Genomic DNA, 72,089 nt, shown 5'->3' with positions numbered 1-72,089 from the left:
ACGGGAGTCTGTCGGTGCTGACTGGCGAGAGGGCCAGCAGCCCCAGAAGGAGCTGGACCCACATCGCGGAGGCGGGGACGGTCCACAGCTCCCAAGCTGAGCTCCAGCAGCCGGGACCGCGCCCCTGCGGCTGCTTCATTATCAACCCTCGCGCCTGGGGCTCTAACCAATGAGAGTCAAGGCCCAGAATTCTTCAGCCAATCACCTTCGGAGCCCCGGAATTCTCCCGCCAATCACAGTGAGGGCCCCGGGCTAAGGCGGTGGAGCAGGGCAGGGCACCGTGAACTTGCACATTCACGCTGACTCAGCCGTCTATACCAGTTTAGAGGGGAATCCCCAGCTCAGTGTTCCCAGGCGGTCAGGTTCCCAGCACGCATTTCAGACCACTCCCCTTATTTATTTATTTATTTATTTATTTATTTATTTATTTATTTATTTATTTATTTATTTATTTGCTTTTTGGGTCACACCTGGCTATGCTCAGGGGTTACTCCTGTCTCTGCACTCAGGAATTACTCCTGGTGGTGCTTGGGGGACTCTATGGGATGCTGGGAATCTAACCTGGGTCGGCCACGTGCAAGGCAAACGCCCTCCCCGCTGTGCTATCACTCCAGCCCCTGCTCTTTTTTAAAAAATATCTTTTTTCTTTTCTTCTTTTTTTCTGGTTTCATTCCAGATCTAGTCTGGAATTAGTCTGAGAATTAGTCTGCCTCTGCTGATCTGGGAATGAAAAAAAATTTTTTTTTAAATTACTCAGTGTGATCAGGTGACTCAAAGTTCCAAGAGAAGTGGGTAGGCTAACTGCAGGGAAGCAGGTCAAGGCACTTCCAGGATCATGTTCAGAGGCCTGACTAGGTCTCTGTCACACAACGCTCTTTTCAGCTGCCAAATAGAAAATCCCTAAACCGTTCGAGGTTCACTGCCAGCACCTGGCTTCTATACTGGAATGGTGCTGGCTTGCTTTAGCTGATGGGAAAGTGGACTGACGTCACCAAGCAGAATGTTTGAAACTTGGCCTGGAGTTGGGTTCAACTGTCGAGACCCTTGTCCTCAGGCTGGGTGATCCCTGCAGGTTTAAAAAGACTCTTTAGGGGCTGCAGCAATAGCACAGTGCATAGGGTGTTTGCCTTACACGGGCCGACCCGGATTCGATTCCCAGCATCCCATAGGGTCCCCCAAACACCGCCAGGAGAAATTCCTGAGTGCAGAGCCAGGAGTAGCCCCAGAGCATCTCTGGGTGTGACCCAAAAAGGAAAAAAAAAAAAAGACTCTTCAATTTGGCAAACAAGCGTGTTCCAGACTTCCTGACTAATCTTTCACCCCGTGACACTCAATATTGTCGGGAGTGTACGAAAGATCGAGGAAAAAGCACAAGGGACATATAATTTGCTTGTGGGAGCTGGGAGCTCGCTCTGGGCACTGCGTGGTCACCCCCAGCATAGGGGTGGGTGTACTCACACCTAAAAACAAAATGGGGGAAAAAAAAAACTGCATGGAAAAAAGGAACAGAGACACACCTTGAGATGATCTGAATGATTTAAATGGTCAGGGAGATTTCACAATATGTTTCAAAAGCCTGCGTGGTTTGCAAATCCTTTCACCCAGCCATTCATTTTCTAGAACCATCTTCATGGGTAGAGTGCATCATGCATGCAGGCCAAAAAAACGTAGCTTTGTTGAGTGTCTTCCCAGGGCTCTATAATTTTTATGATGATTTTTATGACCCAGGGGCCACACCCAGCCATGCAGGCTGGGACAATGCAGGGAAGTGCCGTGCAGGTGCTGTGCATAGGCAGGTGGCGCTCAGAGGTAACCTGGGCAACGGTTGTGGTGTTCAGGCGGCCACGTGGTGCCAGGGGTCAAACTCGGGGTCTCCTGAGCCTGACCTGTGCTCTACCACTGACTTCCTCCCACAGCGCTCTGTGTAATGATAAGACATGAAAGGCATCCAGGGACACACAAAAGAATCTCTGAACTGAGTAGCTCGCTACAGAGATACCTCCAGACTAAGCCCAGCCGACTTCACAGGGTGCCTCAGATGGGGGGCAGCGTCATCCCTCCACCTGCCCCCTAAGAACCCCAGTGGCCGCCAACTTCCAGAACCCAGTGAGAAGTGCAGGTACACGGGCTCAGTGACGGCAAACTCCAGGCCTCAAGGGATAGGGGATGGGCGGGCCCTTCTCATCTCCTCGTCCCTAAGGGACCCTGGAGGTCACACCCATGAACCGCCTCCAGCTGCTACTTAAGCTCCTTAATAGCCAGGATCCAGAGACACACAAAAGAATCTCGGAACCAAGCAGCTCACTGCAGAGATTTCTCCAGACCCTAATTATCTAAAATTTTAGAATTCCAGGAGCACACAGCTCCTAGACTTCTTATGCTGTTCATAACAAGCATACAAAAGAGAGTATGGGCGGGGGGCGGGGGGTGGGGGCTGGAGTGATAGCACAGCGGGTGGGGCATTTGCCTTGCATGTGGCCGACCCGGGTTCAATTCCTAGCATCCCATAGGGTCCCCCAAGCACTGCCAGTAGTACTTCCTGAGTGCAGAGCCAGGAGGAACCCCTGAGCATCGCCGGGTGTGACCCAAAAAGAAAAAAAAAAGAATAGATTTTAAAAAAAAGTAGGGGGAAGATTGTCATAGAGGCAGGGGGAGGGGTGGGACAAGTGGTGATACTGGGTGAGTGGTGATACTGGGGACATTGGTGGTGGAGAATGTGCACTGGGGAGTGTTGGGTGTTCAATCATTGTATGACTGAAACTCAAACATGAAAGCTTTGTAACTGTATCTCATAGTAATTCAATAAAAAAAGAAAGAAAGGGAAAGAAAGAAGGAAGGAAGGAAAGAAAGAAAGAAAGAAAGAAAGAAAGAAAGAAAGAAAGAAAGAAAGAAAGAAAGAAAGAAAGAAAGAAAGAAAGGCAACCAGATGGTAGGGCACTTGCTTAGCATGTGACTGACTCAGGTTTGCTCCCCCACATCCCATTTAGTCCCTTAAATCCCTCCAGGAATTATCCTGAGCAGAGAACCAGGAACAAGCTCTGAGCACTGTGTGATATGGCCCCCAAACAAAAAACAAAAACAAAACAAAAAAGAAAAAAGAAAAGAAAAGAAAAGAAAAGAAAAGAAAAGAAAAGAAAAGAAAAGAAAAGAAAAGAAAAGAAAAGAAAAGAAAAGAAAAGAAAAGAAGAAGAAAAACACCCAGAGTACAGGTGGGTGAGACTATTTATTTGCTGACCAAGAAAACTCAGCTCAACCAGACTGAAACAAAAGCTTTTGGTAACTGGGCTGGGTCAGATGAGCAGAAGGAAGGAGCCAGAGACACTCAGAGACTTTTATTCCCTCCCCCCAGGGACTGTGCCTGGTGGTGCTCAGGGCCTGTTCCTGTCCCTGTTGTCAGGGCTTGGGGGACCCCTGGGAGTTTGCTAGTGGGTGTGGTGGGGTGACACTGTACCTCTAAAATATAAAATCATCTGCATTCTTGGAAACCAACCTTGCTGGTTATCAGAGGCAGGAATCCTAAGAAATGTTATCAGAGGCAGGAATCCTAAGGGAATATTCTCCAGGGCTTGGGCATTTAAAACCCACCCGAGGCCGAAACTGAGGAAAAGAATAGAGAACCCCTCTACCCCTTCTGTGTTCCCTAGCAAACACCAAAGAACGAGTGTCAGCAGTGTGTCACGGCCAGGGCCAAGAACAGGGAGCTACATACAGGTATCGGGGGAGGCTAAGGGCAGAGGCTGGAGGCAAACCTTGAGGAAACCCTCCCGCCGCCCAGACCCCAACCAAGCTTAAGCCATTCCCGGCGCTACTTGCAGTCTGTGGTTACTCAGGTATTGGCAACACCTGCATCCAGCTCACCTTTTAGGTTTTTATGGCCTGGGCGGAGAGTGGGTTAAACCTGGTTATACTTGGGGCTTACTCCTGACTCTGTGCTCAGTGGTCACTCCTGGCAGTCCTTGAGGTACCATATGCAGTGCCAGAGATGGGCCACAGGTGAGGCAAGTGTCTTACCTCTGCACCGTCTCTCTGGCCACTCCAGTTCACCTTTAAACTAGGTCCACTGGAGTTGGGGTGATGGTACAGCAGGTAGAGCACTGGCCTTGCATTCAGTGGACCCAGCATCCCAGTCTCCATCCCATATGGTCCCCAAATCACGTCCAGGAGTAGTTTCTCCTGCAGAGGCAGGAGTCACTGTCACTGTCATCCTGTTGCTCATCGATTTGCTCGAGCGGGCACCAGTAACGTCTCTCGTTGAAAGACTTATTGTTACTGTTTTTGGCATATCCAATACCCACAGGGAGCTTGCCAGGCTCTGCCGTGCGGGCTCGATACTCTCGGTAGCTTGCCGGGCTCTCCGAGAGGGGAATCGAACTCGGGTCAGAGGAATCGAACACCCAACCGCTGTGCTATCACTCCAGCCCCCGGAGGCAGGAGTAAGCCCTGAATATTAGTGGGTGTGGCCCCCCAGATAAACAAACAAACAAACAAAAAAACCTTTTCTTTTCACCTGCATAACTTAACAAAAGAGGGGAAGGAGGCAGAGGGGACAGAAACAAACTCCTGTTGTTAATTTACAAAGCGAGGGAGATGGCTCAAAAGACTGGGACACTCTGTTTTGAATTGGGAGTCCAAGACTTGATCCCCAACACCACAGTCGCTCTAGCACGGCGGGGGGTGGTCCCCAGAAAACAAAAATGAAGTAAAATGGTTTTGGGTCAATACATTAAAGGGTCTCATGAGAAAGGCCTGCAATATCTGTGAACAGAAGGGAAACTTCAGAAGAGGAATAAACTTAACTAGAAGTGCTGAAAGTAAGAAAAAGGAGAGGGGAAGCCTCTTCCTCAGGTTCATAGGTCAAAGGACACAACCCTATCTTCCCTGAAGACAGACCAGCGGAAATAACCCAAGGTGAAACATAGAAAATATAAATTAAAATAAAATTAATAAATATAATTTATTGTGAATAATAAAGTATTATTATTTATAAACATATAATTATATATTATAATATATAATATATGTGATCCTGTCAATGGCCAGCATCCAGAGACTTAAAAGCAAGCTCCCAGAAGAGAGCAACACAGAGAGTCTCTTGCTCGCGCGCCTGGCTGTCTTCCCCGGGGCCCCTCGGAGGGGATGGGCTCCAGCTTCCCTCCCTGCCCCGAGCAGAGCTCTCGGCAGCCGAAGACCTCTGGAGCCTAGCCACAGCCATGCCCAAGGTCCCTCTCCACACGTTCAGACGAGCTTCACACATGAAGGAACCAGCAGAGGAACCCAGGTGTGTAGGACCTGGGGCTGAGATCTCCAAGGATGCTCCGATCGGGACTGGGCCTGCTCCACCCAGATTTCCCATTTCCCAGTAGCTAGGCGGTCACACCCAGGGACTGCCCCGGATGCCATGTAATCCTGTGAATGGCCAGCATCCAGAGACTTAAATGCAAGCTCCCAGATAGCTTATAGCCTACTTCTCCCTCTGGGAGAACCTGGCAAACTACTGGGAGTTTCCTGCCCACATGGGAGAGCCTCACAAGGTCCCCGTGGTGTATTAATATGCCAAAACCAGTAACAAACTGGGTCTCATTCCCCTGACCCTGTAAGAGCCTCCAGTACGGCATTGTGGGAAGGATGAGTAGAGAGAGACTTCTAAAATCTCAGGGCTTGGATGAATGGTGACATTACTGAGACTGCTCAAGAAATTCAACCATCAATGGGGTGATGATGATGATGATGGATTATATATTATATAAATTGTATATTTTACTGTATATCATATAATATATAAATTATAATAAAATAAATAATAACATAAACAATAAAATTAAGACTTCTTTTTGTTTGTTTGATTTTGGTTTTTGGGTCACACCCTGTGATGCTCAGGGATTACTCCTGGCTCTGCACTCAGGAATCACTCCTGATGGTGCTCAGGGGACATATGGGATGCCAGGGTTCGAACCCAGGTCAACCACATGCAAGGCAGACACCCCACCCTCTATACTATCACTCCAACCCCAAGAATTCTTTTTAAAGAAAAGAAAGAGAAAAAAATGGGGGGAGGGGACTGGGTGTGGCCAAAAAGCAACTGCAACCCCCCAAAAAAAGTATAAATCCAGCAATCTGTACCCAACACAGATATTTTTCTATAACAAAGGGGGAGAAACTTTTTCAGCCAAACAAGCAGAATTTACTGCCAACAGATTTGTGCCATAAGCAATATCACAGGGAGTCCTTAAAGCAGAAAAGATGTGGGGCTGGAGTGATAGCACAGCAGGTAGGGCATTTGCCTTGCACGAGGCTGACCCGGGTTCAGTTCCCAGCATCCCATATGGTCCCCTGAGCACCGCCAGGAGGAGAAATTCCTGAGTGCAAAGCCAGGAGTAACCCCAGTGCATTGCCAGGTATGACCAAAAAAAAAAAAAAAGACAGAGAGCAGAAAAGATGAGATTGTGTTTGGCAAACTCTGGTCTTCAAGTCCAGCCTATCTGCCACATGGTTTTTAGCTAGTTTTGTTAGATCCCAGTAATGATCTTTTTTTTTTTTTTTCTGTATGTGCTACAGTCTTGAAAAAACAACATTATTTGCGGTGTGATCATTTGCAATGAAGTCTGTTTACCCCTGGAATCATATAGCAGGAAGGACCTGCACAAGTAAAGCGACAAAGATAGCTTAAAATTGTGTCATACAAAATCTCCATGCTTCCCGGAGCTGGGGAAGGGCAACCTCCCCTCTTCTCCTTGTTCTTCTGGAAGCCTGGCAGTCATGCCCACAAACTGACTCTGGTGACATAAAAGCTCATTAATGGTCATTCCCCAGAGACTCACAAATAAATCTCAGAAGAGAGCCCCAAGCTGCAGAGATGCCTCCAGACTCCAACGTCACCATCCAGTGAAAAATTTCACTTCAGTGCTATCACCCTATTGAAAATTTTAGAATTCCTGAAGCATATGCCCACATTTGTGACTGCACAACATCTCATTCTCTAGGCCACTGATGTACCAGGAGTAGCATGTCACACTTAACTGGTGTGAAAAGTAGAAGGCAACTTGTCTTGATCAAAATATCACTTGTATCACTTGTCATCCCGTTGCTCATCGATTTGCTCCAGCAGGCGCTAGTAACATCTCCATTCGTCCCTGTCAAGAGCTAGTGTAGCCCAATGGCGCCTGCTTGCTCCAGGAACACAAAGAGCCTCAAACAATTTGTTCAGGGTCTTGATGGATAAGTCTGACTATCTCATAGGTGGGTGGCCAGGCGTTCTTTTGATGTCCTGTGGAATCCAGCTGGTAACAGCTCTAGTCCAGTGGTCATCTACAAATCGCATTACATGTCCAGCCCATCTGATTTTCGACACCTTGGCAAATGAGACAGCATCCCTGATTCTGACCTCCTTCAACAATGGACAATAAAAAATAAATAAATAAATTACACACACACACACACACATTAGCACACAAGGCTCAACCTGTTACAACATGTTGGTAATTTTGTATACAAGAGACTAATGTCTCCCAGGTGAAATACAATATTCTTCACACACTTTCCTCTAAGGAAAGCTTTTTGGATCATTTTTTGTGGATTTTTCATAACAAGCAACACAAAATAAATTATTTAGGCTCTGCCTTTGGGGCAGGCTTGGGTGGTGGTGGGAAAATTTGAAATAACGGTGGTGGGAAGCTGTAATGCTAGTGGGATTGGTGCTGGAATATTGAATGTAATAAATTATTGTGAATAACTATAAAAATTAAAATTAAAAAAAGAAAAAATTGTATCATAAAATAAGTACAAAAAGCCATTTAAATCTTTTTTGGGGGGTTGGTTGGGGGCCACAACTGGTATTTCTCATGGCTTCCTCCTAACTCTGCACTCGAGGATCACTCCTGGCAGTTCAGAGGGCACCGTGAGGGGTGTTGAGGATTGGACCCGGTCAGCGACCAGCCAGGCAAACTCCCTACCAGCTGCACTATTGCTCCAGCCCCTTAAATCCATTTTTAATGACTCTGCCTAAAGCAAAAATCCACTCATTCCGAGCTAGAGGGATGAGGTGTTGCTTTACGAGTTCCGGAGAGAGGGAATGAGAAACGCAGACTCATTGCAGAACCTGCTTTCCATGACTCCCTTGGCACGTTTCTCTGCTCTCCTATTTGGAACTTTCTGTATGTTTTTTTTTTTTTTCATTTTGCTGCTTTTTTCCCCCATTAACTTTCCATCTTTTTTTTTTTTAATTTTATTGAATCACCGTGAGATAGTTACAAGCTTTCATGTTTGGGTTACAGTCACACAGTGATCAAACACCCATCCCTCCACCAGGGCACATTCCCCACCACCAATATCCCCCGGTATATCCCCCCTTTCCCACCCTCCCCCTGTCTCCATGACAGACAATATTCCCCATACTCTCTCTCTCTACTTTGGGGCGTTATGGTCTGCAATGCAGATAGTGAGAGTTATTATGTTTGGTCCTTTATCAACTTTCGGCACACCCAGATCAGTCAGGAGAGACCCCCGGGCATGAAAAAGCAAAATAATCGCTCACAAGTGGTGCTGGGAAAACTGGATAGCTATCATTTTGCTTTTTTTTTTTTTTTTTTGGCTTTTTGGGTCACACCTGGCGATGCACAGGGGTTACTCCTGGCTCTGCACTCAGGAATAACCCCTGGCGGTACTCAGGGGACCATATGGGATAATGGGAATTGAACCGGGGTCGGCTACATGCAAGGCAAACACCCTGCCCTCTGTGCTATTGCTCCAGTCCCCATTTTGCTTTTTCATGTTTATGACTCTGGGACCCGTCCCCGGGGGTCTCTCCTGACTGATCTGGGAGACCATACAAGGTGCTGGGATGATAGCTGGGGTCGGCTGCGTACAAGGCAAAAACCTTACCTCTTCACGGCATCTCCAGCCCCATCTTCTTTTCTTCATAACTTGTCCAGGACCCACCATCATTCCCCCTGGCTGCTTCTCCCCACGTTCCTAAAATCCCGGCAGAGACCCCTGTAGCTCTCCTCCTCCGCCGGGCCTCATTCACCTTGGTGCTGATGCTAGCAGAACCCTTTGAGATTCTGTGAAAATTTCCCAAATCCTGTGAATCTCAGAGGGAAGCGGGAGTCGGGGGTGCGGCCCAGGGGTAGCATGTCTGCCTTGCATGTGTGAGATTTTCGACAGGACCAGTGCACTATAAAAAGGGGAGAAGCAGGGGCTGGATCGATAGAGCAGCGGGGAGGGCGTTTGCCTTGCACACGACCGACCAGGGTCTGATTCCCAGCATCTCATAGGGTCCCCTGAGCACCACCAGGAGTAATTCCTGAGTACATGAGCCTGGAGTACCCCTGAGCATTGCTGGGTGTGACCCAAAAACGAAAAAAGAAAGGGGGGTGAAGAGAGGGGACAGAGCAATAGGACAGCGGGTAGAATGTTTGCTTTGCACGCAGGTGATCCGGGTTCGATCCCCACTGAGCACTACTAGGATGGATTCCCTAGCACAGAGGCTAAGGGAGGATACTTTGCGGGGAGGGCAAGTGTTTGGGCCACACCCAGTGGAGCTCAGGGTTTACTCCTGGCTCTGTGCTCAGGCATCACTTCTGGGGTCATTAAGGTTATCATGAATCGGGTCAGGGTCCAATGCATGCAAGGCAAGTGCCTTAATGTCGATGCTCTCTCTTTGGCCTAAGCGGGTAAATTATCTTATTTATTTACTTATTTATTTGCTTTTTGGGTCACACCCAACAACGCACAGGGTGTTACTCTTGGCTCTGCACTCAGGGATTCTCCTGGCAGTGCTTGGAGGACCCTATGGGATGCTGAGAATCGAACCCGGGTCAGCCACATGCAAGGCAAACGCCTACCCGCTGTACCATCTCTCCAGTCCCAAATGTTTTAATTTTTTTAAATAGGAAATAAAATGAAATGGATCATAATTTTTTTTTAAATGGCCAAAGGTGGGAAAAATAGGAGAAAGTAAAAACATTATAGGTTTCTTAAGTGTGTGAGGGTGAAAAATCCCACATGTGGCCCAGGAGGTATCTCAGTGGTAAAGCATCTGCCAGGCTCTGGGTTCCACCCCCTGCGCCACCACAAAACCGAACAAACCTGCAACCTCCCTTCCAAAGCAAAAGGGTTGTGTGCAGGTGTTTCCTTGTTCTTGGGGCCCCTGGGAGTTCCCTGGGATCAGCAGAGCTGTCGGGAGAAAATCAGAGCGGCGGCCTCTTCCTCCCCGCGCCCTGGACCTGGTCATCCTCTGCGTCTTCTCCATAATGGGGGGGAGGGGGTGTTCTCATCCTCCAGACTCCGCTGTGCCCGCCAGACAAAATAAACTCTACCTTCGGAGTCCTAAGGCAACTAACTGGCCGTCCTTCCCTCTCGCCTCTCTTATTTACCCCTCCTGCAACCTGAGAGGGAGTGGAGCTAAGTCAGTGCTCCCCAGGCCTTGCACCCCCTCACACACACTCCCCACCCCCTCTACTCAGCACCCCATCTCTCTCTCTCTCTCTCTCTCTTTCTCTCTCTCTCTCTCTCTTTCTTTTTGGGTCACACCCGGCGATGCTCAGGGGTTACTCCTGGCTCTGCACTCAGGAATTACTCCTGGCGGTGCTCGGGGGGCCATATGGGATGCTGGGAATAGAACCCGGGTCGGCCGTGTGCAAGGCAAATGCCCTCCCTGCTGTGCTATTGCTCCAGCCCCAGCACTCCATCTCTTCTTGGGAAGGACATTTTTGGGAATGACTTCTCACTGATGTCCTTCATTCAGGAGTCTTTCCCTTCTTCCAGCTAACTCCACACACTCATCACAATGCCCCACGTGAAAAATCCATGTTCTGTTTTTATTGACTCAGTAAAAGCAGACTTGACGAAACGCTAATTGAAAAAAAATTTTTTTAATTGTGGGGTGGAGCTGAGTCCTGGCTCTGTGCTCAGGGATCACTCCTGGTAGGCTCAGGGAATCAGATAGGGTGGAATCAAACATGGCTTGCTGAGTGCAAGCACCCTACCCAGGGTTCTATCCCTTGGGGCCCTCAAGAAGGAGTTTTTCAGGACTTCTGTTCCAGAGTTGCTCGTTCACAGGTGTATGGTAGAACCCAAGAATTTGCGTCTTGTTTTGGTTTTCATTTGTTGTGGTTGTGATGGTGGTGGTTGCTTTTTTGGGGGGGTTGGGGTGGGGGAGGGCACACCCAGGATTGCTCAGGTGTTATTTCCAAGTCTGTGCTTGGGGTTACTTCCAGGGATGATGCTTACGATCAACTAGACCTATGCAAAGCTTCTGTTCACTCACTCAGCCTCTCTCTCTCTCTCTCTCTCTCTCTCTCTCTCTCTCTCTCTCTCTCTCTCTCTCTCTCTTCTCTCTCTCTCTCTCTTTCTCTCTCTCTCTCTCTCTCATATGTGTGATGTGTGTGTGTCTTGTGTGTATCTCTCTCTCCAAATTTGCATTTAGAACAAGTTCTTAGGTGACCCCGTCCTGGTGGGGCTGCTGCAGGCACCCCCCGTCTGAGAAAGGCTGTTGCAATCCCTGAGGTAATAGAGGCTTAGAAAGTCCTTCCTGGCATTCCCAGAACATTCTGCTAACCGAAGGCCCCCTCATCCCCCCGCCCTGGGCTTCCTGCCTTTCCCGGCTCGCCCCATGCAGGGAGGCCTGTCTCCTGCACTCTCCGCCCCCTCCCATTCTCGCAATCTATTCCTCCCAGGCCCTCTCTGAGCTTATCATTAGCCATTGCAGCTCCTTGGAGTAAAAAAGAAAATAGCAACCACATGGGGTAGAAGAAATAACATGCCAGCACTAACGAGCTCTGCTCGGATGGACTCCAGATGAAGTCTGCTGATGAAAAAAGGTGCGTGCGCAGGAAATCAGGGGCCTTTCTCTAGGGCTGGGTGCCTGGAACAGGCTTCTGGCGGTGGGTGGGATTCGGGGGTGACAGAGCTCAAGTCCAGGGCCTCCTTGCTGCCCCTCTCCCTCTTCCCTCCACTGTTGACACCACTGTGACAATGACTGGCCATGGCACACAGGTGTGCTCGCACGGGGCCAGCTGTGGAGTCACGGTGTCACGGCGTGTCACGCTGGGGTGCTCGAAGACTTGCTTATGATCTCTGTTGTTTGTTTTGCTTTTTGGGTCATACCTGGCAATGCTCAGGGGTTTCTCCTGGCTCTGCACTCAGGAATCACTCCTGGCGGTGCTCAGGGGACCCTATGGGATGTTGGGAATCGAACCCAGGTCGGCTGCTGTGCAAGGCAAATGCCCTCCCCGCTGTGCTATCGCTCCAGCCCCTTGCCTACGATCTTACAGTCCCTTTGTCACGGTGTTTGCCAGGGATCAGGCACTCGGTTGGGTGTTTCAACTCCATCAGTTGTGTTGATCATTGGGGTTTCTGCTCACAAGAGGGTGTACTGAGTGTGGGGCTCACACAACTTTTCAGTTGCTGGAGAGGGCATGGTCAAGTCCCGTTGCGGGCAGGTTTATGCACAACAGGGGGCCAAGTTGACACACCGATAAGAGCATTGGTGATGGCAGACACCGGATCCCCTGTCAGTGCAGATAGGGGGAGGGAGGCGCAAGGGGGGGTGTGTGGATTTGAACTTATAACTCCAGGCTTGCAAGGCAGGAACTCAAAGCCCCTGCTCCACCCCCCTGGATCACCTGCAGCTTTTCTAAAATTCAATGTGAGAGGCCAGAGCAAAAGTACAGCGGGTAAGGCACTAGCCTTGCACAAGGCTGACCTGGGTTCGATCCCCGGCACCTCATATGCTACCCTGAGCACCAGCAGGGATCCCTGAGCAGAGCCAGGAGTAAGCCTTGAGTCCTGCCAGGGGTGACCCCCCAAACAAAACAAAACAAATAAATAAATAAAATTCATTCTTGAGGCCTAAGTTAAACAGTGAGTGAAGGTTGAATTTCATCTGTAGGAGCTGGAGTGATAGTCCAGCAGGGAGGGTGTTTGCCTTGCGTGCAGCCAACCCAGGTTCAATCCCCGGCATCCCATAGGCCCCCCTGAGCACTGCCAGAAGAAATTCCTGAGTGCAGAGCCAGGAGCAACCCCTGAGCATCTCCAGATATGACCAAAAAAAAGCTAAAAAAAATGGGGCTGGAGCCGTAGCACAGCGGGTAGGGCGTTTGTTTGCCTTGCACGCGGCCAACCCGGGTTCAATTCCCAGCATCCCATATGGTCCCCCAAGCACTGCCAGGGGTGACTGCTGAGTGCATGAGCCAGGAGTAACCCCTGTGCATCGCTGAGTGTGACCCAAAAAGCAAAAATGAATGAATGAATGAATAAATAGATAAATAAATAAAAATTATAAAAAAGCTAAAAAAATTTTTTTTTCATCTGTACCCTGGAGTGATAGCACAGCGGGTAGGGCATTTACCTTGTATGCAGCTGACCCAGGTTCGATTCCTCCATCCCTCTCAGACAGTCGAGCAAGCGACCGAGGGTATCCTGCCCACACGGCAGAACCTGGCAAGCTCCCCGTGGCATATTGGATATGCCAAAAACAGTAACAACAAGTCTCACAATGGAGACGTTACTGGTGCCTGCCCGAGCAAATCAATGAACAACGGGACGACAGTGCTACCCTGAGTAGTTATGAACTCCCAGAGCAGGAGCAATGGTACAGCAGCTAGCGCACTTGCCTTGCATGCTGCCAAGGGTTCGATCCCCGGCAACCCACGTGGTTCCCTAGAACCCTGCCATAGTGATTCCTCAACACTGAGACAGGAGTAAGCCCTGGGCACCAGCCGGTGTGGGCCCAAGACAAAACTAAAAAAGAAGATCCAGAGGAGAGGATTCATATCTAGAGTCATTTGCAAACCTCTCCAGGATACACAACTGCTAATTACTCTTTCTCCACATTTCTGGCCGTGCCTGGAACCTAGGAAGCACATTGGTCAGCCAGGACCAGGGAGGCCATCACTGGATTGGCCATAAATATCCCTGCAAAGCTTTCTTAGAAATAGGAGCTACCTGGCGCGATAGCACAGCGGGGAGGGCATTTGCTTTGCATGCGGCCGACCCGGGTTCGATTCCCAGCATCCCATAGGGTCCCCTGAGCACGGCCAGGGGTAATTCCTGAGTGCAGAGCCAGGAGTAACCCCTGAGCATTGCTGTGTGTGACCCAAAAAGCAAAAAAAAAAAAAAATTAAATAAAATAAATAGGAACCTTTAGTATCTGAATGTGACTCATTGGTAAAGTTTGAGTCTTGCATGCATGAGACCTGGGTTTGACCCCCAGTATTAAAAGAAAAATATTTTGCTTATCTTTAAAATCAGATTGGACTTTTTTTCTTATTGACCTTAGTGTTATTATTGAACTTTGTGTTCAATTTTGAGTTGTTTGCATTTTTGCATTACAATCCTGTAACAGGAATGTCTTTTGCAAATATTTTCACCTAACCTGTGACTTATCTTCTCATTCTCTTTCTTGCTGTTCTTATTGTGGGGACCAAAGTGAGTGGTACTGGGAAGACCCTCAGTGGTGCTTGGGTGGTATATATCTGGGATTGAGCCCAGAGCTTCACATATGCCAAGTATTTGCTCTACTACTTGAGCCACATCCTTGGCACCATCATTCCCTTGATTATGTATCTTCCAGAAGTTTTAAATCTTAATAAAGTCCAGTTTGTTAAAAGAAAGAAAGAAAGAAAGAAAGAAAGAAAGAAAGAAAGAAAGAAAGAAAGAAAGAAAGAAAGAAAGAAAGAAAGAAAGAAAGAAAGAAAGAAGTAGGAACCTTCAGGGGCTGGAGCAAGAGCACAGAGGGGAGGGCGTCTGGTTTGCACAGGGCCGACCCAGGTTCGATTCCCAGCATCCCATATGGTCCCCTGAGCACCGCCAGGGGTAATTCCTGAGTGCAGAGCCAGGAGTAACCCCTGAGCATCGCTGGGTGTGACCCAAAAAGCAAAGAAAAAAAGGGACTGGAGAGATAGCACAGCTGGTAAGGCGTTTGCCTTGCACGCAGCCAACCCGGGTTCAATTCCCAGCATCCCATATGGTCCCCTGAGCACCGCCAGGAGTGATTCCTGAGTGCAGAGCCAGGAGTAACCCCTGTTTCTCTTTTGTGTGACACCCCCGCCCCCCCAAAAAAACCAGAGTTAAACAAAAAGCAAAGAAAAAAAGAAAAACTTGAAGAAGACACAAATAAACGAAGATAGCTCATGTTCCTAGATGAGAGGAAGTCATATGAGTTAGAATGTCCATATCCGATGCAAACTGTGGATTATAGCCAATCCCTACCAAAGAGCCAGGAAAAGTCATGCAAAAATCTGCATGAAACCACAAGAAAAACCTGAAGGGCCAAAGCAATATTGAGAAAGAATAAAAAGGGTGTCACCACATGTGTCCATTTTCCAATATTGCATCATTATGTCTATAGGCCAGAGAAACTTTTCTACATATGATATAGTCCTTATAGAATAAGCTATATTATAAATTCATAATAATCGGATGGAGAGGTGGTCAAAACAAAGGTTTCGGAGTAAGCTTTGGGGTGTCATAGAGAGAGTGAGTCCACCTCACTGTGTCCTAGACTTGGAATTTTCTGGAACCACAGAGCACATCCTCTCAGTGTGGCAGTGTTCCCCCCAGGAAGAGATGGGGGTGGGAAGAGACAACTGGCGGTCACTGCACCTGATACCTGGTAGGCATCAGATCATCGTGGGGTCCACCTTCAGAGCGCACGCTGCTATTTGTCAAGTCTCTCGCCATAAAGCTAGAGAACCCTTAACCTGCCTCACTACTTATTATGCTCGGGGATGGGGCAGGTGGCCAGCACCGGGGTCAGTGCTTGCGGGAGCCTAGTTCCAAGCTGCTTTGGAAAACACAGAATCCTCTGAGCTCCCATATCTGGGACTGGCCCGTGGGCCAAGTTGCGAGCGTGATAGAAACACAAGAGTCCAGCGGCCCTTTCTCACGCCTGGCTGGAAGCAAACTAGATTTCCATCTGGAGTTGCCCTTACCTCCCAAACCCTGCCACCAAACTGGCCCACCGATTGTTTTGAATCCTTCCTAGTCACTTCCCACTATGATTATTTCGGTTCGGGCACCACCCCTGACTGGTGTAGGGCCTACTCCTGGCTCTGTACTCAGAGATCACTCCTGGAGGGGAGAGGTGTCTAGGGAACCATACGGAGTGCTAGGATAGAACCCGGGTTGCCGTCATGCCAGGCAAGTGCCCTACAAGCTGTACTATCTCTCCGACCTTCAAGTTCCCTTGGTGCATTTGGGACAGGCGATTGCAGGCTGCTATCTTCTTGGCTGCCATGCCTGTGGCACAGAGATTAAAAAAAAAAATCCAAGTTAGGGCCTGCGGAGATGTCTCAAAGGACAAGAGCTTGAGCCAGAACGATAGCACAGCGGGTAGGGCATTTGCCTTGCACACGGTCAACCCGGGTTTTATTCCCAGCATCCCATAGGGTCCCCAGAGCACCACCAGGAGTGATTCCTGAGTGCAGAGCCAGGAGTAACCCCTGTGCATCCCTGGGTGTGACCCGAAAACTGAAAACAAAAAAAGAACAAGAGCTTGTCTGTCATGTCGGAGTCGGGTTCCGGGGGTCCCCGAGCATCACTGGGAGTGATCCCCCCAGCATTGTTGGTGACCTCACTCCCCAACCCAAAAGACATTCGTGTTAGTGATTATTCAGCAAAGAGTTAGCACGCTTCATTTTGTTTGGGTATCGGAATCCTAACCGAAGGGTTTCTGATTTGTTTGGGGGCTCAAATCTAGGGCTCCTGCATGCCAACCTACCCACTACTAAAGTGTTTTATCCTAAATAAACATCAGAGCCTATCCCCTGGAACCATTCTTGCATGTGCACCTTTGTTTTTTATTATTTATTTATTTATTTTGCTTTTTGGGTCACACCTGGCGATGCACAGGGGTCACTCCTGGCTCTGCACTCAGGAATTGCCCCTGGCGGTGCTCGGGGGACCATATGGGATGCTGGGAATCGAACCCGGGTCGGCCGCGTCCAAGGCAAACGCCCTCCCCGCTGTGCTATTGCTCCAGCCCCGCACCTTTGTTTTTTAATGGTAAATGTTTTTTTTTTTTTACTAAATTATATGAATTACATATTATAAAATTCTGTAATAAAACATTATCTTATAAATGTCCATGATCTTCTCATGGTTTTTCTTCAGCTAATGTTATCTTAGACCTAAGTACACAGTTTTTTCAATGGTATCTCACGTGTGCACCAGAGGGATAGCTCAACTGACTGGAGCACATGCTTTGCATGCATGCAGGCCAATTTTGATCCCTCGCACTCTCTGGTCCCTCAACTACTACCTGATCACTGTCATATACAGTTCCAAGACAAAAGAAAAACGTAGCATATTAAGCTGAACTATAAAACTCTAGGGACTGGAGAGATAGTACGGGGAGTAGGGCACTTGCCTTGGATGAGGCTGACCTGGGTTCAATCCCTGGCATCCCATGTGGTCCCCAGAGCAGCCAGGAGTAATTCCTGACTGCAGAGCAAGGAGTAACCCCTGAGCATCATTGGGTTACTATTTTTTTTTAAAAAAAGTATTAGTTACTCTGGAGTATCGTGTACATTTTCAATTAACTCACACCAAAAATTCAGTGGTGAAAAGCATTGGTGGCTAAAGGAGAATGTTCTGATAGATTTGAAAACCTTTCTTCTATTCCAGTTTCTGTCACCCAGCCCCTCGCCTGGGACATTCTGCTGTCCAGACAAAGCTGCCAGTTCTCTGCCCTTCACAATCTGACTTCCATTCCCGAGGCGGCCGTCCCAGAAGCTGGGTCTGCTTCTCTAGCAGACGGGCCAGAGGACAGCAGCTGTTTCTGCCGCCAGAAGGGCGGCTGGGGTTGATCATCCCTAGTACTGGGAAAGGGAGGAACTCAGCTAAGCCCGGGCCGGGCCGCGCCTGGCTTGCTCCTGTCTTCCCCACCCTGCTCTATTACAGGATTTACCCTTCCTTTTCCAAATTCACTGGCATGAACCATGCGGTGTGTCGAAGTTCAAACATGAACACATCAGGGCAAATGAGGCTGCCACACCCAAACCAGGCAGTCCCCACACCCGTCTTTCTCAGGGGAGCAAGGCGGGGGAAGACACAAAGAATTACGAAGATCCCTTGCTCTGAGTCTACGTCAGAAGTTTTTTTTCAACAACTATTGATTGATCCCTGTGACAGACTTAATTGTGTCTGTTGGAAATTCCTATGTTGGGCGAAGGAAAGAACTCAGAAGAGCTAATGTGATTGTTTTGTATGCAACAGAGTCCTGGGTTTGATCCGTGGCACCACAACCTACTGGAAGCAAACCCCTCCACCCCCCCCACCCCAAGCATCAGTGGTGTGACACACAACCCCATAATAAATCAATGTATTGAAGTTTCACTGTATCACTGTCATCCCGTCGCTCATCGATTTGCTTGAGCGGGCACCAGGAACGTCTCCATTGTGAGACTTGTTATTACTGTTTTTGGCATATTGAATACGCCACAGGGAGCTTGCTAGGCTCTGCCGTGCAGGAGGGATACTCTCGGTAGCTTGCTGGGATCTCCGAGAGGGATGGAGGAATCGAACCTGGATCAGCTGCGTGCAAGGCAAACACCCTACCTGCTGTACTATCGCTCCAACTTAAAAAAAAAAAAAAGATGAAATTCATTTGCTTAAGTTCCAGACTGAAGAAAGTGACATACTTGGAGACATGCTCCAGCTTGCCCGCCTATGCAGATTTGAGATTTGTCAGCCTTTAAGATTCATGACCACACCCAGCTTTTCTCAGTACTACTCCTAGCTCTGTGCTCCCGGATCAATCCCAGTGAAGCTCAGAGAACTATAGGGCACTGGGGACCATACCTGGTCCTCCTGCATATACAGCAGGTGCTCATAGGAACAGGAGCTATGCTCAGCGGGGAGGGCGCTTGCCTTGCACAGGACCCACCTGGGTTTGACCCCTGGCACCCCAGGGGGTCCCCCAAGCCCACCAGGAATGGTTTCTGAGTGCAGAGCCTGGAGTAACCCGAGCATAGCCAGGTGCGGCCCCCAAACAAAACAAAATCCGAAAAGCTGCTTCATTATCTGTCTCTTCAAACCCTCTTCGCCTTCCCTTCTGGACGATGAGCCCGCCCCACTCCTGCCATTGCCTAAGACACTGGCTCATCCAGAATGTGGTGGGAGAGAGGGTGGGACACATGGAAGGACTTCCTTTCAGGGCTTTCTTCTGGAATAGAAAATGCTGATTTTGGGGCCGGAGCGATAGCACAGCGGGTAGGGCGTTTGCCTTGCACGCGGCCGACCTGGGTTCAATCCCCGGCATTCCATATGGTCCCCCAAGCACCGCCAGGAGTCATTCCTGAGTGCAGAGCCAGGAGTAACCCCTGAGCATCGCTGGGTGTGACCCAAAAAGCAAAAAAAAAAAAAGAAAGAAAAGAAAATGCTGATTTATGGGAGGATGAGATAAAGCTGGTCATAGAGGCTGGCATCCAGCCTGCAAAGCATGAGCGAGGGAGGGAGAGGGGAAAGGTCAGAGGGAGAGGGTTGGGAGGAAGAGAGGGAGGGAGTTCTGAGTCCCACCAGTAGAGATCCATGATCCCAGAGCCAGGAGTAAGCCCTAAATATAGCCAGGTGTTGCCCCCAAACAAAAAACAAAAGCAAAAGCAGAGAGGAAAAAAGGAGGGAAAGAGAGAAAGCAATCCAAGGAATGTCACCCTAACTGCATCAATAACCAATTCTTATTCCCAGAGTAAAAGGATACGGACTGATTTGATGGAGAAATTCATTGCTATTTCAGGCACCACCCAGTAGGTGGACGTAGAGGACAAGGGACCCATTCAGGGCAGAAGGCTCCAACTAAGACAAATATTTGCAAAGCAAGAAAGGGGCACTGGCACGCAGACATTAGGAAACACGCTCTCAGATGATTAACTCTGGGCTAGCATGCAAACAGTTAATAATGGAATCTTTGTGCAAGGTCTTTATCTGGCACGGGGTTTGGAAGGTTGGGCCACATCTGATGGTGCTCCTGGCTTACTCTTGGCTCTGTGCTCAGGGGACAGGGCCCTAGTCCAGTAAGTCCAGCAAGGCTTTAAATGCTGTACGCACTCTTCAGCCCTGTGTGCTTATTTATTTTTTTTTTTCTTCTTGGGTGACACCTGGAGATGCATAGGAGTTATTCCTGGCTCTGCACTCAGGAATTACCCCTGGCGGTACACAGGGGACCCTATGGGATGCTGGGAATCAAACCCGGGTCGGCTTCGTGCAAGGCAAACGCCCTCCCCGCTGTGCTATCGCTCCAGCCCCCTGGTGTGCATATTATATGGATTTTGGGTCCCACCCAGCTCTGTGCTCTGGTGGTGGCTGAGGGGACATCTGGGGTGTCAGGGTTCACACTTGGGTCAACCACATGCAAGGCAAGCATCCTGCCCGTTGTACTACTCTTCAGCCTTTCTAGGAGCTTTTATCCAACCTTTTGTCTTCTTTTTAAATTATTTTACCACTTAACACTATTATTATTAGGTTTGGGGGCCATAGAATAATATGTGCTCAGAGATCACTTCTGTCAGTGCTGGAGGGATCCTCTGTGATACAGGACTGAACACAGATTGGTCACGTGCAAGGCAAGAGCCCTCCCCCTGGACTATCTGTCCAGCCACCTCTTGACTTTTTCAATACGGGTGTCTACGTTATCCATTTGCCGGGGGACAGAGATTGTACAGTAGGCAGAGTGCTTGTCTTGCGTGAGGCCAACCTCGGTTTAATCCCCAGCACCTCAAATGTTTCCCTAAATACTGCCAGGTGATCACTAAGCACACAGAAGGTCTGTCCCTCCCTCCAAATTAAAAAAAAAAAAAGTAAGTGTAAAAGGATTAAAGGAGTTTCATCTGCAAAAAGGAAAACAGAATACATGTATGGTGCTAGACTTCAGGTATATAGACATTTTGACTAAAGGATTTCACGCAGGGTAGAATGGGTAGAAAGAAACTGCTGCCAAAGGAACAAAACACAACCCATGTTGCCTCATTTTCAATTATGTATTTTTATTTCAGAAAACAAATCAAATCACCCCAATCACAATAACTGGCTGGAGTTATTGCTTCGTTGTTCTATGTATTTCTATTCTTCATTTGAAAAAATTCACATCAGTTTTGTCCACTCTGAATGAGGGACTCAGCAAAAAAAGTAGCACTGGTTGCTTCGAAAGACCCTGTACGGAGACAACAAAACAAGTCACTTAAATTAACAAATTGAAATCAGTCTTTATTGTCTAAAATTATAAGTTTCTTTATATACATTTATCACCCTTTATCTTGGTGCTCTCAGCTGAAAAAGATAAACTGATATGGACTGGGAAGGCATTTAACATTTTCATTAAAAATTAAAAGCCTTGGGGCTGGAGCGATAGCACAGCGGTAGGGCATTTGCCTTGCACGCGGCTGACCCAGGTTCAATTCCTCCATCCCTCTCGGAGAGCCCGGCAAACTACCGAGAGTATCCCGCCCACACAGCAGAGCCTGGCAAGCTCCCCGTGGCGTATTCGATATGCCAAACACAGTCACAACAAGTCCCTCAGTGGAGTGCTACAGTGCTATAGGTGGCTGATCTGGGTTCAATCTCCTACCCCCATAGATTCCCTGAGCCCAAGAAGTGATGCCTAAGCTATAAACACTGCTGGGTAAGGCCTCTAAAGCATAAACAAAAACAACAAAAAAATCAGTGAATATGAAGCTAAAGGCTACATAACATTAAGAATCGCATGTTTTGTCTTATTATTCAACTGCCTTAAGTCAGTGCAGTAAGTTGGGAGCAATAAAAATGCCTTGCCAGGGGCTGGAGAGATAGCACAGCGGGTAGGGCGTTTGCCTTGCACGAGGCCGACCCGGGTTCAAATCCCAGCATCCCATATGGTCCCCTGAGCATGGCCAGGGGTAATTCCTGAGTGCAGAGCCAGGAGTAACCCCTGTGCATCGCCAGGTGTGACCCAAAAAGCAAAAAAAAAAAAAAAAAAGCCATGCCATCAGGGCCGGTGCTATAGGTCAGCATATAGCACACAACTCGCAAATATGAGATCTTGCAGCAATCCCTGCATGGCCCAAAACTTTAACTACAAAATAATCAGCTGAGCGAACAGAGCTGCATTTCATTAAGACTTAAGTGGAACATTAATTCATTTTAAGGACTTAAATGTAGCATTTAATCTCCTTCAGTCTACCTCATCAACTACTATAATGTTGGTGCTAATCCACACACATCAAGCCAAAGGAGCAGACTAAGCTATTTATTTATCCCAGGAAATATAGAGTGCACATCAAAAGGGATGAAAGCAAAGGTAGAGACACACAGCACACATTGCACACAGTCACTCATACGCTGAGTTGAAAGACATGCACAGAGAAGCAATGGGAGACAACAGAAAAGCAAAGAGGTAGAAGAGACTGAAGTGAGAGCAAGTTACAGAAGACTGTTTTCACTCCATCATTAATAACCTGATGCTGATGGGAATCCATCTAAAATGCATTCAACACTTCAGTTCAAGAGAACCTACCGGTTTCGAGTTAATAAAGTACAGGAACTGGAGTCCTGTGTCCATTTCCCCCACTTGCTTCACGTGACATGTCACACTCTCTCTTCGCTCATGCAGACTGTCAGCAGCCATCAATCAGAAGAATTCCTCCTTCTGCTGCCACCTACCAGTTAATTTCTCTGCTGCAGCAGAAGAGTATATAGAAAAAGTCCTTGCTTACTATTTGGATTAAGCAGAAAAAAGTGTAAACTTTTCACATGTTCACATGTATAGCTACTTCTTTGTTTTCCTAAGACCTCCCAACCCAAAGTTAAAACAAAAATCCCAATCACAGAAAAATCAAACAATGTATGATCAATGGTCATGCCAAGCTGAGGGGGGAGAAAAAAAAAGTGGATTCAGACACTTAGCGGTTGCCACATCAAGGAGCCATTTCTTTCCTATCATACTTTCTTCACCTATTCCTACAATCTTACAAAGAAACACATAACTTAAAAGTTTTAACTAGGTAGTCTACAAGTCCTACAAATGTTATGCTCAGAGACTACCAAAAGAATTGCAAAGGATGCAGCAATCAAAGAGTGATCCAAAGAAAGTCTAGAAACTAAGGGTGTGAGGTGCTTTACCTGCTTGAGTTTTCAATGTTCTGGACTGCTTATTGCCCAATGGCTCTGAATACATTAAAGCACGAACACACACGCCACCTACATTTAAAATAGGGTAGCATTTGTATGCCCATAAGCACTGGGTATATGTTTTGAAAAGAGTAAATAGATTAAGTCCTTTTTAAAAGGACACACCACAAATGCACAATTCCTCAAACTGTACACATATAGAGAATTGGGAAGGGGTAAGGGGAAGGAGACACAGAGTGACAAATGTAATAGTAATTGTAGAAATGGAAATTAACACCACTAAAAGGTTTTCAGTTAAAATCCAGAGCATCATTTCTATTCCCATTCTGCTTGTCCTCAGGGCAAACTCAAATTCAGTCTGTATCAGGTGATATAGAACAGTAACCAATAATCCTTTAGTAATAACAGCAATAGCTTTTTTGAGTTCCACCCTCCCACTTCCTTTACCCTGAAATAAAAGCTGTACAGTCCGCCAACTTAAAAAAAAAAAAAAGACAAACACTGACATAGCACCAAAGGCTCGACAACAATGGCATTGCAGTGAGATTGTTCCTCCTTTCTCATTCCTTCCCCCATCTCGAGACCCCCCCTTTGACCTCTGTATATGGGATGAGCCTGAGCAGGAGAGTTGGTGATGCGAGGGCTGCGCCGTTCCCACGGATGCTCCTAGAGGCCTGCTGTGCTTCTGGGAACTGGGGCACAGGGATGTCTGTCTGACTGAAACCTAAAACAACAACAATGCACCCCACCCCTCACGTTCCCGAACACCACAATAGCAGTCAGGAGTATATGCTATTTAAGGCCAACCTAATAAATTTGAACATGATAAAAACAAATTAGTGCTCTTTATGGGGCAGCAGAATTGAATGTATGTCCATTGCGATCAGCATCAACACATTTTACTGCTGGACATCTTTGTCAGGAAGAGGACAAGGCTCTCCTCAACAGGCCGTTTTATAGTATATATCAGATGGGATTCTTAGTAAATTTTTGTTTATCAGGTAAGTATTTTTGCTTAAGCTTAGGATGGAACTGACCCTATTTCATGTGTGAACTGATGCAAGAAGCAGGTCAATTATTTATTTTATGACTTCAGCTGTAGAAAAAGTTATTTCAATCAAGAATTGCCTAATAACCACCTAGTGAGTACTGGACTTAAAGCCTCTAACTTAAAGCCACAGGATAAAATTAAGCAGAAGCACATGACAAGTTTCACTAGAATCCTATCTATTGGATTGAGGATTATTTTTCCAAATGATAGTTTATTGCTAACAGTTTAGGAGGGACAAGAGCAAAGGGAAGGTGGATCGGGTAGGCAGGAGGGGTCATCTACCAAGAGGAAGGCTATGATTAAAAGGATAAGTTGCATTCCTATTCCTACCCCTAATGTCATTGCATGGTCTTCATTACTCAACCACCTCGTGCTTCAGAAATGTCCTCCACTCTATTCAAACCTGTGAGTTTTAATATTTAAACTATTATTTTACAATAACCACACAGCATAGACTCTTTGTTCAAACTATTTTCTGAGAAATGCGAATAAGTAGTTTTATAATCACACTGCTCTTAAAATGTTTCCTATTATCCTTGGCTCATCATTTCCTTTCACTTTGATAATTATATTCCAAAAAGAGAAGTACTAAGGTCAACTGAATGCTATAGTGAAGCTTTTTATCTTTTCCACTTCTTTTTTTTTAACCATATATATATATATATATATAACCTAGAACCTAATTTTACCTTTTCAAAATTCTAGTTTTCCATACCTGTCAACTCTTAATTGATGTCTTTATACTGTGAGCTCACTGTGTATTCGGAACACCAACCCCTGAAAAAGCTTAAGCCAGAGTAGCACAATGGAAGAAACAAACAAACCCAAAACAAAAAGCCAAAAGTCACACTCTGAAATACTTATAGACATATATGCAAGGAATGGAGTTACCTAAATGGCTAAAGCAAATTCCCAAAGAAAGTCCTGCATTTATCCCAACCAAATTAAACTTTACCCCAAAAGTTCTTCTTTAATCAAATTATCTGCTAGATAGTTACACATCAACTTTTCAAAGCAAGTTATTACAAATCCATGGTTCCCTTAAGGCAACATACAGAAAGGAATTTTTTTTTTTTTAAGTAAAGTTAACCTTGTGGTGTAAAGAAGGACAAAGAGTCAAATTACCTGCAAACAGACTGGGGCTGTGTCTGAATCCAAACCGCTGCATTTACCATTCATTATACAGCTGCATTATTGGGGGAAGGGGAGTTTAGAAGGGCACTGACCCCGAAAGTTCTCAATACGTCTCACTCATCATCAGGAAGGGGGAAGAAGGAAAGAAGTTTTTTCTCTGGGTATTTGTTTGTTTGTTTGTTTTGTTTTTTTGGCTCCTGAAAAGGCTGGCAAAGAACAGTAACAGTACAAGCAGTTAGAATATTTCTTTAAAAACCAATTTTAAAATGCAAACCATTAAGAAATTTAAAACACCAAGATTCGTTAATTTAGAAGGAATATTTCACTTAATAGTTAGACAGCCACCCCAAAACAGCAATGGCAAAAGGGCATTGGTATAAAGGAAATAAAATACCACACAAAAATCCAAAACGAAACTGAAAACATTTCAAATTAAACCTGGAAGACTAGAAGATTCCAACAGCAGAGTTCTGTCCACTACTGAAACTTTCCAAAATCCAAGCTTCAAAGGCGCCTAAATGTATCTTAAATAAAACTGTTTTGGTTTTCTTTTTAAGGGAAAAAAAAAGAAGAAGAAAAAGAAAGCAGTGAACCTGGTTATAAATCCTGCAATATATTACATTAAAAATATCCTAGTACAACAAAAACAAATTTCAAATAAAATTAAACAAACAAACAAACAAATAAAAACAGTAGCAGCAGAGGTTACCTGTCTGAGCACCTACATTTTCTTAGGAGGGGATCGTGTCTCACCAGCCATATAGCCCATAAACCTTCTCAAAAAGAGTGAGCCAGGAGAAAAATGTAACACAAGATTTGATTTCACAAAGTCTCTAAGATCCCCAGGCCCCAAAGTGGGGATGCACTGAATGAAGAGAATTTTTTTCCATTGCTTTCTTCTTGAAAAAGAAGAGATGATTTTTGAAAGTTATCAACTGCTTTCAGTGTCTCGAATATCTTCTCAATAGTCTGATGAAATGCCTGATGAAAACAAGGCTCTTGAAGGATTTTTCTAATGTTCCAGGGTCTTTTCTTATTGGTAGCATTTACAGAAAGACTTCAAAGTTCAGCAGAAATAACCATTTATACATGTCAAAAGGGGGAAAAAAGCCTTAAAAAAATCTTAAATTAATAGTTTGTGTGTATGTGTATATGTATGTGAGTAATGCTGTGTGTGTGTTGTTTAGTCCAGCTTTCATCATGGATGACATAAAAACAATATCAGAAAGGATTACTTAAGATTACAATTCAGAATTACAATTTTAACAATACACAACAATTTTACAATAATTCAAGTTTTGCATGATCATTATTTATACATAATTGATAAATACATTTTAACCTCTCAAAGCAGATAAACAAGTTATTAACAATATGAAAATATATTTACCCTTTACTTAAATATGAGAGCTATTTTCTTTGGATTTTTCCAAAATAATTTGTTCATATTTTTACCTTAATATTTGAGAAAATTCAAAATGATAAATGTTCTTAAAAGTCTAAAATGACTGAACCTGCTTTTCATTCTGTATGTAAGTCTGTAATTCAGAAATAGGTTGGTAAAGCTATGTGCTTTTAAGTCTCAGATAATTGTTATGTGTGTATATATACATATGTACATATGTATACACACATATATGTATATGTGTATATATACACACACGGCTGGTTAATTTTGTAGTATTTTTAAAAAGACTGCATTTTTTTCCTAGTGTCTTACCCCACCCAATACAAATCTTTTTCTAATAGAGGGTGATTAATTTGTGTTTTTAATTCATTAATCTATCTATATGTGTAATATGTAAATTACTCAAGTATATGTATCATGATTTATGTAGCAACCATTGGTCTCTATTTGAACACAGAATGATAATTTAATTAAGCAATCCTTTCTTCCTCATTATTTCTCTATCCCAAATAGTATGCATCCTCCAAAGTATGGTCATTCAGTGAAAGAAGCACTTCTTTCTGTTAATGAATCAGAGGTGCTTATGTAAGTGAGTCCCACAAAGACACTGTGGAAAATCAAATTTTTTTAGATGTGATTAGAATATTCTAAAATAAATAAATTAGAAACTCCTCTTATGTATCTTTTTTTTCTGAGTGAAATGACACACTGCACAGATCAGAGGTACTATTCTATTTGTCAACAGTCAACCTTTAACTCAATTTTAATATTAATCAATTCTATGGAAAAACAAATTTTATTACATTCCTTTTTAAAATGGGGGGAAACTGTACAAGTATGCATGATCAAACCTCTGTTTGAGCTGGTTAATACTGATCTTTTATTATTGCCTCGAAGTCTCTCTAGTAATGTCCAAGAAATTATGTTTAAGGAAGGTCCATCTGAAGGAAAAAAGCACTGGAGAGGCAAGAAAGGACTCGGGTAAAAGCTTCAGAGGATTGCAGGGAGATGAACTTGCTGTTTAAAAACTTATGTTGAACTCTGCAGCATCTCCACTTCTTAACACACCTTCAAAACCCATCAGTGGGATAAGATTTACCCATGTTTAAAGGCTCATAGTATATGTAGTTTTGGGGCTTTCATAAATTCAGAAAGTAAAGGAACATAAAGAGTGGAGAATATTGAAGGCTTCAGAGAGTAGGGCTGTAAGAGACTCAATACTACTAAACAAGTTCCCCAAACAAAAATGTTCAGGCAATCCCACCCCAAAAACCTGTGTGTAGCAGAAGAAAACGCATAGCCAGAAGCACTGAAGAAAAAGCATGTGGCCTCAAATAAGTTATATACAGTCTAGACCAAAGGAAAAAGCCAAACAACATATATATATATATATATATACACCCATGTGTGTGTACATGTGTGCACATGTGCACACGCACATGAACAGACAGACAGACAGACAGACAGACAGACAGACACACACACACACACACACACACACACACACACGCACACACAGAGGCCTAAGAGCATCTATTCTCCTTATGTGAGTACCTCAACTCCAGTGGAGCATAGGTATGAAAACTAAAAAACAAAAACAAAACTGTTTCCCATCATGCTCCATTCTCTAGAATCTATCCTTTTTGATTGGTTGGTATAAACAAGAAGCAAAACAGATGTACATGCATGCGTGCACACACACACACATATATATTTCCCTATAAATGTGAAAAATGCAAATATTTAACAGTGGTATTAGAAATCACTTCAGCTTTATATTTCAGAACTTATAGGCCCTTGATTTGCTCCCCACCAAAAAATATTTTTCCCTGTCCTTATTCTATAAACGCCCAACCACCAAAAAGAAAAAAAACAAAAAGGCTTTAAATGTACATGTTCCAAGTCAGTGTCTCATTAACAAAAAAGGTAGCATTTTCTTCACTTTGGCCATTGTTAAAGATGCAGGCATAGATCAGGGAATTGTTAGACTAGCATGTATTTTTTTTTTTAAAAAAGGAACATTAACAGAGCATGTCTTCCAAAAAAGACTAAAACACTAACAAATACAAGTCAATGTACATATTTTTAAACTAGTGTAATTTTATCTACATTGGAGTAAATGTTATTTTGTGTACCAAACATTGCAATACTGTTCATTTCCTTTTATCATGCAAACATGCCAATTTTGTCATTAAAAAAAAATATTTGTTGGGTCATATGCACACTGCCTTCCCATTCAAATCAAGGGGAAAAAAGAAATCCCAATAAAGGTCCTCAATATTTCATAAACTATGAACAAAAGTATAATGTTAGCATGTTCATATTTGTATTTAAAAACTCCTACAATTTAGTTAGATGTTTAAAACACAATGTGAAGTTCTGCTAATTTGAAATCTTTTAAGAGGGCAGGGAGAAGGCAAGAGACTGACAAAATAAATACTTCAAGGCCTGAGAACATACACTTTTTTGAGAAATTAAAGGGAATAGCGAAGAGGTCAGACATCATCTCTTCTGCAAGATTTGTAAGTGGAAGTCAATAACATGTTGATAGGCTGATTTTGTTTACCTCCCCCCCTTTCTCTCCTAACTAATTTTAATTTTTTTTATTGTCCTGAGCATCTTCCATGAACAGCATTGCAAGTTGGTTTTTAAAAAAAAGAAAAAAAGGAAAAAAAAAGAAAAGAGAAGAAAAGAAAAAGAAGAAAAAGAAAGTTTTACAAGGGTTTTGTTGGTTAATTATTTACCAGTGGAGTCACTCCACCAGGAGTTTGATTTCATTGGCTATCAGTTGGTTCATGTTGAATAGGCCCCCTGGGAGCTTGGTGAGCATCTCTCGCTCGGTGCTTTCGGGGTCGCTGTCGACAGAGCTGGAACTTGCGCTCATGTTGTCGACAGCAGTGCTGGCTGGGGGACCCAGCTCCGGCTCACTAGTCTCACTGGCAGTGGACACCACGGAGAGCAGGGACATACGCCGGGTGAGCCGGCCAGAGGGCAGAAGGGAGGCGGCATAGTCCGCTATGATACCAGCTACATCTAGATTACAAGCCTTATCAAAGGCGATGAAACCTACATTTGCATTTGCCTCGCAGACATAGAAGGAGCCGTCGTCTTTCATCAACAGGTCTATGCCACACACATCCATTCCAAGTATATTAGACACCTGGATGGCCAGCTGCTTGCCTTGTTCACTCAGTGAGCACATCATCCCCACGCCACCTGCAAGAGAGAAACCAAGTCAGAAATAACCAAAATGATCAATTTTCTTAAGAGAACTAGTTTCCAAAAAAAATTGTTTAATACTTATTTGGGGGCAGAGGTTAGGGTGTGAGGGTGGAGGGCGCTCCTAAGCTGGACTCAGGAGGTCAGGGCCCCATGCACTCAACCAGAGCATCAGTCAAGCAAGGACACTGCGGCTATCCAACGCCACCCTGGTAGTGCTGAGGCCTCCAGGGCTACACACAGCACTGCTCAGGGGACCGTGTTATACATGAAATTGAACCTGGGTCAGGTGCATGCCAGAAATGCACCCTAACCATTGTACTATTTCCCTGCCCTGATACTAAATAGTTTAATAATATTTCTTTCTAAAAACCATTAATCTACTAGTTTATCTTACTTGCAATATAGATGAAGAAGAAACCTTTGTATTATACTTTTGCATCATTAGCCTACTTTATTTCACATTTTATGATACAATTGTTAAGGTTTTGATTTGTGAAATTAGTAAGATACACAGAAGGGAGAGAGGGAGGATGGAATCTGTAAACACTGACTGGAACATGGCTCTCTTGTTCCTATTTACCTGCCACTAAGTTAAAAGACATTGGAGCTTGTGGTAGTATAGGTGAAGTTCTAGATTTTTCTGGCACGAGGCAAGGACAACAAAGCAAAGACTTGAGATCTTGGCACTTGAACTTTTTGCACCCAGAGGAAGAAAGTCAACATCAACACATTGGGACTAGGGGCTGGAGCGATAGCACAGTGGAGAGGGCGTTTGCCTTGCACACAACCAACCTGGATTCGATCCCCAGCATCCCATATGGTCCCCTGAGCACCTCCAGGAGTAATTACTGAGTACAAAGCCAGGAGTAACCCCTGAACATTGCCAGGTATGACCCAAAAGGAAAAAAAAAAGTCTGTTTCTCAGAATCTGTAGGCCTAAAGTTATCTGTAATGTTCTAACCAGAGAAGACAACTACAGCAAAACAAGTCATCTACAATCGATGAAATAAAGCACTTTTTAAACAGAGCTAATGACCAAGGTATATAAATAATTCATACAACCTAACTTTTAAAATAGGCAGATTTAGCTTTTCCCCCCTGTGGAGAAACCCTTGTTGTCTTCTGAACATACATCTCTTTTTCTTCTTATGTTTATCTAAGCAAATTTGTTTTAAATAAAACTTTTATTTCACTAAAAAATCTATTTTTTAAAAAAGCAGGGGGGTGGGGGGAGGGCGGCGGCCCTTGGGGAAAGAGAGATAGTATATGGGGAGACAGAGATGTAGTACAGTGTGTAGGGCGTGTGCCTTGAATGTGGCAGACCCGGATTCTGACCTAGATTCTGTCCCTAGCATGTCATGTGTCCCCTGAGCCCTGCCCAAAGTGATCCCTAAGTACAGTGCCAGGAGTAAGTCCTGGACACTTCTGGATGTGGCCCCCAACAAAAAAAAGTCTCTTCTAAAGAGGGCATATAGACATATGAAAAAGTGCACATTATCACTGATTATCAGGAAGTGCAAATTAAGACCATAATTAGATACCACTTCACACCTGAAGAATCGTTTACACCATTAGCAGCAATTACAACTGTTGGAAAGGGTATGAAGGAAAAGGAATTTGACTGCGCTGTTGGTGAGAATGTAAATCAGAGCAATCATTTCATTTATTTATTTTTTTAAGCTTTTTGAGTTACACCTGGCAATGCTCAGGGATTACTCCTGGCTCTGCACTCAGGAATTACTCCTGGTGGTGCTCAGGGGACCTTATGGGATGCTGGGAATCGAACCCAGGTTGACCGCATGCAAGGCAAACAAACACCCAACCCGCTGTGCTATAGCTCCAGCAGTGTAATCATTTTAGGGGATAAAAAAGAAACAGTATCTAAAGATTGAGCTATCATACAAACTAGCGATCCCACCTTTGGGTAACTATTCAAAATAAAGAGGCTGGAGAGATAGTTCAGTGTGCTAGGTGCTTACCTTGCATGCATGCATGCAGTCAACCAGAATAACCAGGACGTGGTGCCGCCACCACTGCCACCACCGCCCCCCCCCCCCGAAAAAAAAAGGTCTGAGCTCTTGCTTTGCACACCGGAAAACTGATTCAATCCCTGCCTCCAAATGGTCCCTGCAAGTAGGATGAAAGCAACCCAAGGCATTACCAGGTGTGGTCTAAACACCCCCACAGACCCTCGAAATAGAACAGTATAGGAACAAGCATTAATCTGGGAAATAAGAAAACAGATCCTTACATCACTCTGAACAATGAATCAATTTCAGGGAAAGACATAAACATGTGCAAAACTGAAAAATTCTTTTCTAGACTATAAACATGCATCAAAAATATGCAAAGAAAGTAAATCACAAAGAGGTCAGACATTTAATTTGGTTAGGTATTTCACACATTGGCTCTGGATGAAAGCAAGTTTATGATTCAGTGAAATCCAATTTCAATTTCACTGCCAGAAACCAACTAAAGTTAAAAGTAAAAATGTCACAACTGTCATTTTGGTGATTAATCACATTCAATGTTTACCTATATATATATAAATACAAACAAGATGTAGTACAACTTGATCTAGGAGTATATGGAGATTTGCACTGTTTTTACCTAGTGAACAGTTGCTTTGCATCCTCCCATCTGTTGAACAACGCAACATGGTGCCAACCACACGGCCTCCGACAACAATGACACGAACATCCCGTCCATGAGACTCCTTGACATACTTCTGGAACAGGTATGGTGCTTCATGGCGAATAAGATGGCTTAGATCAGCTAAGTGGTGCTTATCTCTAGCCAAGAATACAGCTTTACCTGTGATTGAAAAGGAAGAAAATGTAATGGCTTAGGCCTTAAACTGAGGGGCTGGAGACCGGAGAGATAGTATAGCTACCCCCTTAGGCACTTGCCTTGCCATATCTCATGAGTACCATCAGGAGTGTATGCTGGGCGTGGGCCAACACACACACACACACACACACACACACACACACACACACTTCACACACACTTAATCCTAAATCACTGAAACATTTTAAAAAATGGGAAAAATTTTTAGTTTAGTGATCTAAGATTTTCACATCCCTCCCTGGCACTGCTTGGCTCCCCAACGCACTGCTGGGAGCAATCCCTGAGCAGAGTTTCGGGGAGGCCCTGAGCACTAACTAGCTAGAGCCTCTGAAACAAAACTAAACAATTTAGTTTTCAGAATTCAGTTTAGGGGCCGGAGCAATAGTACAGCAGGGAGGGCGCTTGTCTTGCATGCAGCTGACACAGGTTTGATCCCCGGCATCCCATATGGTCCCCAGAGCACCACCAAGAATAATTCCTGGGTGCAGAGCCAGGACTAAATCCTGAGCATAGCCTGGGTGTCTCCAAAACTAAACGTAAAAAAAAAATTATTCTAACAACAAATCCTACATACCTCGATGACCTCGTGTATTCTTCACTACCATGGGGAATTCCAGTACCTCTGCTTCATCAATCATTTTGGCAAAATTTTCATGGCCACCTGATTTGAGTAAAAAATATATTTAAAACAGCTATGTAATAAATTCTACCTATCCTAAGGACAGCAATACAAACATGATAGAAAGTGTGACTGTAATAGCTAACTTATATTTCTCTTGGAGAAACTAACAAATTTTAAAAAACATACCTTTTAAACTGAATAGTCAATAATAATAATAACAATAATAATGATATAAAGTGAATAGGCAGTTTTCTAATATGTATAATTTCTCATTTTTTATTTCTTATTCCTTCCTCATGCAAGTAACAGAAACCCTAAGTCCTACTACCTCAGTACATTCAATACTATGTCTGATATGAGAAATAGAAAATTGCTTTCCCCTCCCATATTCCTCTAAATAAATTTTTCTCTCCACATATATGTATACACACATACATATATATACATATACACATGTTTGTACATATCACTCCACAGGAAGAGAGGAGGGGAAGAGGAAGGAGACAAAAGGGAATGGGAGTGGGAATGGGAAAGGAAAGGGAAAGGAAGAGGTACGGGCAATGGCTCAAAGGACTAGAGTGCTTGCTTGGCACCTAGGCTGGGTCCCAGCACTTCAACGTTCCCCAAGTATCTCATCAAGAGTGACACCCAGTGGGGCTGGAGTAATAGCACAGTGGGTAGGGCATTTGCCTTGCATGTGGCTGACCTGGGTTCGATTCCAGCATCCCATATGGTCCCCTGAGCACCGCCAGAGGTAATTCCTGAGTGCAGAGCCAGGAATGAGACCCCTGTGCATCGCCAGGTGTGACCCAAAAAGAGTGACACCCAGAGCACGGATGGTTGTGGCCCCCAAACTTAAAAAAAAAAAAAAAAAAAAAAAACCACCAAAATTCTATTACCTATTCAGATGTCAAACCTCTCATAAACATATAAACCATTTTTTCCACTCTTTTTTCTTTTTTTTAATGTTTTGGGCTTCACCCAGGATGCTCAGAAATCATTCCTGGTGGTGCTCGGGTGACCGTATGCAGTGCCAGGGACCAACCAGGGTAATCTATGTGTTAGACAGGTGCTTGAATCCCTATACTATATCCCCAGCCCAAACAATTTTTCTTATCTCCATTATTATAAGTTCTTCCCACATTGAGTTATTCAGTAGTCATGGGCTATTTCCCGTCTATTGTTTTATTAGAGTGCTGAGCATTAAGGGGATCATAGGTAATTCTAGGGTGACACGGGGTTGGAGGCATGCAGTGCAAGTGCCTTAATGCCTTACTATCTCTCTGGCCATCTTATGTTTTATTGAATTAATTGCGCCAAAAAAGGGAAAAAAAAAAGCACCAGGAAGCTACAACTCTCAAGCTATTCATATTGTTTTAACTTGTGCACTCAAAAACAAACAATGGGGCTGGAGCAATAGCACAGTGGGTAGGATGTTTGCCTTGCATGCAGCCAACCCGGGTTCGATTCCCAGCATGCCATATGGTCCCCCAAGCACTGCCAGGAGCAATCAATTCCTGAGTGCAAAGCCAGGAGTAACCCCTGTGCATTGCTGGGGGTGATCCAAAAAGCAAAAGCAAAAAAAAAAAAACTAACAATAAAAAATAACCCACACGTGCCATATATGTCATGAGTTCCTGTCTTTAAATTAGAATAATATTTTTTTTAAGTTGCGGTTTTAAAAATATGAAGATTCTGGACCAGAGCAAGAATACAGCAGGTATAGCATTTGCCTTGCATGTGGCCAACCTAGGATTAATCCCTGGCATCCCATGTGGTCCGGAGCATTGCCAGGCATGATTGTACGATTCCTGAGTGCAGAGCCAAGAATAACCCCTAAGCATTGCCAGGGGTGGCCCCAAACCAATAAACAACTAAATAAAAAATAAAGGAAACATCATCAAATAGTATTCTATTATCTTAGGGGTAGCTAAAGCCTGTGGAGCAGACTGCACCACTATCTGTATAATCCTCATTTTCACAGTATAACAGTATTACTGCAGGATGTAACATAGAACTTGCCAGGTCCTATCTACTAGGTGGCTCTTTGCAGAGCAAGTGTGCTAAGTCCAGTCCACATCACGGAATCATGGAACTGAATATTGAAAACACTCTACCCAGTCAGCTAAAACAGAAAGGTTCACAATAACCCTGTAGCTTAGGACGGGGCTCAAAACTATCTGCTCTAAAATTAAGCTTACACATCATTTTTACCATTATGGAGCCACTCCTGTAGGTAGTGGGAGCAGGGGTGGGGGTTGACAGATATGATGCCAGGATGGCACCCAGGGTCTTCCACATGTCTTGCATGAACTCTGCCACTGGAGCCCAGCTCCTAGCAAACAGCTCTTTCCTAACTGATGAACTCACCGTAAGAGAAAGTATCTGGCAGAGGAACACCATGGCCAGCCAACTCTTGGAATGTCCAAAACTTGTTAACACAATTCAGGATGGCTTGAGGTCGATTCATCAACCGGCATCCCATCTTTTCTAGGTGGCGCAACACAGTGATGTCACTGTCACTTTGCACCCAAGGGGTTGGTACTCTTACTACCACCACCTGGGGATAGGCAGTAATTAGTTCTCCATTGATCCGTAGACCTAAAATAGATAAGAATAAAAGCAAAATGTTTAAAAGAGATTTTTGTATTAAAGCTTGGTATAGGGGCTGGAGCAAAAGCATAGTAGGCAGGGCATTTGCCTTGAACACGGCAAACCCAGGTTCCATCCCCGACATCCCATATAGTCCCTGAGTACCACCAGCAGTAATTCCCGAGAACAACACCAGGAGTAACCCCTCAGCATAGCCGACTGTGACATCCCACCCTCCCAAAAGTATGATAAAGCTTGGTGTATTCAACTCTGGTAACTAAAATTTTGTCAACAATTGATGGTTATAGAGAGACCATTCCTCCTTAAATTATATTCCTCTATAATTTTTTTTAAAAGGGGGAAATTTAATGATACAATTTCTATATTAGAGCCAGAACAATAGTACAATGGATAGGGAGCTTGACTTGAACACAGCCTACCCAGCATTCCATACAGTCCCCTGGACACTGCCAGGAATAATTCCCAAAGGCAGAGCCAGGAGCAACCCATTGGCACTGCCAGGTATGGCCCAAAAACAAAATACAAAAAGAAAAAGAAAATTCTGTATTAACCAAATAAGTTTTAATGTGTTGATATAATGAAATACCACACTGCCATTAAAGAGTTTCATAAATCTATGTTCATAGGTTTAAAAAAAGCAACTCGGAGAATGTATTGTGCTTATATATGTGCGGAAAATTGTGCATCCCTGCTCTTCATCATTTCTAATAAAGCAGCAAATTGCTTCAACAGACAACTTAAGAAGCAATTTTTTAACAAGCCAATTTTTTAAATAATAATTTTAAAAAGTATTCAATGAGGAGTAAAAATAATGAAAATGGTGAGACAAGGATATGGAAAAAAAGAAAAGCTAGTTTAGGACAAAGGCTGAATTTGAATCTAGATATAAAAGATTTTGTGGAGGGGAAGGGAAATAACTCAGAGGTTAGTACACATGCTCTGCGTGCTAGTGGGTAAGGTTTGAGCCTCAGCAAGGCACAATCCCTTCGGTACTGCCAGGAGAGAGCCCAGAGCATTAAGGGAGGAGTAACCAGAGCCCAGCCAGGTATGGCTCAAAAATTAAAATTAAAAACAAAACTTTGTGATAACACAGGATTCAAAGTAGAACTAGTTATTATTCTGTTAAAAAAAGTTGAACTATAAATTGAAACTTGACATATATGTACATGATTCTTCTGCAGGTGTAAAAAATATGAGTATATATTTATATGTGGAAATGAGTCCAAGAAGTTAATAGCTTAAAAAAAATGCAGGGGCTGGAGCAGTGGAACAGTGTGTAGAGTTTTTGTTTTATACATGGCCAACCCGGGTTTGATCCCAACAGCCCATAAGGTCCCTGAACATCTTCAGGAGTAATTCCCTAGAGCAGACCGCTGAACGTTGCTTGTTTGGTGTGACAAAAAAAAAAAAAAAAACACTCAAAAAAGCAGATATACGGGAGTAATTCCTGAGTGCATGAGCCAGGAGTAACCCCTGTGCATTGCCGGGTGTGACCCAAAAAGAAAAAAAAAAAAAAAAAAAAAGCAGATATATTGCCTGGAATTTTTTTTTTTTTTTTTTTTTTTTGCTTTTGGGTCACACCTGGCGATGCACAGGGCTTACTCCTGGCTCTGCACTCAGGAATCACTCCTGGCGGTGCTCAGGGGACCATATGGGAGGCTGGGAATCGAACCCGGGTCGGCCTTGTGTAAGGCAAACGCCCTACCCGCTGTGCTATTACTCCAGCCCCTGGAATAAAAATATGGGTTTTTTTTTGTTTGTTTGTTTTTGGGTCACACCTGGCACTATTGCTCCAGCCCGCTGGAATAAAAATTTTTAAAAGAAAAAGATATCTAAGTAACTGTCTTAGAAATAATTATCACTAGTATGAATCACTCTTCTTTGGAAAAGAACATCAAATAACATGGAAAGAACAAAAAATTTTATCTGTGTAACACTAAAATCAAATTATTGGCAAAGCCCAAGGTAAAAGTTGTCCCCTTCTGGTGCCATACCCACTGGTGCTCAGGGCTTACTCCTGGTTCTGCACTCAGGGATCATTTCTGGAAATGCTCAGTGGAACCTACGAGGTGCCAGCGATTGAATCTGGGTTGGCCGTGTGCAACTTTTTTACTTAACTTTTCTACTTTTTTTTTACATAAAATTTTTAGTAAAAATTTGGAGAGATAGCACAGAGATTGTTAAGACACTTGCCTTGTTCATGGTTTACCCCAGTCTGGTCCCTGCCCATTTATACTCCCCTGAACACTACCAGGAGTGTTCCCTAAACTGAGCCAGAAATATGTCCTGACCACAGCACAGAGTCAGAAATACGTTCTGGCCCCCCAAAAATCAACATTTTTAATTCATCTTTGAGGGGAAAGAATAAGACCGAAAGACTAAACAATTTCCTAAAGGTAATCACAACCAAATCTAAATCATGAATCTAACATGTATATTAGATCTCAGGATTCGAGTTTAATGGTTTGGAAAAGCAAGAAAAGATACAGTCAATATATGAGAGGTGATTCACCATCCAAAAGTAGGTGGTACTTCCCATCTGTAAAATCTAAAGAAATCACATATCCTAACCCCCTTCTAAAAAATAAACGAAATTATGGGGCTGGAGCAATAGCACAGCGGGTAGGGCGTTTGCCTTACACAAGGCCGACCCGGGTTCGATTCCCAGCATCCCATATGGTCCCCTGAGCACGGCCAGGGGTAATTCCTGAGTGCAGAGCCAGGAGTGACCCCTGAGCATCGCGCTGGGTGTGGCCCAAAAAGAAAAAAGAAAAAAAAAACAAAAACAAAAACCCGAAATTAGAACTCTTATTGCTACTAACTACCGAACATCTAAGGCTCCATTTCTCTCTCTTTTTCAAATTGTGTAAGCTCCATTTCTCTAAAAGCCTTTCCTATCTGCTTCACTGCTTCTAACAAGATATATTTTGTTTCCTATCAAAATAAACCTTTTAACATCCTCAGCAATCTTTTCTCTACAATCTGCTTCCAAGTCTTGTCTAGTTAGGTAGGTTCCCACGCCCCACCCCTTCCTCCACTCAAAAGTATATTCTTTTGGGAATAAAAAGAAACCAATTCATTTCCCAGATCCATGTGTTATAGAAACAAACAAAAGGAAGTCTACTATAGCAGTGCATCTCGTTATCACTGAGCACTGCTGCATTGTAGCTGACAAGCATGTGCTCCAAGGAGAGAAGAGAAAGGAGAAAAAGAAAATAGAAAGCAAACAAGTAATCAAATCATAGTCCATTATAAAGACATGTTATGTACTGAATGTAATAACTGGCTAGCTTCCACTTTAAGTACTGTTTCAAAAAAAAAAAAACAGAATCAGGTAAAAAATAACTATATATCCATTGTTATAAGAAGAGGGTAAGATATATCAATATAAAGAAATATGTTCCCCCTAGGAAAAATACTCAATTCATTTCCTTAAATTTTATTCATGCTGACAACTAGGCATGTTTGAGTACATTCTATGGGTAGCAAAATAAAATAGACTAGACAAATACTTCATGAAATTGACAAACAAAAAGACAAAGTGCCCGTAAGGACTCATCCATTTACCTATTCATCCTTTTATTCATTAAAAAGCATCTGCTAAGCACCTACTTTAGATATGCTGAGCTTTGAAATAAAAGCCTAGCCCCACTTAAGAGGTTTCAAGGATGATGACAGAGGAAAAAGCACATAAAGTACTCAACAAATTATCTGGATCTAGTGCTTAATACCTATTAGTGGCTATCAAATACTGAGTTTACAATGGTGGATGGGGTGTTATTGGTAAATAGAGGGACTGCTACTAGAAATGGTTTGGGAAGCTGTTTCTTTATCCACAAGTCCCAGTCAAATGTATCCAATATATTTAATATCTGAGGCAGAAGGTCTGAATATAAGAGGCAATTAAAGAAGCGATTTTCTCATAAGCATCAAAGGAGCCAATATATGTCAGTGGTAGAGCACATGTCTCAAATGAGCTCCAAGTTTTGTTTTAGTTTTGTTTGTTTGTGAGCCATACCTAGCAGTGCTCAGAGCTAAGTCCTGGCTCTGAGCTCAGGAATCGATCTCTCCTGGCAGGCTTATAGGATTATATGGATTGGACCAAGTCGGCTGCATGCAAGTAAAGTGCCCTATCTACAGAACAAACTCCCCAACCCTAAACTCCTGATTTTCATACCCAGTACTGCAAAATAAATCATTTAAAAACTTACATATATATACACACATGTATATATCTAAGTTTTAAATGTATATACGTATTTAATATATACACATTTTATTTTAACCTTTTCATTGCTTGTATCCTATTTCTCAGTGCCATCAGAAAGCTAGTCTAGTCTCCTCCTTCAAAATTTCTCATGCAGGGCTGGAGCGATAGCATAGTGGGGAGGGCATTGGCCTTGAACTCGGCCGACCCAGGTTCGATTCCCAGCATCCCATATGGTCCCCTGCGCACCGCCAGGAGTAATTCCTGAGTGCAGAGCCAGGAATAACCCCTGTGCATCGCTGGGTGTGCGGGTGTAACCCAAAAAGAAAAAAAAAAAAACTCTCATGCTCTTTTCATTTAATTTCTTTTAAAGTAAAATAAGCTTATTTGGGAAATGAAAGGGTTTTGCATTCTCCAGAGTGAAGAGAGCAAAGTACACATCCCACACAGACCTAGCAGTGAATTCCCAAAACAAACAATGCCTGACTTTAGGAGAATGAAAAGATGTGAAACACTTGGCCAGAATGATAAATGCACCTATCTTTTTAATGCTTTAAATAAAGAAGAAAGCTTTTATTTTATAGGTAAGGAACAGAGTTAGAGTGGGTCAAGGCAATGAGGCCTAACTTATAGAACCTTTGAGTGACAAGCTATCCTAGACTTTCCAAGCTATATCCTCAACAAGGCCATGGTTCCAAGACAGTAAAGATAATTACTTAATTACTGGTTTCACAAAGTATGCCATGGGTTATTAAATTTTCATTCTGAATAAGAAGAGGTAGTCCTAATTGCTTTCTGCATTATGTATGCCAAGTAGTCAACTCTCAGATAGTCTACTATATCTGTAAGTGTTCTCTGGGATTAATTTCTATATTGACTAACCATAAAAATGTGTAGCCACTAACATACCTCTAGTTAATTTGAACAACAACAACAACAAATACCCCAAAATCCCTAATAAATAATATTGTGCATAAGGCTTTAATCCGGGCCCTGCATGATTGGAGCATAACCATCACTTGGCCTGGGCAGGGAACTATCACCATGAGTGAAACTTTCCCCACCACACACTCTTTATAAACAAAATACAACAAAAAGCATGTGGTCTTTGATGCACCAAAGGAACATCACATACATGTAAAGTGCATGACTCCTGACAAACACTGAAATCGTGTGTGTGTGTGTGTGTGTGTGTATGTGTGTGTGTGTGTGTGAGAGAGAGAGAGAGAGAGAGAGAGAGACCAAGTTATAAAAACAATTCCATTTACAACATAATAAAAAAGAATGTTTAGGAATTAGCCTAAGGAGATGAGAGAACTAAAGATGGAATCTGCTTAAAAATAACTAAACAAAATTACTTTTTTTTCTTTTTTTGCTTTTTGGGTCACACCCAGCGATGCTCAGGGGTTACTCCTGGCAGTGCTTGGGGGACCATATGGGATGCCGGGGATCGAACCCAGGTCAATCACGTGCAAGGCGAACACCCTACCCGCTGTGCTATCGCTCCCCCAATAAAATTACTTATTAAAGAATAAACTAGGTCAAAGTACAGAGGGTAGGGCCCTTGCCTTGCACACGAATAACCCAAGTTCAATCCCTACCATTATTATGATCCCCCAAGGACCACCAGAAGTGATCCCTCAGTGCAGAGAAAGGAGTAAGCCCTGGGCACAGCATGATGTGACCACCTCCCAAACCAAATATATCACTGTATCACTGTCATCCCATTGTTCATCAATTTACTCGAGCAGGCGCCAATAACGTCTCCATTCATCCCAACCCTGAGATTTTAACAGCCTCTCCTTACTCTTTTTTTCCCCCAACGATTGGAGGCTCTTTTCAGGGTCAGGGGAATGAGGACTGTTATTGTTACTGTATTTGGCATATTGAATATGTCACAGGGAGCTTGCCAGGCTCTTCCGTACCCACATAAATAGACAGATAAAATGTTAATAGTGGTTCAGTGTACAATGTCTGCCAACAGCAGCCTCCTGGTAGTGTTTGCAGCCTATTACTGGTAGAATTGCCCTAAGGGATCCGGTGACAGTTCTGTGTGGTGGATTTGTCCTCTTACTATGCCTATATTAAGGCTTCAAGGTGGGTAACATGTGGTTGAGGCTCTACAATGATTCCAGTTCAAGTCCCTGGCAACCAGAGATCCATTATCACCAGGAAAAAGGACTTTATTAAGTTTAATGTGGATAACATGGTAGCTGACAAGAGGCTCATCTGAAATAGCTGTGGGGTTAAATACGTCCCTAACTCTGGGCCTCTGGATAAATGATGGGTACCTCAACACTCCTCAGAGTTCAGGAGCTGTCCGTCCTGGATTCTTCCTCCCCGCAATACCCCAATATATCCTTCCTATCATATATATGTGTGTATATATATACATAAAACAAATAAAAGTGATTTATTGATCAATGCAATCCTTTTCAGAATTCCAATAATGTATTTTGCATTAATAGAAAAAAATCCTAATCTCATGTGATTTAAAATAAAACAAGGCGAAAAAGAACAAGTCAAACTTCTTGATTTTAAAACTTATATACAGGGCTGAAGTGATAGCACAGTGGCTAGGGTGTTTGCCTTGCACACGGCCGACCCAGGTTCGATTCCCAGCATCCCATATGGTCCCCTGAGCATGGCCAGGGGTAATTCCTGAGTATAGAGCCAGGAGTGACCCCTGAGCATTGCTGGGTGTGACCCAAAAAGAAAAAAAATAAAATAAAATAAAACCTAAATACAGGGCTGGAGCGATACACAGGGGGTAGGGCATTTGCCTTGCATGCAGCCGACCTGGGTTCGATTCCCAGCATCCCATATGGTCCCCTGAGCACCGCCAGGGGTAATTCCTGAGTGTAGAGCAGGAATAACCCCTGTACATTGCTGTGTATGACCCGAAAAGAAAAAAAAAAATCTTAAATACAAGGCTACAGTAATTAAAACTGCATAGTGTTGTCCCAAAGACAAATATATACTCTAATGGTATAGAAGAGTCTAGAAATTAATCACACATATATTGTCAAATATACATACGGTTATGGTGGCAGACACTAAAAACAATTGCTGAAGCAAAAAACCAACCACAGACAACATAAATACAGAACAGATTTATGTTTTAATAATTTTTAACTCTAGTGTAACTTTATATCATCAGATGGCAAGATGGCAAGTCTGTGGGCTAGCTTAGTAACCAGCAAAAAATACTGGGCCAAAGGGCAGGAGAAATAATACAGTGATTAGGGCACTTGCTTTGCAATTGGCCAATATTTGCAGTTCCCTCAGCCCCACTAGGAGTGATCCTGGGGAACAGAGCCAGGAGTAAGCTGTGAGCATTGCTGGATGCTGCTCCCCCTAAAAAACTATTGGACCAGAGAAACAGTACAGCAGGGAAGGCGCCCCCCTTGTTTGCAGTTGACTGGCTTCATCCCCAGCACCACATCAGATGAGTCCCACCAGGGGTGATCTGAGTGTAGGGCCAGGAATAATCCCCAACTACACTGGGTATACCACCCCCTCCAACACATACACAGAACACACACAAACAGGCATATTCCAGCCTAACCATGTCAAACAAAGACTGTATTCCATGGAAATACCTGGTTGACATTTCAGAAGTCTGCCATAAAAGACAAAAAGGAGAGGCTGAAAGCTTCAGACCCTAATTAAATCAGGACTAAGTAAAGACCATTAGATAATGGTCCGAAAGATGGAGAGATAGAAGAGGGCTGACGTGCCTGCTTTGCACATGGCCAATCCCAGTTTAATCTGCGGTACCACATACGGTCCAAAGAGCACTGCAAGAGTCACGCCTACACACAGAGCCAGAAATAATCCTTGAACACAACTGGGTATGGCCTAAACAATTCTCTGCACCACAATCACCTACTTCCTCATGCCTCCCTCAAGATTTACGGTCCAAATACCTTTATATAGAAGCCCAGCAGACAAGAAGTTGCACTAGGCGAGCCCTGAGAGTTAACACAACAGATAGAGCATTTGCCTTACATGAGACCCACCCAGGTTTGATCCCTGGCACCCTATATAGTACTCCCAAGCCCTGAGAGGAGTGACCCCTAAACAAAGAGCAAGAGATAGGTTGTATCCTCCAACCAAAAAAAGAAGAGGAGGAGGAAGCAGCAGCGATAGCAGCAGCAGCAACACTGGGGTAGGTAGGATGCTTGCCTTGCATGCGGCAAGACCTGGGCTCAATCTTCAGTATCCTGTAAGCTCCCTTAAATCACCAGGAGTGGGGCTGGAGCGATAGCACAGCGGGTAGGGCGTTTGCCTTGCATGCGGCCGACCTGGGTTCTAATCCCAGCATCCCATATGGTCCCCTGAGCACCGCCAGGGGTAATTCCTGAGTGAAGAGCCAGGAGTAACCCCTGTGCACTGCCAGGTGTGACCCAAAAGCCAAAAAAAAAAAAAAAAAATCACCAGGAGTGATCCTTGAGCAAAGTCGGGGGTGAAGGGGGCTGAGAAGGAGAAGGAGAAAAAGAAGACGCCCTATCAGCTCCCTTCAGGAAAGTGGAAATGTGAGCTGGAGAGACAGTACAGTGGGTGAGGTGCTTGCCTTGATGTGACCAACCTGGGTTTGATACCTGGGACCCCAAGTGGTTCCTGCCAAGAGTGATTCCCAGGTGCAGAGTAAACCCCTGAGAATCGCCGGGTGTGGCACCAGAAAGGAAAAATGAAAAAAACACAAAGTGTGGAGCGTTCTGGTAAGAAAATAGTGGATATGACTGGGAAGTATGTCCAAATAAAAATGAAATCTATTCTAAGTGCTGAAATCTAAAATACCTCAAACCAAGAAAAATATCCTGTAGCTCTCTAAAGAAAATATAAGAAGCTCATTATACCAAAACCAATCCGACCTTACAGGAAAATGCTTATGGGACTCAAGATTAAATAAATCAAAACACAAAGAATAATAGCAAGAGGGTTTACATAGAATATGTATGGAGGAAAGTAGTAATTGACAAGGTGGACATCATTAAAATTCCACATTTTTGTTCTGCAAATAATGTCAAGAGAATGAGAAGACCAAACAAGAATGATTAAAATATCTGATATAAGACTGTTTTCTAAATTATACAAAGAACTCAAACAATAAGAAAACAAACATCCCAATTAAAAAATGGGCAAAAGACCTAAACAGAAACTGCACAAAATGAGATAAACTAAATAAGCATATGAAAAGATGCTCAGCATTATATTATTTGGGCATTGCAAATTGAAACAGTAATGAAATACTATTACAAGCCAAAATTTAAAATGCTGACACCACCAAATTCTGGTAAGAATGTATATAAAAAGAACTCTCATTCACTGCTGGTAGAAATGAAAAATGGTATAGCTACTTAAGAATTTGGCAAGTCTGGGGCTGGAGCAATAGCACAGCAGGTAAAGCATTTGCCTTGCATGCGGCTGACCCGGGTTTGATTCCCAGCATCCCATATGGTCCCCTGAGCACCGCCAGGAGTAATTCCTGAGTGCAGAGCCAGGAGGAACCCCTGTGCATCGCCGGGTGTGACCCAAACAGCTTAAAAAAAAAAAAAAAGAATTTGGCAAGTCAGGCAGGCGGTTGACCTGAGTTCAATTACCTGCACCTCATACCGTCTCTTCAGCACTGCCAAGAGTGGCCCAAAAACCAAAACCAAATAGACAAAAAAGGGTCTTACAAAACCTACATCAGGATGTTTATAATAATCTTTTTCATAGTTACCAAAACTTAGAAGTCCTCCAAATAAGTGAAATAACAAAGGATTCCTAACAATGAAACTGTTCACCTTATAAAAGAAATAAGCTATAGGGGAGAAATATAACAAAATTTCAGGTGCTTGTCTTGAATGCCGCAGGCCAGGGTTCATACGACATCATATGGTCCCATGAGCACCACTCCCCACCCTCAAAACAAAACAAAACAAAACAAAACAAAAACCCACTACCAACAAACAAAACCCAAAGTTGCCAAGGTTCAATCCCCAGCACCCCATAGGGTCCTCTGAGCCCACCAGGCATGATCCCTGAGCACAGAGCCTGGAGTCAATTCCAAGCACCTGCCAAATAGTGCCTGAAAAAACAAAAACATAGCAAAGCAAAGAGCTACCTATTTCCACCTGCTAAAACTAATTTATTTGGCAGAATATAGGTCACACAAATAATCCTGGCTCTAGAAGAGGACTCTTAGAAATGCAACCTTTGGTTTTTCAGCCTTTAAAGCATATAAATACCATGGGCTAGAAAGATAGTACAGCCAGTAGAGATCTTGCCTTGCATGTGGCTGACCTGGGCTCAATCCCTGGTCCTGTGTATAGTTCCCTAAACCTTGCCTAGTGCAGAGCCTAGAGTAAGCCCTGAGTACTGACAGGTGTACCCCCCAAAAAAAAACAGTAAAGTAAAAGAAACACAAGCCAGAAGCCTATGAAAATGGTATTTTATAATCTAATATCACACTGACTTTCATGTCTTCTCCAATAAAGTATTAAGTTTCTGACTGCGAATTTCAACAGCTGTATTTACATACACTGATGTTAAAAAAAAGGTTCCAGGGCCTGGATCCCACCCAAGTTCAATCCTGTGCATCCCATAGAGTCCCCCAAGCAACGCCGGAAGTAATTCCTGAGTGCAGAGCCAGGAGCAACCCCTGAGCAGCATGAGGTATACCCCGCCCCCCAAAAAAAAATTAAATGTTAAATGCCACCTTAGTGTTTCACAACAAAAATAACCAATATTGCTATAATTGGGGACGAAGAGCTATAGCAGACAAGAAGCTTACCTTGCATGCGGCAAATCAGATTTGATCTCAGTCAAGTCATATGCTACCCTACTACCAACTCCAGGAGTAAGCCCTGCATACTGCCAGTATAAAAAATAGTATTTTATATTGTTTGTATGTGTAATTTTATTAAAAATTTGTTAGTATTACCATTGGTTAATATCTTTTCCAAATATTTCCTAAAGAATATTAAATAACACTAGTGCTTCTATTTCTTCCAGAAAATATACAAGATTTTACTTATTGGCTTGGGGAGCATGGGGCACCACACCCAACTGTGCTGAGGTCTTACTCCTAGTTTAGTGCTCAGGGATCACTCCTGGCCAATCCTGGATAATCTCCATACCACATAAGTGAAAAAAAAAAATGTTCACTTAGTATAGGCTTACCCAGGTTTCCCTGCTCGATTGTCAAAACCAGTTCATCTATCACCACAGCTCTAAAGTCCAGTTCTTCCTCACAACATTTGGCCTTTAATGCACGTAAGATCTCTTTTTGGGGATAATCTTCTCTGATTCGTCTGTCTGTCAAAAACCACAGCTTGGCAGCCACAGAGCTACACATCTTGATCTGCTGGTTCTTCCTTTCCTTGGATTATATCCTCCTGTAAATGCAAGAAAGAAGAGAAAATAGACGTGCAAAGTAAGTCAAGACATCTACTTTATTTCTGGCTTATATTTAAAAAAAAGTCTAACTGTATAGATGGGAAAAAGCTGAATAATGCCTTTTCCATTTCATTTGAATTAAATAAGAACTTAATACCATTACAAGTATAAATACTGACATCATTCATTTTCTTCTGTCAGGAAATCTATCACTGCCCCTACAACAGCTTATTTAGCAGACACTTGTAATGCTTTGTATATTTTGTCTATGGATATACTACTTTGACAAATATCCCCTCTCAAACACAAAGCTCTTAATATGAAATAGATGAGACAGAAATCAATGGTATTTCTATCTCTCCCATCACTACAAATTCCAATTGTGTATACACATAGATCTATCGTTTTCAATTTTCTTTCCTTCTTTTGCTATACACAACTGTTATGTGAGTCATGTATGTTATTCTCAGGTATGCAGACAAATGCTGTATTAGCAGACGATCATAAAAACAAATTTTCAGATAATTAAGCAAAATAATCTTACAATATGAAAACACAAACAACCAAAATAAATGCCAAACTCTTTCACTAAATTTTAGCCAGGGAACAGCACATTCTTATTCTTGAAAAACATTTTTAAAAAAACCAGAAGAATCACACACACACACACACACACACACACACACACACACACACACACACACCCCTGTGAGAAATAGTACAGGGATTAAGGTCTTTGCCTTGCATTTAGTTAATTCCATTTGAGTTCCCCGAACACCGCTGGGTACAGTGATGGTGTCCACATGGCTGTGTCACTACTTACCTCCCTCACTCACTACCTCAAAGGCATCAGTGACTGGAGAGCAGGGAGGTGGGAAAGAGAAGCTTGATACAGTGGAAAGTTACTTGGAAGGAGGAGCTCTCAGGTTAGAACACAATAGCTGAGACCAAACAACCTGCCAAATGGATAACCAATGCTGACTTCCTCATAGTACCTGAAGTTCTATTATCACATCTGTGACCCATAACATGCCTCCTCAAGCCCTAGAAGCTACATAAATCATTTACACAAAAGGAACACAGAATATGTCCCCATAGGCATCCCACGCCTTTGAAAAGAAGGTAGGAGGCCAGAGTGATAGTACAACGAGTCCTAGGGCACTTGCCTTGCACATGGCTAACAGGTAAAATTCTGGCATCCCAGTCCACCAGGAGTGATTCCTGGGAGCAGAACTAGGAATAAACCCTGAGCACCACTGAATATGGCCCCAAAACAAAAATAATAGTTACTATAAAACACCCTGACAAGCCAGAGCGATAGTACAGCTGGTAGGGCACTAACCTTTCATGTGGCTGATCCAGTTTCAATCCCCAGCATCTCATATAGCCCCAGAGCACTTCAGAATTCCTGAGTTGCAGAGCCAGGAGTAAGCCCCGACCTCAACAAGTGTGGCCCCAAAACCAAAGAATCAAAAAAAAGTTGTGTTCAAAGAATAAACCAACTTTCAAGTATTTCTCAAACTAAAGTCCTTGAAACAAATGGGGTGGGGGGAGGTTTCAACATTTTCCCTTTATAGTTATTACTCAATCTTGGAAAGTTTAAGGACCTATTTCTTCACTGAAATTAATCTTACTACTGAAATTAATCTTAATCTTACTGCTGAAAGGCATTTCATGTTGTCTACAAGAGAAAAACTTGTATATGGAGAAAAGGATTAACAAAAAGGATGAAAGGAAAAACCAACTCTGAGGTAGCAAGTGTATTTCCTTTGTAAATCATTTGTGGAAGGCACAGAAAGACAATCAACAAGTATCTTAACCCAGTTTCCTCATTCCTTCCTATAGGCAGGTATAAACATCAGTAAACAATACTAAAGAATGCGCCCTTGAAAAAGGTAAAGAGAGTTACCATACAGTTGCACACTTTAGCTATGAGGTCACCTGTAACAATTACTTGGGCTGGAAAAGTGATAGTAAACTAGGGGTTTACTATCCCTGTGCAGAGTTAAGCCCTGAACATAACTCAGAGCAATCCCTGTTGCAGATATTTAAAAATGTCATTTTCTTTGTAATATTAACATAGAGGTATACTAGAAAACTATGAAAGTTGTAGTATTAAGGCTAGTATTAAACTTTGACTTCAGCAATGCCAGAAAATATGTAAGGGATGGAGAAGAAAGTACAGCAAGTAGGTTTCTTGCCCTGTATACAGCTGACCCAGGATCAATCCATGACACCCCAGACGGCTCTCTGAGTGCCATCAGAAGTGATGCGTGAGTGCAGAATCAGGAGTGAGTTTTTAGCACTATAGGTGTAGCCCAACACACACACACACACACACACACACACACACACACACACACACACAAAACAAAAACAGTACAGGCAAAGTTGAGGAAAAGTCAACAATTAGGAATAGACATGCAAGTGCCTATTAAATTCCCTTTCTCATACAAGAAACACTAGCAGGAAAGAGGTAAAACAACAGGTGGGATTAAAACTATCTCTACTGATAGTTCACAAATCATTTTCCAGATGTTTTCTAATTCAATCTGTATATTATTATACGCAGAAGACATACCATCCAATTGGGGGTGAGGATGGCAGAGAGCCATGCCCAGCAGTGCTCAGGAATCCTTTCTGGTGATGTGTCCAGGGTACCATAGTGGTGTTGGGGACTGAACCCCAAGAGACTGTGTAAGGCTCCCCTGCCGTAATACTAGCCTTTTTGTTTTGTTTTGTGACCAGACCCAGTGGTGCTCACGGCTTGCTCCTGGAAGGCTCAGGGGTAAGTATGGGGTGCCAGGAGACTGAACTACAATAGGCCTTGTGCAAGGCAAGTGTACCACCTGCTATACTATTACTCCAGCCCTGATAACCCATTTTTAAGAGGATTTTGCATAAAATATCACAATGATAGAACCAGGACTAGGATTTCAGGTTTCTGGTTTCTCTACACTCTTTCTACTGTACCTAAGATACCATCATAGAGAATCTGAATTAAGAAAATAAATCCACATTTTGAATGACATACAACCCAAAACTATGTGAAGCAGTTTCTTTGTATCTTCTCATCTTCCCACAACCATCTCTCTGTTTTTCACTTGGCTGGTAAAGTTGTTCTGGCAGAGGTTAGGTAGTCAAAATTCACACAAAATGATAGAATCCAGTGTGCCTTAAATTCCACATGCTCCATGGCAAAGACGGTCACCAGCCTCTCAATAACCATTTTCCATTTTATTCATTAACGTGATATCTGATATTTCCCTGAACATAATATCATGTAACGAAATGAGTGTATATGGGCTTTCTTACAACTAGATTTCATGCTAAAGCTAAATTTTGGCTGCACTTCCCACAAAGTAGACTTAAATGGGGTGCTCTTCCTTCGCACTACTTCAAATACAGAGAACAGCTATAGCTCTAACAACTGTCTGGATTATGAAAATAGCAGTTGATATCCTACAAACATGGCTATGTGTGAGAAGACCTTACATATTGGTAATTGGGAAATACCCCCCATCTTCAGTTGCCAGTTACTTCTTTTTGATTTTTTTGTTTTTGGCCATACCCAGTGATACTCAGGGTTTATTCCTGTGTTCAAGCACCTTATCCTCTGTACTATCTGACCCCACCTCTTTTGTGTTCATGTTCAGATTACTTAGGGGTTCTTTGCAATATGTCAGAGACTTGTCTTAACATATGAAGATGGAGCAATGCAGTGGGTGGGGCATTTGCCAAGCAGAGTGACAAGTCCTGAAAAATCACGTGTGTCCCAAAGACAAAAAAAAAAACAACCCTGTATAAACCCATTCTTTGCTCAAAGGCTAAAGGCATTTGTATCCTGGCCATCAAAATGTGCCTAACTCAGCAGGTAGAAATGTCAGGGAGTGCTGGGGTTTACTCCTGGCTCTGTGCTCAGAAATCACTCCAGACGGAGCAAAGGAGACCCATATGAGGTACTGGGGATCAATCTGGAGCAGTCACTTAAAGGCAAACACTCTACCTGCTGTACTATCTCTCTATTTTTCTTTTTAAATAAGATAACTTTACATTTGTAACATTTTACCTTTTTTTTTTTTTTTTTTTTTTTTTTGCTTTTTGGGTCACACCCAGCGATGCTCAGGGGTTACTCCTGGCTTTGCACTCAGGAATTACTCCTGGCGGTGCTTGGGGGACCATATGGGATGCCGGGGATCGAACCCGGGTCGGCCGCGTGCAAGGCAAACGCCCTCCCCGCTGTGCTATCGCTCCGGCCCCTAACATTTTACCTTTTTAATTTGGGGGCCACACCTAGCAATGGTCAGGGTTTATTCCTGGTGGTGCTTGGGGTACCACATCAGAGATGGCTGGGTCGGCTGTGTGTAAGGCAAACTCCCTACATGCTGTACTATGTGTCCAGTCCTGGATCATTTTGCCTTTACATTTATTTTTGCTACATCCACGGGAAATAATTTTATCTTCTTCACCTCCAAAAGAGCAAGCTGCCCCCAAGTCAAATTTAAGTCACATTCTCTGTATGTGATATAAGTAATAAATTCAATACTATGCACTCTACCTAAAGATACCATAGTAAACAAAACAGTCCCAAACCCTCGTAAAGCTAATGTTATAATATTAAAATAGGGGCATGGAATAATAGCACAATAGTACAACAGGTAGGGTGCTTGCCTTGCAGGTAGTCAACCTGGGTTTAATCCCCAACATCACACAGAGTCCTTCAAGCCCTGCCAGAAGTGACCCTTGAGTTACCATTGAGTGTGGCCCTCAAATGAAACATGAACGTACACCTACTAGGATGGCTATCAATAAAACAAAAGTAGGTCGAGGTTAATAGTACATTTGGTAGGGTGACAGCTGACACGGGTTCAATCTTTGGCATTGTAAATAGTTCCCCAAGCCTCCCAGGAGTGATCCCTGAGCACAGAAGCAGGAGGTGGGACCCTGAGAACCTCCAGGTCCCCCCCACAAAAAAATTGTGGTAGAGAGTCAGAGAGATAGGTCAATGGGTGAAGACTATGTTTTACATGCAGGAGGCCTAGGTTTGACCTCCAAGCACTAACGTAGAAGCAGTTCCTGAAAGTCAGGTTTGGCCCAAACAAAACAAGCAAAAAAGTTGGGCAGAGAAACCAGTCCACTTACAAACAAGTCAGTGAGAAGGCAAAATGGCTCACCTGCTGCTGAAACAGTACAGTGGTACCTCAAAAAAAAAATGTAAAAAAAAAAAACCCAGGGGGCTGGAGTGATAGCACAGCGGGTAGGGCGTTTGCCTTGCACGCGGCCGACCCGGGTTCAAATCCCAGCATCCCATATGGTCCCCTGAGCACCGCCAGGAGTAATTCCTGAGTGCAGAGCCAGGAGTAACCCCTGTGCATCGCCAGGTGTGACCCAAAAACCAAAAAAAAAAAAAAAAAAAAAAAAAAACCCAGAAGCATCACATGATTCAACAATTCCACTCAAAGTAGTATTGTACAGTAGTATGCACTATGTACTATGTTCATAATGATATTAGTAATTGGAAAAAAAGGTAAGAACAAAATACAGCATTTGCACACAATGCCTCAAAAAGGATTTTGAAATCTAATACATACAATACTACACCTGAGTTACCTTCAGCACATTATGTTCCAATATCAAAAGCAGCGAATTCACAGTGGAATGGTGGAATGGTGGCTGCCAGGAAGTAAGAGACTGCAAGACTGCAAGAAGAATTACTGTTTTCTTTGGGTAAAGATTTTCAGTTGTACATGAGCTCTAAAGATAGATATGGTGACAGACGCATGGCTGTCATATGTGATATGTCATATGTAATATGAAAGCAGTTAATGCCACTCATCTGTGTACTAAAAGATGGTCAAGATGACAGAATTTATGCTGTGCATCTTTTTTTAATCTATGTTTTTTTTATAATTTTGAACCATTTAGTTTTCACTCATGGGCAGTGCTTGGAGTTATGCCAGAACTGTGCTCAGGGGACCATGCCAGGCTGCCTGCATGCAAGGCCTGTAAAGCTTTGCCTGCCCTCCACCCATCACACTCTTTGGCTTTGAACAATAAGAAAATTGCCTTTGAACAATAAGAAAACTGGAAAAGATAAAATGTCTTGAGCAAATTAGCATGCCAATTTCTACACACATTTCAAATAAAAGTCAGAAAACTATTACTTTAAATAAACCCCCATTATTAAATAAGAATAAGCCTTTTATTATATTGTATGAAAGGGTCTTCTTTTCCTTATTGACATAGGTTAAAAATCATATACCAGGGGCTGGAGTGATAGCACAGCGGGGAGGGTGTTTGCCTTGCATGCAGTTGACCCGGGTTTGATTCCCAGCATCCCATATGGTCCCCTATGCATCGCCAGGGGTAATTCCTGAGTGCGGAGCCAGGAGTGACTCCTGTGCATCACCGGGTGTGACCCAAAAAGAAAAAAAAAATCATATACCAATTACAAATTGACTCTTATTTTCTGATCATTCTATTTGCCATTTCTTAAGGTTTGTTGCAACAAGTAATATAAAATAAATTTGTTATGTGCTTAAGGGGGCAGGTTGGGAATGGGAGTGAAAATGGGGATATAAGTAGAGGGAAGGTCACACTTGTGGTGTTGGAATACTAAATGCCTGGAATGATTATATAATGAACAACTTTGTAAATCATGGTGTTTTTAATAAAAATGAATATAAAAGTTAAATATATTCCAACAAACTAAACAGTTTTCTTAAAATTCAAGTAAGATTTTAAAAGATTTTAATGAAGATCTAAAAGTCTTATCAAAGTATTTCTAGAAAAGGCTATCAATACACAGTAGATTCATAGTTTAATATGTTAAACACTGGGCCTTCCAAATTTCATTTCTGATCATATTTTGAAAAGGAGTTGGTAAATCACTGATGTACTCATTAAAGGCTTTATAGATGTGGCTACTGGCAAGTTAAAATGCTAATGAGAACCTGAGTGAAGTATTCCAAGGTTACTATTTGGGTAAACATCCATGAATTTTTAAGATGTAGCTTTCTGGGAAAATGTCTGAAATGCCACCGAATATGGCACAACAGAACAAAAAAGAGATCTGGATCTTTGCGGGGGGCAGCTTGGGGAGGGGCAGGAGGGCCACACTTGTGATGGTCAGAGATTACTCCTGGTCTGAACTCAGTAAGTGAGTCCTGACAGAGTTTGGGGGACCAGAGCTCGTGGTGCCAGGGATCGAACATTGGTTGAATGCATGCAAGACAAATTCCCTAGCTGTTTTGTTTGCTTTGCTTTTGTTTTGAAAAGAGAAAGTCCAGGGGCCATAACACAAGTGGATAGGGGTTTGCCTTGCATGTGGTCAACCTGGGTTCGATCCCTGGAATCCATATGATCCCAAGCACCACCAGAATGAATTCCTGAGTACAGAGCCAGGAGTAGTTCATGAGCATTGCTAGGTGACCCAAAAAGCCAAAAATAATAATTAAATTAAATTAAGATAAAAAATAAAAGAGGTAGTCCAAAGAGAAATCATAGCGGTTAAGGTGCTTTCCTAGTACGCAACCGTTCCCAGGGTGAGCCCTACCACCACCTGTGGGCCTGTGGGCACCACCGGAAAGAAAGAAAAATAGGAAAGAAATAGATTGTGGACTGAGCAGATGGTTCAAAGGATTAGTGTGCATGCTTTACACTGGGAGACCCAGGTTCAATCTGCAGAATATGCATGGACAACCCCTCAAGAAATTCTAAGGAGTTGAATGAGACATGCCCAGGGGTGCTCAGGGTTTACTTCCAGCTCTGAGCTCAGGGATCATTCCTGGAGGGTTGGGGGACCACACGGGGTGTCAAGGATCAAACCCAGATCTGCCATATGCAAAACACCCTACCAGCTGCACCATCTCTGCAGCCCCAGACTGTAAACTTTCTGAAGAATTAATTCATGGGCTGAGAAAAGTAGCTGAAAGGGTAGGAGAGCATAGTGGAGGCTTGGGTTTTCCACGCACCACCAGGAGTTACCAGAGCACAACTAGGGAGTACCTGAGTGCCTGAGTACCGCTGGGTGTGACCCAATTTCCCCGCCACACACACCATACCCATTTTATTCTCTGCTGTGAATACTCACTGGCCAACACAATACCTCAAAGGAAAGGAAGAAGAATTAAGTATTATTTAAAAGATATTTGCTCCACTGAATCCTAAAGACACATAGCTATTTCAACATTAAGGACCGGGCAAATGTGTTACAAATAGATCTAAATGTAGATAATTAACACATTAGTAAGTTTTTCCAGTCTCTCTCCTTTAAAAAAAAGAAAAAAGAAGAACACCCAAGTCTAAAGCTACTTTCTATCACTATTATGCAATTGATCTTGAAATAATCAGTTTTGTTAATACATTTAAAGGATAAAAGATATAAGCAGATGGGTTTCATGCAGACCAGGCTCTAAGGGAGCAGGAGCTGGCTAGCTCTGCGGCTTTTGTCCTCCAACCAATGTTGAAAGGAAAAAATAAACTGGAAAGGAAAACATTGAAAATATCCCTAACACTATTGCATTAGTTCCACAGAAAACCAGAAAGTTTACTTCTTTTCTGAAAACCTTATAGCGACACGGGGACCGAAAATACATTACACGCAGGTATTTTGGGGGAAGATATTATTTTAATTTCCCCCTCCACAGAAATGAAAGATTATTTCCCCAACATCTGCATCTAATCTCCTGCATTCAAAAGCTCTGGAAACAACTGCACATGTCAGTTCCACCTTTAAAAAATGCTTCTTCGGGGTCAGGGAGAGAGCACGCTCGCCTTCCGCACCGCTGACCCAGGCTGGGAACTGGGCGCCCCATCCAACCCCTCGGGCACCGCCGCGGGTGCAGCGACGACACCCCCAGTGCAGGGCTAGGGGTGAGCCCTGAGCACTGCCGGGTGTGGCCCACACCTGCACTGTCACTGTCGTCCCGTTGTTCGTTGATTTGCTCCAGCCACCCAAAAAAAAAAGAAAGAAAGAAAACAGAATCAGACTGCCCCTCCCTCCCGGGTAAACAGACCCCATCCAGCATCTGGCTGGGGGGCGAGGGGGTGCAGGAAACGCAGCCGCTAAAAGGGGAGAGGCAGAGAGGCCACACCGCCAATAGCCGGGCCGCCCAACGACAGCCAGACCCACGCCGGGGAGGAGAAAATGGCACTGGAGCACTGACGGGAGAAACAAAAGGCCATCGCCAACCAACGCGGGCGCCCGCGCCTCGGACGGGACGCACGGACGGGATGCCCCAGACCCCACGCAGGTGGCTTCCGGGAAGAACCGGGAGCCCCAACGCCGCCCCCAACCCCCCGCGCAAGGTGCGAGAATAAAGCGCGGGGTCGCGCGCGGCGCGTGCGTGCGACGCACGGGGACGCCTTCCGGGTCTTCCCACCTGCACCGCGTGTGTGCGAGGCAGAGACCGCACGGAACGACTGGGGAGCCCCGTCAGCCGGGGGAGAGAGGGGACAGACAGACAGACAGACAGACAGACAGACAGACACACACACACACACACACACACACACACACACACGAGTCTAGAAATAGCCCCCCCGCGCCCCCCACGAAAGGGAAATAAATAGTCCCTAGTCAATGACCACGAGGCTCAAGGCTCTAGCCCCTTACCCGCCGGGGGCGGCCCCTGAGCACCGCGGGGTGTGGCCCCCCAACCCACAAAAAAAAAAAATCAACGCCCCCCCCAATAAATAAATAGATAAATAAATAGATAAATGAATGAATAAATAGATAGATAAATGAATGAATAAACGAGGCTAGGTGAACTTTCCACGCAGCTTTCCCGCCCCCCCCAGAGCGGGGCCCCGCGGCGTGCCTGGGACGGGGGTCGGGGGTCGTCCCCGCTCGCTCGCCCGCCCGTCCACGCGCGTCGCCGCCGCGGGCGTCGCCACAGGAACCGGGGGCTGGGGGGGGCGCGACGCGGCGACCCGAGCACAGCCCGGGACCAGGGTGGCCGCAGAGTCCGTCGCCGCGCTGGGGGGTGGGGGTCGGGGTGGGGTGGGAGCAGGTGGGGAGACCCCCCGCAGCAGGGGCCGACCCTACCCAGAGGGGGCGGCGCCTCGCTCACAGAGAAAACGCCCCCCCGCCCCACCCCCTCCAAAAAAAGGATCGAACAGAGGAGCCGGCCTGGGCCAGCGGCTGGCGCGGCCGGCGCGGGTTCGAGGCCCGGGCTCGGGGGGTGGGGGGGATCCCCTGAGTGAGAGGCCGGCACCGCCGGGGGTGCCGCCCCCCCATAAAAAATTAAAAATAAATAAATAAATGACACGAGGCGGAGCCGCGGCTGCCCCCCGGCCGCCCCCGGCCGCCCCCGCCGAGGCTGCGGGACGATCAAAGGAAACGCCTGTCACCCGCGCCTCGACCCGGAGGACAAACGGGGGCGCGGCGGGGCGCAGCCTCCTCCGCCGCCTCCTCAGGAATGCGTCGGGCGGCCGGTCACACCCCCTCGGCAGGCCGCGGGGCGCCCCCCGGGCTGGGGGGCGGCGGCCGCTCGACCCACCCCCCGCCGGGTCGGCCGCGACCCCCCCTCACACACACTCACACACACACACCCCGCGGCCCGGTTTGCCCCTCGGCGGCGACCCCAGGGGGGGCCCCCTCACCTGGCTCGGGCGGCTCGTCCTTCCCGGGGGGTCGCCGGGGCGTCCGGGGGTCGCGCGGGCTGCCGGGGGGCCGGGGGCCGCCGCCTTTCTCCGCCGCCGCCGCTGCGGCTCCTCAGCCAGGCCGGCGCCCTCGCCCGCCGCGCTCTCGCCCGCCCTCAGCCGCTCGGCCGCGCGGGCGGCCCCCGCGCACCCCCCCGCACACGCGCGCACACACACACACACACACGCACCCGCACACACACTCACACACACACACTCACACACACACTCACTCTCACACCCTCACTCGCACCCGGCCGCTCCGCGCTCCCCCGCTCGCTGCTGCTGCTGCGCGCGCGCGCGAGCGAGCGAGCGACCCCGCGCGCGCGACCCCCGGCGCGCGCCGCCGCCGCCGCCTCGCGCTCGCCGAAGGCCCGAGGCGCCGCGCGCGCCCCTGCCGCCGCGTGCTCAGGCGCGCGCCCGGCAGCGGCGACGCCGACCGCGGGGCGGCCCGTTCGGGCCGAGGGCGGCGGCGGTGGCGGCGGCTGGGCTGCGCCGAGCGAGCCCGCGCGACACCTGCCCGGGGAGCCGCCCCGACCCTCGGCGGCGGCGCGGGGGGGGGGGGGGGAGGGGGGGGAAACGCCAGGGGGCGCGTGCGTGCGCGCGCGGGCACGGCGCCGGGAGCGCGAGGACGCGCCGCACCCACCCGCCCGCCCTCAAACCGTCCCCCCGGGGGCTCCGCGGCGCGAAACGGCCGCACGGAGGGGTGAAGGCCCGCCGTTGTGCGGCCTCCCCACTCTCGGCGTCTCTCCGGGCCGCGGGGCCGCGACCACCCCCCCCGCACGTCCCCGCCGACCCCACCCCTTGGGCCTGCGCCCCCGGCCCCGCCCCCGCCGCGGCGCCCCCCCAACCACCGGCCCCCTGGGCCCCAGCCCTGCCCGCTGGCCCACCCCGGGAGATCTAGGGACAAAGGTCAGGAAAGTCTCGGTGGAGGCGCCCCTGTGCGCGCCGCCCCCGAAAGACAAAGGCACCGGGTGGTCGGGGTCCCGGAGGGGCCCTCCCCGCACGCCCCCCAATTCGCGGGTGGAGACCCGGGCTGGGCGCGGGGGGCGGCCTTGGGTGGGGGACTGGGGGGCGAGGTAGGGGGTCCGCTGCCACCTGGGGCCACGCGCTGGGCCCCCCAGCGTTTTGGGGCGCCGACAGACGCTTTCTCCTGCGAGGCTGGCCGTGGCCGTGACCTCCGCTGCCCACTGTCTTTGGGGGGATGGGGGCTGAGAAGGTTGGCGGGGAGTCACACCTGGCGGTGCTCAGGGTTTCCTCCTGCCTCTGCACGCAGGAACCACTCCTGGCAGTGCTCGGGGTACCCTGTGGGATGCCGGGGGTCCCACCCGGGTCAGCTGCGTGCAAAGGAAACACTATTTTACCCACACCGACTCACTTTTTCCCCCCCTCCCTCCTCTCTCCGGCCCCAGCCCACCTCCCCCCCCCCCCCCGCACCTCCACCCACCCCCAATAAAGCCCGACACCCTCCTCTCCCTGAGCAGGCCGGTGTCCAGGCCCACCTGGGTCAGCTGTCCTGGGAAATGCACTACGGACAGGACCTGACGCCCTCCTCGGCAGCTCGGACCCCGAACCCTCTCCTCGGCGCACAGGGCCCTTTCCTCTCCCAAGCGTGGGCAGTCTGCAATTCTTAGTGGACACCCGCCCCCCCCCCCACCACCACCCCGAAAATAATTTCCCTGCAGGTCAGTGAGATGTAGCCTTGGGATGAGCCGATGGTGTGCGGTTCCTCTGAACCCAGCCGAACCTCCCGGCTGCTACTGCCCTGAGTTATGCCACCTCCCCTGTCCCCACCCGCACGGGCACACAAACGACCAACAAAAGTTTCCCAAGAACGCCTGGTGCAATGGGGGCGGTGATTGGGCGGAGAGGACAGCAGCTAGCGCGCTTGCCTTGGACCCTGGTTCGAATCCCAGGTGCCCCAGACGGACCCCTGAGCCAATCAGGACTAATCCCTGAGCCAGGAGAATAAACCCTGAGACACAGACACACACACACACACAACACACACACACACACACACACACACACACACTTACACACTTACTTTAGTGGGGAGGAGGGGTGGGGGATTAAGTCTACAGAACCAGAAATGTTGCTTATCCTACTATTCTTAATGTGTAGCCTCCAGGAACTTAAGGGCAAAGAAGAATTTTATGATCAAAGGCGATTTGTCAGGAATCGTATTATAACAGAAAAGCTCAGGCTCTCCGGGAAAATAGATAGTGAGGATTGTGTGACGTTTCCAGATCAGTAACACCTAGCCTAACCTAGCCTCGGGTTCCACGGCTTTAATGGCTGTGTAAGGCCAGGCGGCCCAGAAAAGCCACAGTTTTGATGAGCCACGCTGAGGCCGGACTCCCAAATTTGTGACTTCGTCACTAAACTGGTCTCTACTCAGAAGTGGCGCCTGTACCAGGGATTCTAGCCTAGTTCCAGCTGCTGCAGCTGCCCATTGAGCTAGTGTCTTACCCCCTGTACCATTCCTATATTTAAAAAAAAATTACTTTAGGTTTTATTTTGAGGCCACACCTGGTGGTGCTCAGGGATCTGGGAGACATGTGGAATCAAACCCTCGTTGGTGGCACACAAGTGGCCTCGCCCACTCTAGTACACCTCCGATCTCTATTCCTGTATGTTTATTTTTGTCACACCCTACGATGCTTAGTAGGTTACTCGAAGCTCTGCGTTTAGGAATTGTGCATGGCGGTGCTTGGGGGCATATATATATTGGATGCTGCGAATCGAACCCAGGTTTGATGGGTTCGTCAAACAGTGAACAGTGTGCAAGGCAAACACCCTACCTGCTGTACTAGCTCTCCAGCCCATATTCCTGTACCTTTTTTTTTTTTTTTTTGCTTTTTGGGTCACACCTGGCAATGACAGGGGTTACTCCTAGCTCTGCATTCAGGAATTATTCCTGGAGGTGCTCAGGGGACCATATGGGATGCTGGGAATCGAACCCCGGTTGGCCGCGTGCAAGGCAAATGTCCTGTATCTTTTTTTAAAGATCCATTTCAATTCCTGGCACTGCATATGGTTCCCTGAGCCCCGTCAGCAGTGACCCCTAAACACAGAATCCAAAAAACAAAATAAACCCAAAACCAAACAAGGAGTTTTAATTAGGGTGATTTGGTTTAATCATTTACAACTCATTTTTACCCAGTGAATTAATCTAGGCTCTAGGGTCATTGGCCTCTCCGGTAAAGGCTTTGAAGATACAGCATCTCAAGACTCAAATAATTCTGATTTGAAATCCCAGCCTTACTGGTGACATAGATTTCTTGGCTTTCCCTCTATCAGACTGTTTTCTCATCAGCAAACTTAGGATTATTGAAATGAAAAGGAGTAGTGAGGTGAATCAAATATAACGTACTATAAAAATGTTCTGGGTAACACAAGACTAATTAATACCCAAATCGTCAAACAACAAAGAGAAGTTAGACATTGCTGGCTGAAACTATATTCGTAGTGCAAATACACACATGTGCTGCATGCTTCTGAGTACCAGCCCTATGGATGAGCTAAGTCTTTGAAAATAAATTCAGGGGCTGGAGCAATAGAACAGTGGGTAGGGAGTTCACCTTACACGTGGCCCACCCGGGTTTGATTCCCAGCATCCCATAGGGTTCCCCGAGCACCACTAGGAGTGATTCCTGAGTGCAGGGCCAGGAGGAACCCCTGTGCATCACTGGGTGTGACCCAAAAAGTAAAATAAAATAATAATGAAAAAAATTGAAACAAAACAAAAAACAAAAACAAAAAAATTGAAACATTGTGCCTAAACATGTACAAGCTTTTGCTTGGTCCTGGAGACCATCAAATCAGGGGAGACCTAAGCACAGATTAAATCAGAATCTTGGGGGCTGGAGTAATAGCACAGCAGGCAGGGTGTTTGCCTTGCACGTAGGCGACCCGGGTTCGAGTCCCAGCATCCCATATGGTCCCCCAGCACCGCCAGGGGTAATTCCTGAGTGCAGAGCCAGGAGTAACCCCTGTGCATTGCTGGATGTGTTGTTTTGGACCCCCCCATCCCCACCCCGGGCAGTGTTCAGGGTTTGCTCCTGCCTCTCCTGGAAGTGCTTGGGGGACCACATGAAATGCTGGTATCGAACCCAGGTCGGCTGCGTGCGAGTCAAGTGCCCTACCCGCGATACTATCAATCTGCTCCCCCGGGCAATAGCATTTTTTAATGTCCAGAGAATCAAAAGGTACAGCCAAACTGCAAATCAACAGTTAACTTATTAATTAATGTTATAGAGTATAAAACTAATACAAAACTGTATGTGACCAGGAGCGGGAGAGAGAGAGTACAGGAGGTAAAATGTGGTCAACCAAGGGGCTGGAGCGATAGCACAGCGGGGAGGGCGTTTGCCTTGCACACGGCCGACCCGGGTTCGATTCCCAGCATCCCATATGGCTCCCTGAGCACTGCCAGGGGTAATTCCTGAGTGCAGAGCCAGGAGGAACCACTGTGCATTGCTGGGTGTGACCCAAAAAAAGAAAAAGAAAAAATGTGGTCAACCAAGGTTGTCTCCCACTGCACCCTGGCCCCATCCTCCACTGTCCCCACCCCGATGGCCCTGACAGGGTCACTCTTGAGCAAAGCCAGGAGCAGCCTCCAAGCACCAGCTGGTGTGCCCCTCCCCCTAAAAAAAAAACAAACACCCTACATGACCATATTTAAATGCTCACAATACCTTAATATTTTCTTTCAATTAATCAGATGAGGTGGCTAGCCTATTGGTAACTAGATTGGCTGCGACAAGCAAACTCTGAGGTTAGAATGAACACAAGAAGCACATACAATGAGCACATACAAGAAAGAATTCAGAGAAAACAAACAAAAAATCTCTCCCCACAAAGTTGCCATGGAGTTGAGTACGTCTCTCTCAGTTTCTTGGCCTGTAAGCCCCGGTGTTTGTCTACCTCGGCAAGAAATCCCTCATCACCCCTGGAACCGGAGTGATGGTTTCTGGAATGCACGTCCTTTAGAGCAAAAATATTTCCAAGTGCCCCCGCATGGACAAGGAAGCAAGCTGGACTTGGAGCACAATGGAAAGGTCAGAAAAAGCAGGCAAGGGGAGACTGTGGGCAGCGATGAATCCCGGGGATTGTCATCATCGGCACCCACGGAACTGCAACGGAGCCTCTCAAGTGCCTCCGGTTAAGATTCATGTGGCGGGGGCGAAGGTGGTGTGGCTTCTCGCAGAATCGCCACCAGCAAATCAGGAACAGTAGCGGCAGCTGCAGTCAATCTAGCTCTCCCCACTGCTTCCTCTCCCGGAGCCAGCCGGCTCGAACCAGCCAGACAACAAAAGTCTTCACAGTTAGAATAGCTAAACACTGATCTAGCCATTCTCCACCCACACCCCTCCTCCTCCTCCTCCTCCTCCTCCTCCTCCTCCTCTCCCGCCACTCCACTGCGGCGCGCTCAACTATTATACCGAGCGCCGCTCGAACTTGGCTGAGAAAATGCAAACGGCAGACACAAAGGATGGGGTGGGGAAGGCGAGGCGAGAAGGGGCATGAGCTGATAAAAGCGGGAAAAGACTTAAAAAGAGAGATGGGGGCTTTCCCCCTCTGGCCTTCCGTGGATGGGGTTGTTCATGCTTCCTCACATGGAATAAACTGGGGTGCTTATTTATTTGGAACTTGGGGACACACCTGGCGGTGCGAAGGGCAGCTGGCTCGGATTTCATCCCTGGCACCCCCTATGGTCCCCTGAGCCCGCCAGAAGTGACCCCCAAGCTCAGAGCCAGGACTAAAAACTGAGCACCACTGGGGGTGACCCCCAAACAGAAAGAAATCCTCACCTCGCCTGCAAAGCAGGTGCGCTAAGTGAGCTCTTCCTTAACCCAAAGGCTTTATTTTTTTTTTTTTACAATCTTCCCCTGGGGTGGGGATGGGGGTCTGGTTGGGTGGTCATTCAAGGCTTATTCTTGGCTCTGTGCTCTGGGATAACTCCAGGCAGTACTCAAGGGACCAGATGGGGTGTCAGGGAGAAAATCTAAGTTGGGCACAAGACAAGGCAAATAAATACCTTCTTGGGCTGGAGTGATAGTACAATGAGGAGGGTGTTTGCCTTGCACGCGACTGACCCAGGTTCAGTTCGATCCCCAGGGTCCCATATGGTCTCCGGAGTACCACCAGGAGTAATTCCTGAGTTCAGAGCTAGTAGGAACCCCTGAGCATCACTGGGTGTGACCCAAAAAAAGCCAAGATAAATAAATTTTTAAAAAATAAATAAATAAATAAGGGGCTGGAGCAATAGCACAGTGGGTAGGTCACTTGCCTTGCATGCGGCCGACCCGGGTTCAATCCCCAGCATCCCATAGGGTCCCCTGAGCACCATCAGGGGTAATTCCTGAGTGCAGAGCCAGGAGTAAACCCCTGTGCATCGCCAGGTGTGACCCAAAAGGAAAATAAATAAATACCTTCTCCATCTTACTATCCCTCTAGCCTCCATCCCTAAATCCCTCAATGCTTTATTTTTTAAAGCACTTCACTAAAAGCATTTGATTTGCAAGTAACCTTGTACGGTTGTTAGTTCTTTCTCCAAAGGGAGGATGGGGGGTGGGGAGCGGGGATGAGGCAATACAATTATTTTTTGTGGCAGGCAGAAGAAAGCATGAAGGAGAAGACCAGAGCATAAGCTTTGGATGATGACACCTTGAATTCAATCCCCAGGCACTGCAGGAAGGAAAAAAACCCCAAGAACAGAGTCAGGGGTTGCTGTCACTTACCATCCCCTTGAGTCTGGTGCAACTCCCTGTACAAACAAAACACCCTTCCTAACATCCTGCTTCCCTACCCATTGATTGTCTGAAGACACATCAATCCAGGAAGAACGGAATAAGAAAATGTGGAGAAGGATCACGGGAGAGAGAGCCTAGGAATTAGGGCAGGTAAGTGCTTTCCCCAGTGCCCCAAGGAATGGTGACCTGCTCTCTAGAAGGGGAAGTACCTCCTACTAAGAGGAAAAGCAAGCCAGAAATCTTGCCCAGGGGCTATTCAAACCACCTGCGGGTGGATGTGTATATCTATGTCCTTGACAGGCCCGAATGATCAGTTTACAGACTGTGTTACTGCCCTGACACCCCTGTGACTGAGGTCTCACCTTGGTCCGCTTCCTACTGCCTTTTGCAGACAGAAAAAGCTAAATGAAGGAAAGGGAACCTGGTCCAGCAGTCTGAGATGCTGTTAAGATCAGTGCAAAAGCATCCTTGGTCACTCTTGCCTGGACTCGGAGGGGGACCCTATAGGGGTGCCAGGGATTGAGCCCTGAAACTCGAAGTTGCTATTAAGACCAGTGTAAAGCATCATTGATCACTCTTACCTAGACTTGTGTGTGTGTGTGGGGGGGGGAGATCATATAGGGGTGCCAGGAATTGAACCCTAAACATGGGCTTACCAGGGGGCACAGCAAGCCTCCTACCCATTGTACTATCTATCCAGCTCCCGTTTGTTTTTTTAAGTCATTTGGGCTCTCCTGGACTTCAAATCTGGGTCATTGAGCTTTATTGATTTATTTGCTCTTTTCCTGCAAAACCTGCCACTTCCACCTGAACTTTCTTTTTGGCGGACAGGGGGTGGGGGTGGCCCAGCCTGGGCAGTCAGTGCTCAGGGGCTACTCCTGACTCTGCAACTCAGGCCTCACCCCTGCCAATGCTCAGGGGGCCAGATGGGATGCCGAAGGGTATAGCGGGGTGGGCTGTGTACAAGGCAAGTGTCCTGCCCCCTGTGCTATTGCTCCGGTCCCCACAGTTGGCTTTCTCAGCAAGAGCAAAATGAAGACGTGAGGAAATGACCACAGAACACTGGGAACTTTGATATTCTTGCACAGAGCAACTGACTGATGCCCTGTTTTGTTTTGTTTTGGGTCAGACCTGGCGATGCTCAGGGGTTGCTCCTGCCTCTGCACTCAGGAATCACTCCTGCCAGTGCACTGGGGACCATATGGGATGCTAGGGATCAAACCCCGGTCAGCCACATGCAAGACAAATGACCTCCCCGTTGTGCTATTGCTCTGGCCCCCTGACAGATAGATGTCCTCTTAACTACTTCATATAATCCCATTCAAAAACTATAAAATTGACTTTTTTTTTTTTTTTTTTTTTTTTGCTTTTTGGGTCACACCCAGCAGTGCACAGGGGTTACTCCAGGTTCTGCACTCAGGAATTACTCCTGGCAGTGCTGGGGGACCATATGGGATGCTGGGATTAGAACCCGGGTCGGCCGCGTGCAAGGCAAACGCCCTCCCCGCTGTGCTATCGCTCCAGCCCCTAAAATTGACCTTTTTGATCTGCAGTTTTCCTTCAACTTTCTTTTGGGGGGGGGGTGGGGGTGCACCCGGCAGTGCTCAGGGGTTACTACTCCTGGATCTGCACGTTAGGCATCTCTCCTGGAGAACTTGGGATACCATATGGGATGCTGGGGGTCAAACCCAGGTCGGCTGCATGCAAGGCACCCTTCCTGCTGAACTATTGCTCCGGTCCCTCAACTTCTTCACTGTATCCCTGTATCACTGTCAACTTCTTAGTCAGTAAAAGTTATTAGGGCATTAGGGTCTCCACTATCATACATTAACGTTTGAAAAAAAAGTAATGGCACAGGGCCAGAGAGATAGTATGAGGGAGATGCTTGCCTTGCATGCATCTGACCCTAGCGCAATCTCTGGCACCCCAGATAATGGGCACAGAGCCAGGAATATCCCCTTGCAGCCCACTTGCTGTAGGTGAGGCAGGTGCCCCCCAAATATGAGTCAAATCAAGGAATCTTTATTAGCTCCCAAGCCCAGCCTGGGTGAGAGAGGCAGTCAGCCCTGAGAACAAAATGCAAGGTATATAACACACACACACACACACACACACACACACACGGCAACACCATATCTTGGAATTTCACTTAGCAAGCAAGCAGGTTACAAGAAGCAAGGAAGAATAGCAGTTAGCTCTAGCGAAGCGTGCATCCTGACCCCAGCCATAACTCAGGGTGGCGGTTCCAGAGAGACTGAGTTACTCCTTCACTGGAACCCTGTCCTGAAAACTGGCGCTGCAAATTCCTTTGTTCTGGGTACAGTCCACCATCAATTCCCAGGCCTCTTTGTGTTAATTGCCCCCTTATGTTTTTGTGTTAATTTCCTGATTTAACCTACCCCCTCCAGAAAAAAAAGCAGGGAGGGAGGGGCGGATGGAGGTCTCTAGGGGTGTGGGGGGTGGGGAGGTGGATAATGATATGTCCTTTGCTACAAAGGAACTAAGCCTTTATTAATGAAAGTACTGTAGCACTGTTCATCGGTCTGCTTGAGCAGGCACCAGTAACATCTCCATTGTGAGACTTCTTGTTACTGTTTTTGGCATCTCAAATACGCCACGGGCAGCTTGCCAGGCTCTGCTGTGTGGACGGGGTACTCTCGGTAGCTTGTTGGGCTCTCCGAGAGGGAAGGAGGAATGGAATCAGGGTCGGCCGCGTGCAAGGCAAACGCCCTACCCGCTGTGCTATCACCCCAGTCTATTAATGAAACAAACAACACAAATTGCTAAATGTTAGTCTCAATATGTTCATTATTTTTAGTTCATTTTGCAGCACATCCGGTGCTGCTCAGGGATTACTCTTGGCCATGTGATCAAGGATGACTCTTGGGGGGAATGAGGGGACAGGGTGGCAGAAGAGAGGAGAAAACCCGTGTGGGGTCCCAGGGATCAAACCCAGGTTGGCCTCAGAGAGCGAGGTGGTTTTGGGGCTGGAGCAATAGCACAGCGGGGAGGGTGTTTGCCTTGCATGTGACCGACCTGGGTTCGATTCCCAGCATCCCATAGGGTCCCCTGAGCACCGCCAGGAGTCATTCCTGAGTGCAGAGCCAGGAGGAAGCCCTGTGCATTGCTGGGTGTGACCCAAAAGGAAAAAAAAAGAAAGAGAAAGCTAAGTGGTTTGGTTTACCTGCTCTACTATCTTTCCAGCCCCCGATAATATTCTTTGATCAATAAACTACAAATCCATGGAAGTTGTACATCAATGAATTTGCTTAAATCCTAGAAGCTTTTTTTTTTGCTTTTTTTGGGTCACACCCGGCAATGCATAGGGGTTCCTCCTGGCTCATGCACTGAGGAATCACTCCTGGCAGTGCTCAGGGGACCATATGGGATGCTGGAAATTGAACCCGGGTCAGCCCCATGCAAGACAAACGCCCTCCCCGCTGTGCTATCACTCCAGCCCCGAAACCCTAGAAGCTTTCTATCCTGCTTTTTCTCACAACTTTACACTGTAGCACTGTCGTCCTGTTATTCATCAATTTGCTCAAGCGGGCACCAGTAACGTCTCCATGGTGAGACTTGTTGTTACTGTTTTTGGCATATCGAATACACCATGGGTAGCTTGCCAGGCTCTGCTGGGTGGACGAGATACTCTCAATAGCTTGCCGGGTTCTTCTCGAGGGACAGAGGCAAACTCCCTACCCACTGTGCTATCGCTCCAGTCCTACAAAGATAAAATCACTATTCTGTGAGCGACTGTAAACTGCCGATTTGCAAAGAGACATATTGACATGGGGGGGTCAAAGGGAAAGCCAGGAAATCAGGGTTCGGTGGGAAAGCCTGGGTGGGGTGCCTGACACAAGGGGGAAGGTCCGGGGGAGAGAGGAAGAATTTACAGACGAGAGGTCAGCTGACTGCAGAAATAGCTGAAGCGCTACTTTTTCCACTCCCAGCCCCACCCGTTTCTCCCAAGTGCCACCCCCCTCCCCCGCCCCCACCAGCCCCCATTCCTCACCTCCATCTCACCCCCTCAGCAGGAGACAAAGGCAGGGAGGAAAAAAAAAAAAAACAAAGATGGGAAGAAACAGAAGCCTGAAAATTTTTTTAAAAGAACAATTTTTGATCAAGCAGAGAGTGGTCTGAGGAAATGATGCAAGATTTTCAACAACTCTAGGTAAACCCGATGGAGAAGTCATAAGGAAAGAGGCCCATGGAAAACAAACAAAAACAAGAAAGGAGATGATTCTGGGATGGAGGAAAATATTGGGAGTTTCCTATGCTCATGGGGTGAGGCTTTAAAAAAAAATGAATGAATCTGATTGGAAATCATAATAATTATCTAGTGTCTTAAGAACAAAATGAGGGGCTGGAGCAATAGCACAGCGGGTAGGGCGTTTGCCTTGCATGCGGCCGGCCCGGGTTCAATTCCCAGCATCCCATATGGTCCCCTGAGCACTGCCAGGGGTAATTCCTGAGTGCAGAGCCAGGAGTAACCCCTGTGCATCGCCGGGTGTGACCCAAAAAGAAAAAAAAAAAAAAAAAAGAACAAAATGAATGTGGGATACTTTGGACTGGGCTTTTCCTGCCCACTCCCAGATTCAAGATCTAGGAAACACATCTGCATCTACAAGCTTAAGTAAAAAGTATTCCTTCCAGATCTAGGTGGTCCCCGATAAGTAATGTGAAATAATAACCGGAAGTCATCCCTGGAATGTGGAAAGAGTGTATTTCCAAACCCTGGCTTTGGAAATGTCACGCACTTCATAGATTTGAATCACACACAAAAATCCATCTCTGAGCTACCTTCTGAGCTTTCTGCTACATTCAGCAGCTCGAGCCAAATCGAACAACAAAACCTGCATTTTTCTCCCCTAAAAAGCGTTGGTGCTCCTTTCTAGGTAATTGATAGCAAAAGAATAAAGCAGAACTAGAAAATCTCTCACCAGAGCACGAGGAAAACTAGGGATCTAAGAGTGTCTGCATCCAGGACAACATTGCTTTTTCTTTTCCTCTTCCTCAATTTTTTCCTCAATTGTTTCCCCATCCCAATGAAGCAATGTAGGGTTAGTTCTGTTTTCTCGTGCTGCCTCTCCCCAGGTCTTTTTTCTTGCTGCAATCACCCTTCTTCCTTCCTTCCTCCCTCTCATTTTCCCTCCTGAACTTGGTTGTCTTGGCTTCATCAGCCCCACCTCCCCTAAACTTTCAGAGCTGGAAACAAAACGGAGCCAAATGCACAGGGCATTTGGCAGGGAGTCAGTCACGCATACCATCCGACCACAAACAAGAGCTCTGCCTGCAAAAAAATCCTCTCCACAATACAATCCCGTTTCCTGCCGTCAGCAGTTCACGCAGACCCGGGGAGTCTGAAAGAAGCCATGCATGCATTCACATACATGTTGCATGCATCTGGCCTCTGATGACAAAGAACGCCAGATCTGCAGAAAGATTTTGCAGCCAGCAGCCAACAGACTGCATTCCCGCCGCCCCCCCTACCCCCCTTCCATCAGGTCTTCTGACTGGCTCCTCCCCGAGCTTCCTCCTCCCTCCCGCTGGGCACCCCCCCTTCCCTCCTTTCCTGCAGTTGTCCAAGTGCAAACTGCAGAGCCATCCATCACCCGCCCCACAGAGCCCCAGGCAAACAGTTGTCTCACCAAAGCCACTTTCCCCTGACTGTGAACTTGTTTGAGCAAGGACTCACCAAAGGGACGAGTCCCTTTCTGGAACACCCAAGTACAGAGGCTGGTTCCCGGTACCCTAATCTGCTGCTACTGGCTTTTGTTTTCCATATTAGAGTCTTGGGAAGAAGACAGGAAGGAATAAAACAGCAGGCCCGCAAGAAAGGGAGAAAGGAAGAAGGATGGGAGGGAAGAAAAGCATGCAACGGTTAGTTGTGCTCGTTTCTAGAACTTTCTGTTAACCAGGAAGTGACTGAAGTTGTCCAAAGACAGATAGATGATCCTGAGAAAAGGGAAATAGAATGAGTGATAAAGAGAACAAGGCCCTGATGATATTGTATCTTGAAGGCCCAGATAAAGGGGCGGAAGAGATAGTACAGTGGTTAGCGCTCATCTTGCACATAGCCAACCCTGGCTCTTTACCTCAGGAGTGATCCCTGAGCACTGCGAAATGTAGCCCCAAGATCACACACCCCAAAACAAAGAAATGTCAGGATGTACTCAATGGTACACACTTGCCTAACAGGATCTCGAAAAATAAAACCAGAAACTGATGAGCATAATAAATATTTGCCACAAGAGAGATTTAAATGACTAATGTGGAAATATTTCAGTAGTCTCTTTGGAGCTTTTTCTTTTCTTTTTTTTTGGGGGGGTCACACCTGGCAATGCACAGGGGTTCCTCTTGGCTCTATACTCAGGAATTACTCCTGCTGGTGCTCAGGGGACCCTATAGGGTGCTGGGAATCCCGCCAGCAGTAATTCCTGAGTGCAAAGCCAGGAGTAACCCCTGAGCATCGGCGGGTGTGACCCAAAAAGCAAAAAAAAAAAAAAAAAAAATTAGAATTCTTAAAAAATTTCTCAGTCAACCTTGACTTACCAGATGATCTGGAGGCTGCACCTGGGCGCTTTCCTCACAGGAATTCACCCCACGCAGAGAACACCTGGATGGGAGAGATGATACAGAAGGTATGGCTGTGTGAGTGGCACATAACACACCTGGGTGAGTGTCCTTATCCTGAGCACAAGCAGACGTGATCCCTGAGCACTGAGCCAGGAGTAAGCCCGGAGCACTGCCAGGTATGACACAAAGAGAACATGGGGTGGAAGGAGGCGGGGGACGCTGCAAGTGGAGGGAGCTGGAGCCCCTCTGTTCGTCTTGGGGTGAATAATGAACCTGAGATTTCCTTCCAGGGGTGAATAGATAATGAGCCTGTTTTGCATCTAGACAATAGGCTCTGTTCAAAACTTCCAGAAACGTGCTCAGAAGCCGTGAAAAGACATCCAGGGGCCTTAAACAGCCCTCACGAAGAAGCTAATCTGCAAGGGCCACTGCTGAGTGACTCCTCAGGCACGCACTCCAGAGAGAGATGCCAGCAGGCGACTAGATGGGGAGAGGAAGAGAGAGCAGCACCGGGAGTGACC

General features: G+C 45.8%; 2 protein-coding genes and 1 pseudogene across 3 annotated transcripts in view; 1 reads left to right on the top strand and 2 right to left on the bottom strand.

The window, feature by feature from the left end:
- The window catches only part of A2ML1 (alpha-2-macroglobulin like 1), a 52,359-nt gene extending 52,295 nt beyond the window's left edge, over window positions 1–64 (bottom strand). The window contains 1 exon segment of the mRNA XM_055142766.1: window positions 3–64. Coding sequence (XP_054998741.1) covers window positions 3–64 — 62 coding nt within the window.
- Window positions 65–20,957: 20,893 nt separating this feature from the next.
- Window positions 20,958–58,527, bottom strand: RIMKLB (ribosomal modification protein rimK like family member B). 2 transcript variants are annotated; one of them, XR_008630746.1, is made up of 9 exons: window positions 58,196–58,524; window positions 47,375–47,589; window positions 35,755–35,985; window positions 33,337–33,423; window positions 32,523–32,726; window positions 29,761–29,906; window positions 25,274–25,488; window positions 22,484–22,644; window positions 20,958–21,145 (listed from the first exon to the last, which is right to left on the bottom strand). XR_008630746.1 is itself a non-coding variant. In XM_055143012.1 (6 exons), exons 2-6 carry the CDS (start codon window positions 47,547–47,549, stop codon window positions 29,443–29,445), a joined length of 1,161 nt encoding a protein of 386 aa, XP_054998987.1. In that variant the 5' UTR covers window positions 47,550–47,589; window positions 58,196–58,527; the 3' UTR covers window positions 25,876–29,442. The 2 variants fall into 2 exon arrangements, 1 of the variants encoding a protein (XP_054998987.1); XM_055143012.1 differs by lacking the exons at window positions 20,958–21,145; window positions 22,484–22,644; window positions 25,274–25,488 and having other exon boundaries at window positions 25,876–29,906; window positions 58,196–58,527.
- Window positions 42,124–42,253, top strand: LOC129406308 (small nucleolar RNA SNORA70; annotated as a pseudogene).
- Window positions 58,528–72,089: the final 13,562 nt, after the last annotated feature.

This window comes from Sorex araneus, chromosome 6 (assembly GCF_027595985.1).
Source record: "Sorex araneus isolate mSorAra2 chromosome 6, mSorAra2.pri, whole genome shotgun sequence".
Taxonomy (NCBI): Eukaryota; Metazoa; Chordata; class Mammalia; order Eulipotyphla; family Soricidae; genus Sorex; species Sorex araneus.
This window is presented reverse-complemented; position numbering and strand designations above follow the sequence as displayed.

Coding starts and splice junctions, on each gene's coding strand:
- RIMKLB (XM_055143012.1), bottom strand. CDS start 47,549: ATGTGTAGCTCTGTGGCTGCCAAGCTGTGGTTTTTGACAGACAGACGA. Junction 35,986..47,374: donor AATCGAGCAGGGAAACCTGG/GTAAGCCTATAC, acceptor TATCTATTTTAG/GTCTACGGATCAATGGAGAA. Junction 33,424..35,754: donor GCCAGATACTTTCTCTTACG/GTGAGTTCATCA, acceptor TACTCAAATCAG/GTGGCCATGAAAATTTTGCC.